This window comes from Elaeis guineensis, chromosome 12 (assembly GCF_000442705.2).
Source record: "Elaeis guineensis isolate ETL-2024a chromosome 12, EG11, whole genome shotgun sequence".
NCBI classification, from domain to species: domain Eukaryota; kingdom Viridiplantae; phylum Streptophyta; class Magnoliopsida; order Arecales; family Arecaceae; genus Elaeis; species Elaeis guineensis.
In genome coordinates this window covers 15,037,245-15,109,333 of record NC_026004.2, presented here as the reverse complement: position 1 = coordinate 15,109,333, position 72,089 = coordinate 15,037,245, and the positions used below count along the sequence as shown (strand labels likewise).

Sequence of the window (72,089 nt, the reverse complement as noted above, 5' to 3'; positions counted from 1 at the left end):
CAAATACAACCTTTGAAGTCTTGAAATCAATGAAAAATACCTTTAAATCTTTTAAGGTATCTTTTTTTCTTTCCTGTTATCGATTTTATACTTAGGCTCACTATATTTTGGACATTCAGTTGCCTATTTGTTATCCTTATAAAATAATATACAGTCATTTTTGCAAGCATGTATAAAAATATAGCCAAATCTTAATTTTCGCATATATATTGTTGCTTCAGAATACGATTTTGAAAGTCTCTCTCCATCGAAAAGAGCTTCTATAATCAATATCAAATTTTGGTCAAATGACTTCTGACTCCATCGATTCATGATTTTAATATGAAGTAATTTTATCAAAAATTCTAATTTAGAGAACTTTGTACAATTTGGATAGAATTACTTTCGTGCATCCCTTACAAGCTTTGCAAACTGTTCAGAAGTCCCTTTTACCTCAAGTCAGATATTGTGTTCATAATCAAAATTACCTTCAAATGTACTAGTACTCATGCGTACATTTAAATAAACATCCTGATGTAAATCATCCAATAATTTTTCTATACCATCATGTTCGATAGATTCAGTAGCATCACTATCATCTTCAGTATCACTATTGTCATGCACAACTTTATTCAGATCACCCTCTCCATGCCATATCCAGGAAGTATATTTTCTATCCATACCATAACGTAGCAGATGCTTTTCAACAAGTGTTATGTGACGATATACCATATTGACATATCTCTTGCATGGATACTTTATCTGACTAGAACTGTCAGCCTTATGTCGTGCAAACTCAATAAAATCTCGAACAATATTTCGATATTTAGATAAAAAATATCTCTAGCATTCATCTAACTTTTATTGATATCCATCTAACAACAAATATGAAAATCATTAACAACAAAAAAAAAATTCAATAGTATTCATCCGAATCGAATCTCGATCCAAATTTCGAATCGAATTTTGACATAGATTCTAGATCAAATCCTGATCTGAATCCAGACATGGATCATTTTATATAAAATAGCATGCAGTAAAGAATACATGACTGAACAGTAATATAAAAAATTTATTTCCAACAATTTAATGAAGCAAAAATATATAATCCTATCCATTTCAAAGTATTACTAACAGGTGTGGCTCCATCCCTTTCAGAAAAATAATAATCTTATTATTGTTAGTGAAGCGAAATTCAGTGCAGGGGTAAAATGATAATTTTAAAACTTTTTCAAAATTATAATTTTACAGTGAAAAATATTAATTAATCTAATTAATATATATATATTTACCCTACACTAAAATCTAAATATGATATACAGCATGCATGCATTTAAATTTGAAATTCGAATTTGAACAGTAAACACTTTACCGTAATGTGTTCAGAACACAATACCTTTATGCGGGTAGTCGATCTCCACAATCTGATCACCATCGGTAGGTTTTGATTATCGCAATGCAGTCACACAGGGTGTCTGATCTCTGTGAATCATCCACATGAGACTCCCGATCTGATCGGCTCCTCACGAGTGCTAGCTCGTTTAGAGCTCTTTTGACGGCTGATGCTGATCGAACTCCTTCGATCGATGTCTGTCGATTCTTTGGATACTCCAGATCGTCAGCAGACGTGCTTGAGAGGATGTTGAAGATCTTTCTAAAATTTGATGGGCTCACGACACTCGTAGCTCACCTTCTCACTTCCCGAACTCTAGGCAGAAACCCTAGGGTACACTAAGAAAAACTCTGTGCCCTTTTTTCTTTCTTTTCTTTCTTTTTCTCTCGGAAGGTTTTGGACCTTCACCTCATGCAGAAAGGTTCCTCATGCCCCAAACTTTCTCTCCAAAAGTTTCTTACGCATGCCCCACCTTTCTCCCCTTTTTAAAATAATGTCGAACGTGTCTTATCCGCGTGAGAGGATAAAGATAAGTGATTGCACATTTGAATTCAAATCGAGTTTGAATTCAAATGCAAACCAACTCATCCCTATCCACTTATGGCGTGAGAAGAGAAGGGCGTGGACTCTTTGTGTGTGGAAAGGTTTCACGAGAAACCTTTTCTCGTGAAAGTTATGTGGCGCACAAGATGGATAAGCATGAAGGCACAAGAGATAAGTTATCCATTCAAATTCAAACACGCTTTGAATTTGAATGGTTAACTAATCAGCTTTATCCATTCATATGGCGCACAAATGTGGGCGTGGGGAGGGCTTTGCATGAGAAAAAATTCATGAAAAATTTTTTCTCATGAATTCAAATGGGCACAGTGGATGTGAGGTGGCGCAGGGAGTTTGGGTCAAAGTGGTTTCATTATTTAAACCAACCTAATTGAACCAAATAAGTCAGGCCCAATTAGACTAATTTAAACCCAACTTTAATAAGCTTAATTAGGCTCAATAAAATTTTAATTAAATCAGGAATTGATTAAGTCCAACCCCTGATCAAATCAGGGACCAAACCATCTCGATGATTAGGTCAACTCTTAACCTAATCGGGTCAAACCCAACTGAATCCAATTCAATTGGACTTGATCCAAAAATAATTACTCAATCAAATTGAGTTACTTAGCGATCAAATTACTAATTAAAACCTCTCATAAATATTGAGTCCAAATCCGATGGGCAATCGGGTATCAAAGTCCATCAATATGAAACCTTGATTGTAGAGTCTCAAACCAATGAGACTCTTGACCCCGATACCCAAAATATGTGGAACTTGTGATCAAAGAATCTTGATTCTCGATCACAGAGTCTCAGACACGTAGGATTCATAGTCCACGAACATTAGGACTCTTCATCAGCCATCAGATCAGATAGAAACCTCTAATGTGTGTGATCCCGCAGGTTCGAACCTAAGCCGGTAGCATAGGAACCAATTCCTGTACTAATCGAAGTAACCATCTAGCAATGGTACTCGACGTCCAGATAGATCGAATAATCACAATCGCAACACTCAGAACCTACGTGAATATGGTTACTGTATAATTCATCCCTTTTGACCTCTGTGTTTAGGATGACTCAGGGTTAAACTGTTAACCCTGATTAGATTATCCGAGTCGTGCTCAACTCAAACAGTCCTGTGACTCCTCACTAGGACTATCCTGATCAAGATTTTGCTAAATTGAAACATGACTGTACACAGCTCCTGAACTAGAGTAGTCAATCCCATCTTGACACACGCACCGACAAGTCAAGTACTTGACTACACCCAGCATCCTTCCGTCACTGAATTAGAAATTCAGGTAGTCCAGTGCCTAAGTGTAGTGAGTTGCTTGTAAGTCACCGTGACGGTCTCAGGTCAGAGGGATAGTTATACCCATATCCCATCGGAGCAAATCTTGACAGCAGAAAAAGCTCCGGAGTCGGTCACGTTCAGTGCAGATGTACCCTTACATCTCACCTGTATGCCATACCAGTGTCTTCACACTCCTTGATTAAGAGGACAACCAACCTATATGGTACACAACGACCTATACTCGATAAATATTATTGTCCTTGATAACAACGTATCATTTGGTCGCAAACAGGTTTAAGGACTAAACGACAAATCCTCCTTTGCCAAGTCTAAATAGTTCTAAGGACTTCACCACAACATAGGAGTTCATTAGAAGATGATAATTTATGATGAAAAATACTAAAATAACTTTTATTTATTTATGATTTATGTACTAATACAACAAAGAGCACAACCGTCAATAGGCTGACGATTGATTTTGAGATACTATTCCCAATAATCTTCCACTTGGCCTAAAGCCAATCGATGCAGTATCTAATACCCATCTTCGACTTGAAGTCGTCGAACTCCTTCACCGCAATGGCTTTAGTGAATGGGTCGATCAGGTTCTCCTTTCCGTCGATCTTCTGAAGGTCGACGTAACCTCGATCCATGATTTCTCAAATGAGATGGTAGCGGCGCAGAATATGCTTCGTCCGCTAGTGTGCCTTCGGTTCCTTCACCTGAGCAATGGCTCCAGAGCTGTCACAGTAGAGCAGAACTGGACCAACAAGGAAAGGTGCTACTCCGAGCTCGGTGATGAATTTTCTCAGCCACACCACTTCTTTGGCAGTATCTGATGCAGCGACATACTCTACCTCGCAAACTGAATCAGTCACTGTGTGCTGCTTGAAACTTTTTCAGCAGACAGTCCCACCATTAAAGATAAAAATAAATCCCGACACACTCTTGCTGTCATCGTGATCAGACTGAAAACTAGAGTCTGTAAACCCTATAAGTCTCAAGTCCGAATCACCATAAACAAGCCACTGGTCCTCAGTATTTCTTAAATACTTCAGGATGGTTTTAACAACCTTCCAGTGATTCTCTCTTGGATCAGATTGGTATCTACTCACTACCCCTAGTGAGTATGCCACATCTGGTCGTGTACATGTCATGGCGTACATGATAGATCCCACTGTCGAAGCATATAAAATTCTATCCATACGCTCTCTCTCTTGAGGTGTTGTCGGACAATCCCTCTTCGAGAGAGAAATTTCATGGCCTATCGGTAGATAGTCTTTCTTGGAATTCTCCATGTTGAACCTCTTCGGCATAGTATCAATGTACGTGGACTGGGATAAGCCAAGCAACCTTTTAGATCTATCCCTAAAGATCCTCATTCTTAGGATGTAGGAAGCTTCTTTCAGATCCTTCATGGAGAATTATGACAACAGCCAAATCTTTATTTCCTGTAATACAGGGACATCATTCTCGATTAAGAGAATGTCATCCACATACAATACAAGAAATACCACAACTGGACCATTAGCCCACTTATAAATACGGGGCTCTTCTCCATTCTTAACGAAGCCATACGTCTTGATTGTCTTATCAAAACGTATGTTCCAACTCCGGGATGCTTGCTTAAGTCCATAAATGGACCTTTGTAGCCTGTACACCTTAGACTAATCTGTGGATGTGAATCCTTCAAGTTGTATCATATACATCTCTTCGTCCAGCTCTCCGTTTAGGAAAGCTGTCTTCACATCCATCTGTCAGATTTCATAGTCCAGATGGGCAGCTATCGCAAGCATAATCTGAATGGATTTGAGCATTGCCACAGGAGAAAATATCTCGTCATAGTCTATACCATAACGTTGATGATATCCCTTGGCAACCAGACGGGCTTTATAGGTTTTCACCTTTTTGTCTGCGCCCCTCTTCCTCTTGAAGACCCACTTACACCCTATGGGTTTTACTCCTTCGGGTGGGTCAACCAATGTCCATACATCGTTGACCTTCATAGACTCCATTTTGGATTTCATGGTCTCTAGCCATTTCTCAGAGTCAGATCTCTGCATTGCATTCATGTAGGTGATAGGATCCTCATCGTTTTCATCAAGTTCGATAGGATCGCCATTCCGGATCAAGAAACCATAGTATCTGTCTGGTTGACGTGGTACTCTACCAGATCGTCTTAAGGGTGCATGAACAATGGGCTCCGAATTTGATCTAATTAAATTCGATTTAGGTTCAGCTACTTGTGTCGATTTTTTCACCTGCCGAACTTTCTCAAGTTCGACCTTAGAGGCAACAGTCCCTTCACCAAGAAACTCTTTTTCTAAAAAAATTGCCTTAAGACTGACAAACACCTTTTGCTCATCAGCTAGGTAGAAATAATACACTTTGGTCTCTTTTGGATACCCTATAAAATTACACTTGTCAAACCTAGGTCCAAGCTTGTCCATAATTAAACGTTTAACATAAGTCGGACACCCCCAAACCCTAAGGTACAAGAGTACTGGCTTACATCCTATCCATAACTCATATGGTGTTTTGGTTACAGACTTACTCAGAACCATATTTAGAAGGTAACAAGCCGATTCGAGTGCATATCCCCAGAGGGAGATCGGCAGACCAGCAAACCCCATCATGGATCGGACCATGTCTAACAAGGTCCGATTCCTCCTTTCAAACACACCATTATGCTGTGGTGTTCCAGGAGGAGTCCACTGAGAGAGAATCCCATTCTCCCCTAAATATGTCAAAAACTCATTGGAAAGATATTCACCTCCTCGATCAGATCGAAGAGTTTTAATACACTTCTCAGTTTATTTTTCTACCTCATTTTGGAATAGTTTGAACATTTCAAATGACTCCGACTTATGCTTCATTAAGTAGACATACCCATATCTTGATAGGTCGTCTGTGAAGGTTATGAAGTAGAAATATCCACTTCTTGCACTTGAGCTCATGGATCCACATACATCAGAATGTACCAGACCTAAGAGTTCACTGGCTCACTCATCTTTTTCAATAAAAGGTGACTTGGTCATCTTTCCAAGAAGACAGGACTCACAGGTTGGAAGTGATTCACAATCACCAACTTCAAAAATTTCTTCTTGAGCCAACCTGTTTATCCTGTTCTTATTAATATGACCTAGCCTACAGTGCCAAAGATAGACTTCTGACATATTATCTATTCTAGGATATTTACCGGAGATTTGAACCACATTAACAGGCTGTGACAGTAAGTAAATTTCATTATTTATTTATCCAACAAATATTGTAACACCATTCAAAATGATATTACAAATATTTTCTTTTATTAAAAATTGATAACTGTACATGGCCAAAAGGCCTACAGAAATAATATTTAATAAAAAGCTTGGACAATAGTGATATTCACTCAGAATTATATTACGAGAATTGATTACAAGGTTCATGATTCCTAAAGCTAGAACTGGAACTTTGCTTCCATCTCCAACGTTCAGAAACCTCTCGCCATCATCAAATCTCCTACTGACCTGCAGACCCTGCATCGAATTATAAATATGATAAGGGCTTTCGGTATCCAATACCCAGGCAGTAGTATCACAAATAGAAAAGTTGCAAGGTGTTATCATATAATTATCTTGCTTCTTCTTCGGCCTGTTTGGATCCAGGGAGGCAATGTATAGAGGACAGTTCCTCTTCCAGTGCCCCTGCTTCTTGTAAAAGAAGCACTCCGTCTGGCTCTGGTCGGACTTGCGCTTCTTGGTCTGACCCTGTGCAGATGTCCCAGCATGCGGCTGCACCTTCTTGTTCTTCTTCTTCTTGTTCTTCTTCCCTTTCTTAAAGGATCGACGACCAGAAGAAGACCTTCCCACAACATTCACCGACTCCTTATGGAGCTGGTGGTCCTTCTCAAAGTTTTGCAGCAACCCCAACAAGCCGTAGTAGTTCACTGCAAGCTTTGTCATTCGAAAATGAGTAAGGAAGGGGAGGAAAGACTTGGGCAATGAATTAAAGATCGCATCCTTACCGAGCTGCTCGTGCAGGAGAAAGTTCAGTTTACTTAGGCGCTCAATCATTTCGATCATGTACAGTACATGATCAGTAACTGAGGCCCCATCCCTCATTCGAGCATTAAAAATGGCACAACTAGTTTTGTGCCTTTCAACTTCGTCAGGTGTGTCAAAGGAGTCGTTCAATATTTGAAGCATCTCTTGCGGCTGAGCGTTCTCAAACCTGCGGCTGAACTCATCATTCATTGCCGCCAGCATTATGCACCGAATGGTGGTGCAGTCATTGAGCCACTTCTGGTAAGTATCTCGGATCGTGCCTCTAACGTTCGGGGCTGACTCCTCCGGTGCTGGATCTATTACTACATAAAGGATCCACTCATGCTCAAGGATGATTTTTAATTTTCGATACCAGCTATCGAAATTAGGTCCCATGAGCTTGTCATTATCTAATAATGACCGGAGCGACAAGGTAGTGGCCATAGCTGCATAAAAAAAAAACAGACCTTAATTAGTACATAAATTATTAATACTAAAGACTTGGACTTTAGTCTAAAATTTTTCCCAATATTTTTAACGAACTGGTATCCTCAACCTCTAATTCGAGAAATTACTTTAATTTCTTAGTGGGTACTAGAATCCACACAGACTACACATGAGCCCAACTTTGGTTGGTCAACCCATGTGCATCTATGGATAGGTTCATAACCAGTTATTTCTCTAAACAACTTCTAGTAATCAATTTTGCCCCATAACCTAATCAGTAGGCTTTGGTCTCCACTGAAAAGATCTTATTAGGTCCAACCATTAACATGACTTGATTTGGTGAATCGGACCAATAAATAATAAGGCCCGACTTTGGCCGGCCAATCTGACCACCATCAGAAATACTCAAACCAAATTATCATACTATGAATGATAATTTCATTAGTCAATAAGCACCAGGCCTTTGGGCCTCCAATGATTATTAAACTAATGGACTCATTATCACTCACTTAATGGGAGGCTATGACTTAGTTATCCCTATAACTTAATCATTTTAGGGACCTAATAATTTTGAAGATTTTATTAAAGGATAGAAGAGAAGAAATTAACTAGCCAATTTCAATCTTCCCACTGACTTCACCAAGTCAGATTAAAAGAATTTAATTAAAGTTGGCATTAGGAGCACCTAAATCAGTCACACTGATTTACCTAATAACATGGGTGAGCCCTAATCACCAAGTGATCTAATCAAAACTTAACTCACCAGGTTGGCCAGATAAGTGAGATCAGTGGTGGGGATAAGCCATTAACTCGTCAGAGATCGAATCAATGCGAGTAGCTCCCACTTAAGAACCATTGATCAAACTGTCGAACTTACCTTAGACACCAATCGGTTCATTAGTTTTAATTTGATCAACTTAATAAATAGGGTTCCACCGCGTAGCCATGAATTAAGTCCATCTTGGTCTAGTCAAAGACATGGACCCATTCAACTACAACTATTGGAGTTGAGTCTAGAGTGTCCTTGACCTAATCTAATTCAACTTTTGATTAGATTTGACAATTACTCTAATTTAGTCCATTTCTTTAAGCTAACCTTAGGTCTAACCCAATTATGGACCTAATCCATCTAACCCATTGACCCACAAGTTTATGCAATTGTCTTAGGTCTTAATTCACAATTCTAGACCAACTTGACAATACTTAATTCTTTTAATTAAGTATTTGGGCTGATGGGTCAGGGTTTAGTTTTTCAAAAATAATTTTTAAATTTAAAAAATTTTATTTTCTGTTCACCAAATATGTTGATTCATTTCACAAATAGATCAGCAAATTTCATAAATAGCAATCCTATTGCTAATTGCATAACAGAAAATAACTCAATCAAAATAAATCATGAATATTTCTTTAGATCTAATCTAACACATTCATGATAAATTTTATAATTGAACTTTTATAATTAAGTCCTTTCGCTGCTTCATCTGCATGGGATATAATTGCAGCGGCACCCCTACCGTCATAGGAGACCCCATCGAATGGGAGGAGAGGGCCTTTAAACCCTATTTTTCTCCTATGATCGGACGGTCATGGCAACCAACCCAATTCGATTACTTACTACTTGGATCATGTATATCTAAATATATCAATTTCAAAATTTAAATTTCAAATTTTAAATTTCAAAATTTGAATTTTGAATTTCAAATTTCAAATAAATTTCAAATTTTAAATTTTAAATTTTTGAATTTTAAATTTTAAATTTCAAATTTGAAATTTCAATCAAATTTCAAATTTGAAATTTAAATTAAATTTTAAATTTTAAATTTTAAATTTTGAATTTTGAATTTCAAATTTCAAAATTCAAATTTCAAATTTTGAATTTCAAATGTTTGAATTTTGAATTTCGAACAACTTTCAAAATTCAAAATTAAAATTTTAAATTTTAAATTTAAACTTTTAGATTACAACTTAATCTACGTATGCAAATTCATATATCATATCTTAGAATCTACTCTGATACCATTTGAAGCGAACTTCAGTGCAGGGGTAAAATGGTAATTTTAAAACTTTTTCAAAATAATGATTTTATAGTAAAAAATATTAATTAATCTAATTAATTAATATATATTTATCCTACACTAGGATCTAAATATGATATACAGCATGCATGCATTTAAATTTGAAATTCAAATTTGAACAGTAAATACTTTACTGTAATGTGTTCAGAACACAATACCTTTATGCGGGTAGTCGATCTCTGTAATTTGATCACCGTCGGGAGGCTCTGATCATCGCAACGTAGCCACATAGGGTATCTGATCTTCATGAATCATCCACACGAGGCTCCCAGTCTGATCGGCTCCTCACGAGTGCTAGCTCGTTGTAGAGCCCTTTTGACGGCTGATGCTGATCGAACTCCTTCGATCGATGTCTGTTAATTTTTTAGATACTCCAGATCATCAGCAGATGTGCTTGAGAGGATGTAAAAGATTTTTTTAAAATTTGGTGGGCTCACGACACTCGTAGCTCACCTTCTCACTTCCCGAACCCCAGGCTGAAACCCTAGGATACACTAAGAAAAACTCTACGCCCTTTTTTCTTTCTTTTCTTTCTTTTTGGACCTTCACCTCATGCAGAAAGGTTTCTCACGCCCCAAACTTTCTCTCCAAAAATTTCTTACGCACGGTCCACCTTTCTCTCCTTTTTAAAACAACGTCGAACGTGTCTTATCCGCATGAGAGGATAAAGATAAGTGGTTGCACATTTGAATTTAAATCGAGTTTGAATTCAAATGCAAACCAACTCATCCCTATCCACTTATGACGTGAGAAGAGAAGGGTGTGGACTCTTTGTGCGTGAAAAGGTTTCACGAGAAACCTTTTCTTGTGAAAGTTATGTGGCGCACAAGATGGATAAGCATGAAGGCACAAGAGATAAGTTATCCATTCAAATTCAAACACGCTTTGAATTTGAATGGTTAACTAATCAGCTTTATCCATCCATATGGTGCACAAATGTGGGCATGGGGAGGGCTTTGCATGAGAAAAAATTCACGAGAAATTCCTTCTCGTGAATTCAAATGGGCACAGTGGATGTGAGGTAGCGCAGGGAGTTTGGATCAAGGTGGTTTCATGATTTAAACCAACCTAATTAAACCAAATAAGTTAGGCCCAATTAGACTAATTTAAACCCAACTTAATTAGGCTTAATTAGGCTTAATAAAATTTTAATCAAATCAGAAATTGATTAAGCCCAACCTCTGATCAAATCAGAGACCAAACCATCTCGACGATTAGGTCAACTCTTAACCTAATTGGGTCAAACCCAACTGAATCCAATTCAATTGGACTTGATCCAAAAATAATTATTCAATCAAATTAAGTTAATTAGTGATCAAATCATTAATTAAAATCTCTCATAAATATTGAGTCTAAATCCGATGGGCAATCGGATATCAAAGTCCATCAATATGAAATCTTGATCGTAGAGTCCCAAATCAGTGGGACTCTTGACCCCGGTACCCAAAATGTGTGAGACTTGTGATCAGAGAATCCTGATTCTCGATCACAGAGTCTCAGACACGTAGGACTCATAGTCCACGAATATTAGGACTCTTCATCAGCCATCAGATCAGATAGGAACCTCTAATGTATGTGACCCCGCAGGTTCGAACCTAAACCGGTAGCATAGGAACCAATTCCTGTACTAATCGAAGTGACCATCTAGCAATGGTACCCGATGTTTAGAGAGGTCGAATAGTTACAATCGCAACACTCAGAACCTACGTGAATATGGTTACTGTATAATTCATCCCTTTTGACCCCTGTGTTTAAGATGACTCGGGGTTAAACTGTCAACCCTGATTAGATCATCCGAGTCGTGCTCAACTCAAACAGTCCTGTGACTCCTCACTAGGCCTACCCTGGCCAAGGTTTTGCTAAATTGAAACACGACTGTACACAGCTCTTGACTGGAGTGGTCAATCCCATCTTGACACACGCACCGACAAGTCAAGTACTTGACTACACCCAGCATCCTTCCGTCACTGAATTAGAAATTCAGGTAGTCCAGTGCCTAAGTGCAGTGAGTTGCTTGCAAGTCACCGTGGTGGTCTCAGGTCAGAAGGATAGTTATACCCATATCCCATCGGAGCAAATCTTGATAGCAGAAAAGGCTCCGGAGTCAGTCACGTTCAGTGCAGATGTACCCTTATATCTCACCTGTATGCCATACCAGTGTCTCCACACTCCTTGATTAAGAGGACAACCAACCTATATGGCACACAACGACCTATGCTCAATAAACATTGTTGTCCTTGATAACAACGTATCATTTGATCGTGAACAGGTTTAAGGACTAAACGATAAATCCTCCTTTGTCGAGTCTAAATAGTCTTAAAGACTTCACCACAACACAGGAGTTCATTAGAAGATGATAATTTGTGATGAAAAATACTAAAATAATTTTTATTTATTTATGATTTATGTACTAATATAACAAAGAGCACAACCGTCAACAGACTGACGATTGGCTTTAGGACACTATTTCCAACAGTTAGTAGTCGATATTTTGTTTCATTATTATAAAAATTTCGACAGCATCTTTTCATGGTTCTTCAAGTATACAACGTAAATATGATGCCTACGCATCCTATCCACCATATACCCAGAGAACAGTGGATAGATAACTGCTGAGTACCATATAATGAAATAAAATATCAACTATTAATAATAATAAAATTATTATTTTTTCAAAAAATCCAAATAGGAGACATCTAAGAGTCGATCTTGATCGAGATTGATTCTTGAATAGAAATCTACGGCTCAATGCAATTTAACTTCCATCTTTGAACATACATTCAAAGATGGATTTCTAATTTATCAAAAAAAATAACTCTGTATTAAAATATTTTCATCAAAAATTTTAGTAGTATTTTTTTTAAAATAAAAATATTTTTTATATTTAATTTTAATAAGCAAAAGCATATAAAATAGCACACAAAATAATTAAATTATAATAAGCAAAAGTAATGTGCATTGTGCTAGTAGAATAATAAAAAATTTATAAATTTCAGTGGTAACACTAAAAACTTTATGAAATAGATATAAAATAAACTATAAGTAGTTGAGTATGTAAAATAATATTAATGTAAAATAATAACGCGAAATCCAATCCCGAGGGCCCGATGATTTTTTATTTTTTTCTAGAATATTTTTTACCTAAAAATAATAAATAATTTTTTATTTTTTCTTAAAATATTTTTATCTAAAAATATTTTTTTAAAAATATTTTTTTCTAAACTAGCTCCAAACTCGACTGCCCACGACCATCGCTCTCGTGATGCCGACGCCGTCACCCACCCCACACTACCCGGACTCGGCCCCCATGACCCCCGCTCCCGCAGCGCCGCCGCCATCACCCACCCCCTGTGATGCCGCCACCTTCTCCAATCTCCCGCGACCTGGATCCCAACTCGGATCCTGATCAAATCCTGATCTGGATCCCAATCCGAATCGAGATCTTAATCCGGATCCCGACCTCGATCCAATTCAGATCATGATCTAAATTTTATTTTTATTAATCAAATAATAAAATATTTGATTAATATTTTATTTTTTTACTTTTTTTTCCTCATCATTTCTCTTTTCCCTTCCTCCCTGGCCGACCTTCCTTCCTCCCCGACTGACCCCCTCTCCAGCCCCATGTTGCCCACAGCCCCCTCCCCACCCCCTTGTCGCCCCCGGCCGTCCTCCGACCCCATCCCCACCCCCATGAGTCGCCCCCGACCGTCCACCCCCACCCCTACAACCCCCTCTGCCGGCTGACCCCCTCCCCAGCCCCGTGTCGCCCCCAATCGCCCATAGCCCCCTCCCTGCCCCCGTGTCACCCCCGGCTGGCCCTCGACCCCATCCTTGTCCCTGTGGTGCCCCCGATCGCCTACCTCCTCCCTGCAACCCCCTCCATCGACCGACCCCCTCTCCGGCCCCGTGTCGCCCCCAGCCACCCACGGCCCCCTCCCCACTCTCGTGTCGCCCCCGACCGCCCATCCCCACCCCAAAAACTCCCTCCACCCCCCCCGAACCCTTGACCCTCGTGTCACCCTTGGCCACCCACCCCCACCCCCACAACTCCCTCTGCCCCCCAGTGGCTCAATCAACCAAAAAAAAAGGTGGGAAGAACCCTTACCTCCAGCGAACGGCAACGATAGCGTCGGAGAAGCCCATGACAACGGCACGGGCAGCAATGATAGCGGCGACGGTGGAGATGCGCTCACCGACGAAAAGAGAGGGGGGAGAGCTTGGAGAGGGAGAGGGGAGAGGGAGAGCTCGATCGGAGAGGAGAGGGGAGAGGAGAGGGGAGAGGGAGGGAGGAGGAAGAGGGTTTCATGCGAAGGAATGTCGAGTTGTCGTCTAATTAATGTAAAATTATTAACGATGAAAATTTTCATCGCTAATATCATTATTAACGATGAAAAATTATTTTTGTCACCAATAAGTTCCATCAAAAAAAATTTCACTAAAAAAATTTTGTTCAAAAATAAATTATTGATGATGAAAAAAATTTTTTATTATTAATAAGTCTATTAGCAACAGAAATCTATTTTTCAAGTCTAATAAATACCGTCCAAAATTTTTTTTTCTCTAACAATTTTTCTTTCAAAAAAATTAAAAAAATTATTTTTAAAATAATTTTTTCGATGAAAACATCTTTTCATCGCTAATATTTTTTTCCCATTAATAAATTTTTCATTCATAAAAATTGATTAAAATAATATTTTTTAAAACATAGTTACCAATGAAAAATAAATTTACATTGTAAATATATTTTCATAAAAAATTTATAAAAAAATTTAAAGACTATTTATGATGAAAATTTATTTATATCATTAATAATCAAATATCTTTTCAATAATAATTTTATAAAAAATTAATTTTGGATTTTTCTCATCAAAAAAAAATTTCATCCAAACAATTTAACAAAAAAATGACATTAAAAAATATTCATGATGAAAAATAAAATTAAATTTTTTAATCTAAAAAATTTTTGGTCTAAAAAATTTCATCAAAAAAATTAATTTTTATTAATAAAAAAAATTATATAAATAGTTAACTTTTGATTTTTTTCTTCAAAAAAAATTTTTTTTTCAAAAAAAAATTATATACATAAAATATAATTATGATGAAAAGTTTAATTTACATCATTAATAATTATTATAAGAATAATTCTTCAGCTTCTGTAATGGAATGGATACTATGGAAGATCGATAATTTTGAGGTCTTCGATCTTCAAAGAGTTCGTCTTCTTCTTGAAGTCCTTATTTTAGAAGTCGGAGTATGAGAATATCGTGATGATTCTGAGATCATAAGAGAAATCCATCAAGATTGAGATTTGGAAGATAGGATAGGGACAGAAAGTTAAAGGTCAAGAAGCTCGTATATTACATGCATGCGAGGATTAAGCTTGAAAAATTTTAAAAAAATTATATGAGCATCAAAGATCTAATAATTAACCAAAATCAAAGCAGATCTGTGGATAGTGTAAGTTATATTATAAAGCACAAGCTTATATTTATACTTTGTATTGCTAGGAAAATGAGTGCTCGTATTATTTGTGTTTTCATGATTGAAACTTTTGCAAAGATATATTTGAACATCGATCGATGTAGAAAGTATGGTACCTTTCGAGATCATAAAAATCATTCTAGAATGCACTGTACTTAACTAATATGGTTTTTGTATGAAAGGATGCTCTTTTCATGCAACTTAAGATAGATACTTCATCAGAAAGATTCATTGATATTACTAGTAACAATGACAGCGATGAATAGATGAATTTTATGTCGCAAAAAAACTATAGCTCATTTTATTCAAAAAAATCTATTCATTTTAATCTGCAAATATCACCCACTTTCATATGATTTTTCTATACAAAAAGTTCAAATCTGGATCATAACTTACATTTGCTTCTTTATCATGTAAAAAGATAAAAGATATATATAGCTGCTACAAAAAAATAGATACAGTTACCTTACACAAAATCAAGAATTTAAATTTTATGATTCTTTTAAATTTTTAATTTTTTTACATATTAGCAATGAAAATATTTTCATCATAAATAAAAATATTTATGATGAAAATAAAATTTTCATCAAAAATATTTGATTATTTATGATAAAAAATTTTCATCATAAATAATAAGTAATTTTTAATTTTTTTAAAATTATTAATTTTTTTTAAATATTGATGATAAAAATATTTTCATCGTAAATAATCGAGTATTTATGATGAATATTTCTTTTACCATAAAAATTGTTTATTTATGATGAAAATTTTTTATCACAAATAATGAGTAATTTTTGATTTTTTTTAAATTTTTAATTTTTTTAACTATTGGTGATGAAAATATTTTTATTATAAATAATCAAGAATTTATAATGAATATTTTTTTATCATAAAAAGTTTTTATTTATGATGAAAAATTTTCATCACAAATAATGAGTAATTTTTTATTTTTTAAATTTTTAATTTTTTTAACTATTTACGATGAAGAATTTTCATCATAAATAATCAAGTATTTATGATGAATATTTTTTTATTATAAAAAGTTTTTAGTTATGATAAAAAATTTTTATCATAAATAATAAGTAATTTTTTAATTTTTTATTTTTTTAACTATTTGTGATGAAACTATTTTTATCGTAAATAATCAAATATTTATGATAAAAAAAATTATTATAAATATTTAATTATTTATAAAAAAATATTTTCATCATAAATAATCTATAATTTTTAAATTTTTTATTTTTTTTAAATATTGATAATAATAATATTTACGTTGAAAATAATCTTATTTTTGATGATAAAATATTTTTTATCATAAATATTTAAATTATTTATGATAAAAATATTTTTATCATAAATATTTAAAATTTTAAAATTAAAATAAATGATGTATTATATATGATAAAAATATTCATCATAAATAATATATATTTATGAAGAAATAAATTTTTCATCACTGATGAGCAACTATTCATGACAAAAAATTATTTTCATCGTAAATATTTTATTATTTATGATTAATTATTTTTATCATAAACAAAATTAGTGATGATGAAAATATTTGCATCGCAAATAATTTCGTCGCAAAAATACTCTTTTCTTGTAGTATCTGGGATTACTGTCATAGCCGCGCAAGTATCCAGCCTCTGCTGGTATCTATACAGAGATGTCCCGATTAGAACTTTAAAACCTCCAGGGTGCTAGCTCCCTTGCAGGCTTTGTTCTTTGGTTTGAATCAGGCTACTTTACTTAATATTACTTGAAGCAACCTTGTATAGAATTCTAGGGATGATCCTAACCATCAAGAAAAATGAAGAAATCTTTTCTTAATTTTTTTTCTCTCTTTTTAGGCTCTCTCTTAGATTTGATCTGGAGTGGAATAGGCATGGAAAGGAGAAGGGATGAGAAGTGGTTGGTGTGAAGGATAGGGGGTGTGTGGTAGTTAGCGCACAAAACAATCTGTTGATTTTTTTCATGCCAAAACTCATCCCCTTTTATAATTTTATCATATAAAATTATCTTATTTCCCACACCAACAACTAATAAGAATCAGTTTGAATTAGTTAGACTTTATTTCTATCCAAATAGGTATCCTAATTAATCAAGAAACATCAAGAAACCATCTCTCAATACCCCTTCATGCATGCACGCACAAAAGTAGCGAGAAAAATTACCACCCACTCCTCTTTCTGGTCAGCCAAATGAAGAGAGAAGCCCAAGAAACCTAAGCTCTAAGGGTTAGGGTTAATTTGGTTCAAGTTGAGTCCCAATTGGATTCTAATTGAGTCCGAATCGAATCAAATTTGAAAGACTATCAAACCTGATCTAATCAAGATTGAAATCTAAATCTAATTTAGATAATTGAATCTAATTAGCATTAAATTAAATTAAGCTCAATTAAATTAAGTTTAATTTAAATTAATTAGGACTTGATTTATAATTTAATCAGTCTTAATTAAATCACAACATTTATAATTAAATCCCTATGCTAATAATTAGTAGTTATTGAATTTGTAAAACTTATAAATTAGTAATTTTCAACTTCAAACTATCAATCAAATTGATAATTCAAATTTGATCTAAACCGTTGATCAGGTCAAATTCTTTTTGTGTATGACCTCTCAGATTCTATTCTATCTGATAGTGAGACATACCATGATCTCCATCATAATATCATCGAAACTCCTTTCGATGGATCAGAATAATTCTTGCTCACCCCAACAAAGATCGTTGATTTAAAAATAATTATAGTAAGTTTTCACAATCTATCAGTGATGTTTAGCAGCATGTAGTGGCAATCTAGTAAAGCAAAAAAATATGAACCCCTAGTTGTAGTTACTGTATTATTCAGTCCCTCTGTCGTGAGTCCCGACTGATGGAGGTCATGAAGAACTCATCAAATTTCATCATCAGTTATATGTCAGATTGGCTCGATTCGAGTTCACTTGTGAATCCCATAAAAACTCTTTTCCAATATTCACACTTGCTTCGATCGAAAACTTACTGAACTCAATCTTGCTAATCACACAGGACTACTTTTCTATCAAGATCAATAGATTCCATCTAGGTGTATCCTACTCTAATAGTGAACCTGAATCTACTATAGCCAACATATACAGTAAGCTAAAAGAACGTGTAATCAAACTCAATAGCCTCGCTACGAATAGTCAATGACACTGCAGGTCAAAAAACTACTCACACCACTGCAGCATCGAGAAAATCACTGACGAGTGAGTAGACATCCAAGTAATTTTTCATATTGATCATGCTGAGTGTAAGTTATTCTCTAACAACCACCTACACTCTCACTCTAGTATCATCACATCATAGACTCGAGATTCGTATGTCTATAAGGGAGGTGATCAGTACATCGATCTTAAATGGATTGGTTACTATCTTCCGTGACAATCCTATGATTGGGAGCATTTAGAAACTAACCACTAATAATGTATGTCTCAAATTTTTAATATTTTGAGAATATATAATATTATTTTTATTAATTTTTAAGATAAATCATAGACACATAAATATGATTGAAAATAAAAATATCTTTTATTAATAATAAAATTTTATAAATACAAGAATAGATTCTGAAAATACATAATGTGTCTGCCAATAATTGATTTGTAGGGCATATATCTAACAAATACATCTAAGCATATTCCATAACAATTTTTTGAAAGCTACAAAATATTATGGCAGCCTCCATGAATAATTATGTGCTATGTCATCATAGGAAATAGAAGATTCCCTGAGAGACTTAAATGCCAATGGAAGCATAGATGTTAATACTCTTGCCACCTTGCAATTAAGACCCATTGTTCCAAGCCTCAATGAGTTGTAGTAGGAAAATGGAAAGCAAAAACATCCAAAGGTGGGGGCTTTTGAGAGGGGGAAGTAGAGAAAGTGTACCTTTCCATCGAAGAGGAAGACATTGGCAAGGTAAATAGAGGCGATCCCTCTCTAGATCACCATCGTCGATGATAGCAGCACCCATTTCCTATAAATCACTTCGTTCTCTCCTCTCTCCCCTATTGTTTTCTGTCTCCAAACCTAAACCAAGTAACCTTCTCCCTTGGTTTCCGACTTTTTTTATCTAAATAATGCTATTTTAAGAAATAATTACCAAAATAATGGGCAATTTTATTGAAATAATGTTTAAATAAACTAAATTATGAAATTAATGTTCTTTCTAAACTATTTACAAAAGTACTATCTGAAACAAAGTCAACTAAGAGGGTCATCCTATCGTAAGAGATTAGGTAGCTAAAGTTAATGTTCATGGTATAAATTCTTTCTAAACAATTTATACCTTCACCCAACTTTACATCATGAACACAATCTCCACCCACCACTATCCGTGGATTAACTCACCAGCTAATAGGAAAACAGCTTCTTGGCCTAGCTATCCATGTCGCTCTTTGGGATGGCAACAAAATTCAAATCCATGGATACTCGATCCAGCTCGACCTGATTGGGTCGGATAGTCAACACATTGACTGGATTTGGATAAAATCTGAATGCTTAATTTTGGATTCGGACTGGGACTGGATAGTTATGCATCCAATTCGATGCCCGATCCGAACCCAATCCGAACTATTTTAGTATTTTAATTTACATATTATATTAAATATATTTAATCAATTATTATCTACTAGTTACTAAATCTTAATTTATTCATAAAAAATATTTTAGCTAAATAAAAACTAAAAAATATTCATGCAATCACAAGATACACCAATATGATTACTATTTTTGGTATATTTTAAATTTGAACTTGAATTTCAAACATTGGCTATTGCTAGTAAGTTTAATTATTATTTATATCTTTTTTTAAAATTATATTTATATTTTTATTTACTTTAGAGATGTTGAAACTAAGTGTTGTTGTTGATTGTCTTAGTCTATTAAATTTATATTATATTTAAATTTTATTTAAATTAAATGTGGAACTAAGTATTGTTGAACTAAACATGATTGAATTTTATTTGTTTAAGATAATTTAAATTTTATTTTTATTGAACATGAAACTAAGTATTGTTTAATTTTATTTGTTTAAGGTAGGTATGATTAGTGGAATTGTAGTATAGCTTTAAAGTTGATGGAAAGGAAAAAAAAAATGTTCTGACTCAAGTGGATTTGGACTGGATAAATCTGAATTATCCGACATCTGATTGAGACTGGTTTGGACCAAAAAAAAATCTAATTTCGATAGTGTTTAGGCTGGATTTGAATAGATTATTAGGTATTTGGATTTGGATTTGGTTAGTTTGAATCCCGTCCGATGCCATCCCTGGTCGCTCCCCGAGTTCTTATCTCAGCCGTTGGCTCCGGCACTGGGAAAATACAATTGGAGAAGATCTCAGCCATCCGTCGATTAGTATGGTCCATCTCCGCCGGTGGATCGTCCAGGAGAGGCCTATAAAAATGGCTCCACTAGCGAACGGCTACTAATTTGGTTCTCTCGTCAACGGGATTGGGGCTTTTGGGTTCCAAGCTTTTTCGAGAGGGACAGGGCGAGAGAGGTAAGAGCTCTAAGCGCTCGTCTTCTACAATTTTTTTTTTTTAAGGTTCGAATATATTTTTTGGTTCAACTAATTTGTTGTTTAGTTAATGTAAACCTTGAGGTAGGATTCTAGACTTAGACATTTTTTTTAGAATTTGGATTTTATGGTGGAGATTTGAGTCGCTAGGGCTTGATTCAGGTTTGATGCTGCGAGAGAATTTGGGGATGTCGTTTTATTCGTGAGAAGATCGTTCTTTTCTTCTTCGTTTTTCATGGTTTAAGGTTTCCTTTCATTGATTTGGGGTGACTGTTGATGTGGTGTGGAAAATTGGGAGCTTTTTGTGGTAACTTGCGATGGATTTGTTTGCAATCGTCGTTTTTTGCCCCTTGCTTTTCTAATGATTCTGGAATTGCTTTTCTTTTTATCTATTGTTGTTTGTGAAGGTTACTCTGCGTTTTTTGAATTAGACAGTTTTGGAATAAATTCTTTGTTAGAATTGCTATGTTGTGAATTGGGGCTTGCTTGCATGTATTATAAAATTTTGACACTCTTGTGATTCTGTGTGTTTTTTGGAGCCAAGGTTTTATATTTTTGACTGTGTTTAGAAAATTAGAAACTAGATAGCAAATTACCATACTTGATTAAGGGGTTTCTTTTTGTTGAACTCTTGAAGCCGCTGAGCCACCTAATCTCTTTACCTAACTTTAGCGACTAATTATTATTCTATATTATTCTGTAAATGGATAATATAGAAAGAACATTAATTGTTGCGAGGAGGCTAAGTTACGACTTAAAATCGTAGGGTGACTTTGATACCCCCTCCTTGTGCCACTCCAAGCATACATGGATTCACATACTGAGTGCCATCTCTATGTTTCCAAAATCTTCATGCTGGTTAAGGTCAATAGTGCCATGAAAGCTCCATACTATCTTGCATATAAGGTCAATAGTGCCATGAAAGCTCCATACTATCTTGGCCCTCCTTTCACAAGTATATAATAAATCGATGATCAAGAGGATGTTAACATTTCAAACATTTCCCATACACGCACACAAGTTTCTAATGAGATAGTGGACTCCCCAATCAACAAGATGTTAACAATTTATGTAATTGTTAGTGCTTAATATAATAAATCAGGTGCAGTTGTTGTAGAACTACACAGTGCATAGACATGTGTTTAGTCAGCTATGCCATATCTATTTATATGAATGTACATGACTGAATAGCCGAGGACAATTAGGGGGTGTTTGGTTCGTAATCGAAATCGGAATGGCTTGGAATCGGAATCGGAATGATCAAATCCTCCAAAGCGTTTGGTTCGTAACCGGAATCGGAATCAAAATCTGAATTGGAATGAAAATTTGAATCCATGGAGGAGAGTAGGGTTTGAGTTCTATATAGATTGAGTCATTCTCATTCCATCTTGAAATCGGAATCGGAATGGGACTCTTCTCAACCAAACAGTTGGAATGGGAGTCATCCATTCTGATTCCGATTCCAGACCCCCACTCTCCCCAACCAAACACCCCCTTAGTGTTTCTATAGGGATTGAATACCTAAATTATTTCATCTAGAGTCATATTTCATTATGTACTTAGAAAACTTGCAAAGTTTCTTACGAAAGTTTCTTCTAGAGAGAGGAGAGAACAAGATGATTTACAGGAAGTGGTCGCTGCTCTCGTCGACGGTGGTGATCTGGGGAGGGATCGCCTCTTTTTGCCTTGCTGACGTCTTTCTCTTCGGTGGAAAGGTACACCTCTACTTTCCCCTCTCAAAAGCCCCCATCTTTGGATGTTTTTGCTTTTCATTTTCCTGTTGGATTCTGATCGGTTTGTATATTTTCTTCTATTTCAAAGATTTATTTTGTGTGATGGAGAGATATAGCTTGTCTGACCGGTAACTTTAGTTGCAATAGATATTTCTACCTGCGGTTTTTTGTTATTTGGAGATAGATATCTCTTGCACGATTTTTATGGTTTTGGATGAATTTACAAATCGAAAATATAAAAGAGAAAAAAAAAGGAACAATGGGTGAAGTCTTAGAGTTCTTTATTGCTATCTAATAAAATGGGAAATGAAACCATCTTGATATAGTCCAGTTGTTCTCCCCTTTCTCTTTATTGCTTTGCTTCATTGAAATCTTATTCAAGATCTTTAGAATTTTCTCGTCTGCAGTTTTTTCATTTTTCTGTGGAAAGCTCGTCCGCATTTTTACATTGATATGGGTTTTGATGCACTTCATGTTATCAAATAGCAATCTAGTGGTGCGAGTTAGCAAGTGGTGGTTTTTTTTGTTTAGGCTTTAATAAATTTTGTATTAGATCTAGTGGGTTAAGGATCGTTGTGGTGCCATTTTTTCTCTTAAAAAATGGTGGGTACACCACTACTGCAGGGTTCAAACTCTCGAGCTCTTCAAGATGGAGAGGGATGCCAAGAAGTTGAACTAAGAGATTGATAGACAGCTGCTGAAATATTAGGATTTGTGAAAAGAAAGTCTAAGGATCTTGGAAAGCAAAATTATTGAGGAAGTGCATATCAATCAAGAATTATTGCACTCATGAAGGAATCCTTTTAGCCCGGGTTTTGAATTGACGTGATAAGGTTTGTGTTTGCTGTTTTTGGGGAGAAGATACAGGAACAGGTCTGTAGTCCTTGGGGTGCATGCCATCGACAAAGGAATTAATGAAAGTTCACTAAAGGAAACTTCCAACGAGCTTGGTTTGCATGCACACAAGACATAGAAGAAGTTCATATAAGTTTTTCAAAATACATAGTTTTGAATAACTTTTGAGATTTTATTCTATTGGTTGGTATAGAGTATGCTATTTAGGAATTAGCTACTATAGCAATGTTGTTGAGGAGATTTATGAGAATGGCTTTGATAAAGTTAGAATTCTAATACCAAGGACAAAGAATGAAGCAGCAGAGGTTTGCTGAGTGCACAATATATTCAAGATGGGTCACTTTTTTTATCATAAAAATTAGTTGTTGAAGGTGAATGGCGATGTTCATGTTGTAGAAAAAGATGAGTATTGTTATTCACCAATCTGTGATAATGCTGATTGTTATGATCTTAGTTGTTAGAATCAGTAGCAGGTATGGTTGTGGATTTGGGAAAATGAACAATTTAAAAACTCTTAAAGGAAGTGCTTATGAAGCAGGTAGGTGTTTGAGTATTAGAGGAGTTTCTGAAGTAAGTTTGCCATTTTAGGTTGAAGATTTTCGCTATTAACATCACGATTATTTTGAGGTAGATGAGTTTTAAGTAAATTGAGTTTTTGCTGTTTGTAAGTGTTGACTCACCTAATAAGTCTTAATCAACAGCTTAAGAAAGAGTTTCCTAATAGAACCGTCACAAAAGAGTTGGGCACATAGTTAGTGCTTAGTAAGTGTAATGACTAATGGTCACCTGAGAGGGATGGGTTGCCCAATGGTCAATATAATGTATACTGTTGTTCAATTTCCTCTCAACCCCTCAAATGGTCAGTTGAAGTAGCAGCTCCCAAGGTTAACAAGTAAGGCTGGTTTCTACTCCAAAACAGCAAGCTAGGATGCGTATAAATACAAGGCCATCGTAATCTTGATTTTTTCCCATTTTGTTAGCTTATTGTTGCAGCATGTTCTAGCAGATGTAACTATTTTTTTCAGCATGAAATATCTTGGATGAATGGGTCCCCAAATAGTCCTAAACTATTTTAGTCCCAATTATAATTAACTCAGTTCTAGTAATCAAGGTCATCTCTTCCCATTTTGTTTTCAAGCCCTAATTGTGTGCTATCAAATGGTGTTAGAGCAGTCTTTTCTATGGATCTTCAATTGAGTTAGAGTGGCTGCTCACTTCAATAACATTCTGCCATTCATTATTGAGGTTTTCAACTCGCATTACAAAAAGTTACATGTGGAAATATTTGTGATGGATTTCTTTTGGCCTATGTATCTCTAAGCAATTAATTCCCTTCCAAATCAAGCCTGACCACTACAATTATGATTGGTTCAACAGCCACTTGAGAGGGATGTGGGAACCCAGTGGTTAGTGTAATGAATGCTTTCAGTTTTCATCTGAACATTGGAAGGTCAAGCGACTAAGCAGCTGCAGGGATCGAATTGGTTAACAAATTGGGTCTGTTTCTACTAGAGAAATAGCAGACTAGGTTCTTATAAATGTAATAACAAGCATGACTTGGACGGTAGTAATCTCAAGTGTTTTCAATTGTACTGGCATATTATTGCTGCTAGTTCTAGTCAGATTAAGTATTTTCCTTAGGATGAGTGAGTCTCCAAATAGTCCTCCTAAGCTCTTCTGATCCCACTAGTAATCAACTGACTTATTTCTTTTTCAAGCTTAAGTGGTGTACTACTGCAGCTTCTTGACTAAAATAAAATAGGTCAAACGCTTCAATATAAGTTGACATGAGGGAAGATAAGTTTTGCCAAAATCTAGAACTTAAAGATAAGTTTACATGGGGGAAGCTGATGCTAAGTCTGAGCTCCTAGAGGAAGTATTCATTGTGAACAACCACAAAAAGGATGAACAGAGGATTTCTTGTATCAGAATCAGTTATTGAACTATGCCTATTATAGCTTGTATAAGAACAAGGTGTGATTGGCCTTTTGAATTGAAAAATTGTTGATGAACTGGTTAATTTAAAATTTGACACTGATCCTGTATCAGGTTATTGTCTTCCCCTTGATAATTTGATAAATGAAGACATCTTTCACAGGTGGTCGATAGTGTGTAAGAACAGAATCTCTAGTTCTTCCTATTAAGACACTAATCAACATCGGTATTAGGGCCAGCTGTAGGTCCATTTTATATTCATAGTGGATTAACAAGCCTGAGATTTTTGCCTTTTCTGAGGTTCAGTGAAAAAGATAGAGTGTCGAGGTCAGTAATATTTGAATGCTGGAATTTCTATACAACCAAGTCATAGAATCAGATTTTAGTGTTCAAAATGTTAGACCATTATGATCACTTTCCCACATGATCTGTTTAGTAGGTGTTCAAAAGGGTGAGGTGGATGGCCTAGACTTATATGATAAATTGAACGTTGGATTTACACTGTCATGTTGCCTCCTTTCCTGGTATCCTGGTATTGGATATCCAATTTCATTTAGATGATGGAAGGTAGGTCTGATTTGTTTCTGCAAATTTTAATGCTATTGCATCCATTTGTTGGAGTTGATCATTCGAACCAAAAGGTGTTCCCATGGATAAGAAATCTTTAAATTGCTGGAAATCAAGGAACTTATTAACATTTTTGTCTTGGAACTTGACATTATTCTTTTTAAGTACCCTGTTATTTTCATTGGTTAGGTCTCATGGATGATACTTGGTTCAGCTACGAGGTTTCAAAACTATGATTAAATGCAAGGTGCAATCTTTGATATAAGTATAACAATAGGGCTAGTAAGTGCCATGCAAGACGGTGTGGAGGTGGTTTACCTTCAGAAATTAAATTCATCAGATTAGTAGTTGCAAGATTAAAAAAACAAAATAATATCAAAATGGGTGTCCTTACTTAGAAGTTGAACTGAGGGTACACTTTCGTAAAGCTACTGCAACAAATGCTGCATTGTGAGGGGGAAAAAAGTCCATGTTTACCATCTCCAGTTGAGAGGGGGGAATGGTGGAAGAACTTTCTATCAGCTGTTGCACGATGATCACAATAGCTGTTCTTCAGTACAAAAAAGAATGCAAACTCTGACAGAGAGGTAGATTATGACATTGTATTTATTATTGGTGGTCACTTATTCTAGCAGAGTAATCAAGGACCACCAAGAACCATAAGAAACTTGGTTTGATGTGTACCAGTGCTCACATAGCTAATCTGACCATAGATGTGGGAATTGGAAAAAAAAGCCATACATGCAGAGAAATCAAATCACTAGATGCTGAGAAAAGACTCATCAGTATAAGTTGGCATAACTGAATGACATTGAGAGGCTTGTGGTCAAGACTCCAATGCCTCCTTGAATTTTCAATACTGTTTTGATGATGTCATGTGAATTTCCAGGGGACTCTGGTTTCAGGCTGCTGGGAGAATGTAACATTATGTTGTATTATTTAGGTAGTATGGAAAGGTAGCCATTATAAACCAAAATCAAAGAACAATAGGGATTGCATCTTTGGGTTGGGGAAAATATTCATTTGTCTTCTAGAAATTCGATAATAACAGATTTAAACAACCATTTTATGACAAAGGAAAGGCATTAAAAGAAGTGTTCCTAGGCTTTTAGGATTTTCTTGATGTTTGTGTGCTGGCAATTTAATGAAGGGACATTGTGAAACTGAATTTAGAGAATAGTTTGTTAGCAGTAAAACCCATGTTGTTGGCATCACACTGCAGCATCTTAAATGTAAGGTATCAATTGTATAGTCTGGATGGGTCTCGTTATGTGCCTGGCCCGGCTTCAACAAAACTAATTAAAGACCTGTCCAAAGTAGGGCTTGCCATCAGAGATGTGATCAAATTGGCTCAGTTAATCTGGGCCTACCCAGACGTGTTCATTATTGGGGAAAATTATATCCAAGATCGGGTCAAGTGAGAAGGTTGTATATTTAAGACTAGGTTTAGGTTTGGAGATGGTGAGAGAGAGGATGACGAGATGACCTACAGGAAGTGGTTGTTGCTATTGTCCATGGTGGTAATCTGGGGAGGGATCGCCTTTGCCTCACCGATGTCTTTCTCTTCGGTAGAAAGGTATATCTTCTCCATTTCACTCTATCAAAAGCTTCAAAATCTCCCCCCTTTCGATGCTTTTGCACTCTTTTTCCTAGTTAGATTTCAATCAGTTTGCATATTCTCTTCTATTTCAAAAATTTATTTTGTGTGATATGGAGATCTGGCTTGTCTGATCGGTAACTTTAGTTGCAATAGATATTTTTACCTATGGTTTTTTATTAGTTGGAGATAGATATCTCTTGCACGATTTTTATGGTTTTGGATGGATTTACAAATTGAAAATGTAAAAGAGAAAAAAAAATGGGTGAAATCTCAGAGTTCTTTATTGCTATATAATAAAACGAAAAATGAAACCATCTTGATATAGTCCAATTGTTACCTTCTTTTCTCCTTACTGCTTTGCTTCATCGAAATCTTGTTCAGGATTTTGAGAATTTTCTCATCGCAGTTTTTTCATTTGTGGAAAGCTCGTTTGCATTTTTACATTGATATAGGTTTTGATGCACATCATATTATTAAATAGCAATCCAGTGGTGGGAGTTAAAGAAGGGATTTTTTGTTTAGGCTTCAATAAATTATTAGATTTAGTGGGTTACAGATTGTCGTGGTAGTTTTTTTTTCTCAAAAAGTGGTGGGTACATCACTACCTCAAGGTTCGAACCCTTGGACTCTCCAAGATGGAGGGATGTTAACCAGCTGAGCTAAGAGATTGATAGATAGCTACTGAAATATTAGGATTTGTGAAAAAAAAGTTTGAGGATCCCAGAAAGCAAAATTATCGAGGAAGTGCATATTGATCGAGAATTATTGCACTCATGAAGGAATGCTTTTAGCTTGAGTTTTGAATTGATGTGATAAGGTTTGTGTCTGTATTTTTTGAGGAAAAAAATACAGGAATAGGTTTGTAGTCTTTGGGATGCATGCCATTGATAGAGGAATGAAAGTTCACCAAAGGGAACTTCCAATGAGCTTAGCTTGCATGCACACAAGACATATAAGTTCATATAAGTTTGGAAAAGCTTCCTTAGGCTATCGATTAAGGCTTATCAGGCGAATCAACAATTACAAATAGCAAAAACTCATTTATCTCAAAACAATCGTGATGTTAATAGCAAGAATTTTCTATTTTAGGTAGCAAACTTACTTGAGAAACTATTCTAATACTCAAAGATCTAGTTGCTTTATAAACACTTCCTTTAAGAGTTTTTAAATTGCTCATTTTGCCAAATCCACAACCATGCCAGCTATTGATTCCGGCAATTAAGATGATAGCATTCAGCATTATTAGAGATAAGTGAATAACAATACTCATCTTTTATTTTTACATGATAAACATCACCAAGCACCTTCAACAATTAATTTTTATGATAAAAGTGTGACCCATCTTGAACGCATTATGTACTCAGCAAAACCTCTGCTGCTTCCTTCATTCCTCGTCCTTGGTATTTGCATTCTAACTTTATCAAGGCCAATATCATAAATCTCCTCAATGTTGTCGCCATAATAGCTAATTCCTAACTAACATACTCTAGACCAACAACATAATAGAATCTCAAAAGCTATTCAAAACCATTGAAAAACTTAGGTGAACTTCTTCTGTATCTTGTGTGTGTGCAAACCTAGCATGCTTGAAGTTCTCTTTGGTGAGCTTTCAATCATTCCTCCATCGATGGCATGCATCCAAAAGACTATAGACCTACTCCTGTGTCTTCTCCCGAAACAGCAGATACAAACCTTATCACGTCAACTCATCCTCCATGAGTGCAAAAATTCTCGATCATTATGCACTTCCTCAATAATTTTATTTTCTAAGATCCTCAACCTCTCTTTTCACAAATCGTAATGTTTCAGTAGCTATCTATCAATCTCTTAGCTCAACTGGTTTGGCATGCCTCTCCATCTTGGAGAGCTCGAGGGTTCGAACCTTGCGGTGGTGGTATATCCACCATTTTCGTAAGGGAGGAAAAAAAAAAGCTACCGCGATGATCCTTAGCCCACTAGATCTAATACAAGAATTATTCAAGCCCAAACAAGAAATTCCTTCTTTAACTCGCACCATTTGATTGCTATTTGATAATATAAAGTGCATCAAAACCCATATCAATGTAAAATTGCAGACAAGCTTTCCACGAGAAAATTCTAAAGATCCTAAATAAGATTTCGATGAAGCAGAGCAGTAAGTAGAACAGGGGCAAAATAAATGGACTATATCAAAACAGTTCCATTTTTCATTTCATTAGATAACAATAAAGAACTCTGAGATTTTACTAATTTTTTTTTATTTTTTTCTTTTATATTTTCGATTTGTAAATCCGTCCAAAACCATAAAAATCATGCAATAGATATCCATCTCCAAATAATATAAAACCGTAGGTAGAAATATCTATTGCAACTAAATTTACCGGTCAGACAAACTAGATCTCTGCATCACACAAAATAGATTTTTGAGTTAGAAGAGAATATACAAACATATCGAAATTCAACAGGAAAAAGGAGAGCAAAAGCATCGAAAGGAGGGGGTTTTTGAAGCTTTTGAGAGAGTGAAATGGAGGTGTACCATTCCGACGAAGAGGAAGATGTCGGCGAGGCAAAGGGAGGCGATCCCTCCCCAGATCACCACTGTCGACGATAGCAGCGATCACTTCCTGTAGATCATCTTGTCGTCCTTTCTCTTTCTTAACCTATCTCCAAACCTAAACCTACCGCTAAAGTTATAACCTTCTCACTTGGCCTAGTGTTGCATATAATTTTTCCCAATAAAAAAATGTGTTTGGTTAGGCCCAGGTTAACTTAGAGCTCATTTGCCCTACTTTTGAGCTGGTCTCTAATTAGTTTTCTTGGAGCCAGGCTTGGCTCATAATTGGGCCCATCCAGACTAGCTACCCATTGACCTTACATGATGCCAACAACATGGGTGTCACTAAATACATAACTGTACATGTAGAAGTTTAGAATCTAATTTTTGTTTTATAATTGATCCATTAATAATAAATTTAGATTCAAGTTAGGTGGTGGTTGGGTTCTGATAACATCAAGTAATAAATAAGTATCAAATGTTATGTCCGAAAGAGTTAATCAAGCTCAACAATCCATTCTTTGGGAGGTTTATAAACATCCAATGGATGTTGCAATAATAAAATCACGAAAAACAATTGATGGTTAACCATATAATGATGATGGACTCAAAATTGAAAAGCTGTACTGAAAGTCAAGTATAATTACCCAAACATATTCTAACATAACATCTATTATATATATATATATAAATGGAGCAACCACGTTAAGGCGTCTCCATTCGACACGTGGCTAAACAGTTGCATGAAACACAAAACCCGAACTCGCCAAACCTCTCTTCTTCCTCCCGTTTTTTCGATCAAACCCCAAACCCGATGGATTCCGTCGGTGGGTTACTGGCCCTTCCCAACCACCAGCGGCCATCACCCGGCCGCTGGCTGACGGTCGCCGGAGAGACCTAATCGGTGGATCGGTGATTCAGCCCTCACCGCCATCTCCAAAACCTTTGAGATCGGACGAAAGCCGGCACTCCACCCACCAAAAACGGGCCGGCGGCCACCAGAAAACCACGACCGACGGACCGCCGCCCCTTCCCCAGGATCCTTCGCAACGGCCATCGGAGGACCGAAAATCAATCTCCAGGACCAACCACAACACAGGGGAAAGGCTTCTTTTCCCTCTTTTTTTTTCTCTCTCGGTTGGTTGTTGGCGGCTGTGCATGGATGGCACCAGCTGGCCAGAGGTCCGGCCATCCTCATCAAAAGATCGATGACGACGAGTGAGGAGCTCGGCCAGCCACCATGTGAGGAGCAGGGCACACGGTCGACCCTGTTCCTCCCTCTTCTTCCCTTTGTTTTTTTTGGTGCTTTAATGGAGGAAATTTCTCTGACGCTGCGACTTCATGGGACTCGCCGTTAGCCTGTCCCTGTAGTAGTCAGAGTTCTATCGGAGTCCAGTCACTGTGATGGGAGAAGGGCCTCGGCCTTCTTTCTTTAAGTCTATTTATTTATTCAAATAATATTTCAATTCTTTTAATAATAAATCTATTATATCTATTATATATATATAAAAATGGAGCAACCGCATTAAGGCGTCTCCATTCGACACGTGGCTAAACAGTTGCATGACGTGGCTAAAAAAAGGCTTGATCTTGCGTCCGCTTTTCTCCCCAAATGATGGAGAGAGGGTCGGCTCCTCAACCTCTCCATTACTACGACTACTCCAACAACACCGTTCATGTTCCCGGATCACGCCCTCACAACTCTCTTGTGCGCTGCCATGACGCCACGCTCACGTGGAAGAAACATGACACTGAACTTGACATGCACGTGCCCATCCCCCCACGGCAGCATCCGGTCAGGCTTCACGTCAGCATTACCGACCAGGGCACCGTGGTAGAGGAGGATGGTGTGGCCCTCGGCGTAGTTGAAGGCGGCGCGGTTAGGGTTGTGGACGAGGACCTCGAACTCGAAGGTGATGTTGAGTTCGATGCGAATGATGGGGAGGGTGACGCGGGGGGGAGCCGCCTTCAACACCGGTGGAAAAAAAAAAGATTTTGTCAAACGCGTCACGAGAGAGAGAGATAGAGAGATCGATTCACAGAAGCTTCCGCGAGTTCATCGCCGTCGGAGGAGGGGGTGCTGGGGTTGGGCAGCAGCTGTCGGTGATTTGAGAGCACGCATAGTGACAGAGAGAGATCGGCTCGCGGAAGCTTCTGTGAGTTCACCACCGTCGGAGGAGGGGGCGTCAGAGTGGGGCAGCGGCCGTCGTTCATCGATCCATCATCCCAGCCACTATCGGAGGAGGAGACAGAGAGATTGGCTTGTGGAAGCTTCTGCGAGTTCACCGCCATCGAAGGAGGGGGCGACGTCGGAGGAAGAGGGGGCATCAGAGTGGGGCAGCGACCGTCGTTCACCGATCTGTCGTCCCGGCCGCCGTCGGAGGAGAAGGAGATAGGGAGAGATCAGCTCGCTGAAGCTTTTGCGAGTTCACCGCCGTCGGAGGAAGAGGAGGCACCAGAGTGGGGCAACGGCCATCATTCATCGATCCATCTTCCTGGCCGTCGTCGGAGAAGGAGATGAAGTAGACGATAAGAGAGGGAATAAAGAGTGCGGTCGATGGCTTCGCCATCCATCCCCCTCGACAATTTCAACAAGGACGTGAGCTCCTCTCCATTAGCAATCGGGAAAGGAAGAGAAGGGAGGAAGGAGATGGGCCTAACGGGTTCGGGTTTTGGGTCCCAACCCGACCTGAAATCCGGCATAGACCCATTTATTTAAATAGGGAATCTTGCATTTAGGCCCTTGATAAAGGTTATATTCAATAAAGTCCTTTTGACAATTGACTGAATCAGACCATGTTGAGTTAATTTAGTTTAGGGGTGTTTTGCAATTAAACCCTGACAAAGTATTTATTATGTAAAAGCCTTTTTCTACTGGATCTCCACATTTTTGGCTTTGAACCCAAGGGCAAAAAAAATATTAATTGGGATTGTTCTCATGGGTCAACTACTACAATCATGCATATAAATACAAATATAATATGACTACTGCCTACCTCCTACTACTAAACCATCTATTCTTAAATGCATACAAAACGGACACAAACTATTGATCTCAGATATGTATAGATCATCATTGTCTTTTAGTCATTCTGGATGAAATTCTGAGCTACTGGGACTAAGAAGTTATTAACAATTCAACTATCAGAAAATCTCTACCTTTTCTCTGGAGTAAGTCTTTAATGATGACTGAAAATTCAATAAAATAAAAAATTATATAATAATAAAATATATATTTTTTATTGATAGACTATGAAGAAAAGAGAGATATGTGGGATGCAAATAGGTGGTCATGTTCTGCTTAATGATGAGGATTCCGGAATAATTGATGTTGAAAATGTTGATTCAAGAAATGATTTCTCTGTTAGTAAAAGACAGAAATGATTATGTTACTTCTTATTATTATGTTATTTAAATATTTTAAGTTTATATTTTAATTTAAAATATTTGATATCATCTATGATGTCTTTTATATTATGTTGAATTTTTAATTTATAAAAATATTATTTGAAAAAATAAATACATGCCGTACATCGCACGGGGTTCTAAGCTAGTTAGTTTTATTTCTTAACCGAAGGATAAATAAATAAATAAGCAAAATTGGTATTTTACATGTCTACATGCATGTATATGTATATGTATGTATTTATATGATTATATATATGTGTATGTATATGTACTTATATGCATACATACATATCTATATGTGTATATACATGCATTTACGTATGCCATAAATCAAGTAATTTACATGGGTTTGGGTCTTGTGTCTACTATTTAGGCAAAATGCTATTGCAAAGATATGCACACAAGACAGAAGAAATTCATCTTCTGCCAGCTGTTGCACGATGATCACAATAGCTGTTCCTGGAGTACAAAAAAGAATGCAGACACTGACAAAGAGGTAGATTATGACATTGTATTTGTTATTGGTGGTCAGTTATCCTAGCAGAGTAATCAAGGACCACCAATGAACCATGTTTGATATGTACCAGTGTTCACACAGCTAATCTGATCATAGATGTGGGAACTGGAAAAAAAAAAAGCTATACATGTGGAGAAGTCCAACGACTAGATGCTGAGAAAAGAACATCAGCATAAGTTGGGGTAACTGCATGACATTGAGAGGCTCATAGTCAAGACTCCAATGCCTCATTGATTTTTCAATATTGTTTTGATGATGTCATGTGAATTTCTAGGGGACTGGTTTCAGACTTCTGGGAGAATGTAACGTTATGTTTTATTATTTAGGTAGTCGGAAAAGGTAGCCATTGGAAACCAAAATCAAAGAACAATAGGGATTGCATCTTTGGTTTGGGGAAAATATTCATTTGCCTTCCAGAAATTCGACAATCACATATTTAAACAACCATTTTATGACAAAGGAAACGCATTAAAAGAAGCGTTCCTAGTCTTCTAGGATTTTATTAATGTTTGTGTGCTGGCAATTTAATGGAGAGACATTATCAAACTGAATATAGAGAATAGTTTGTTAGCAGTATTTCTCTAAGACATGGTTAATCCGGAAAAGATAGATATTTTTAGGCGAACACTATAAGGATTTGCGCTGTATTTTCTTATATCTAGTTGCACGACTCAAGTGTGCGTTCCTGTCAAATATGATGATCCATAAGCTGCATGGTACATTATTGGGAGGAATCTTCTTGAAGATAAAGCTGTGGCTTGTCCTTTTTTTTTTTTTTTTTTTTGGGTAAAAAGCTGTGGCTTGTCCTTAATTCAATCAACAAAACATGATGCACTAGACGGGGGAAGATCAAATTTTGGGATGTTGGAGCTGTTGGGTCTTCCACATAAAGTGAATTAATCAAATGGATATTGTTATAAACTTTTTAATTTTAATAGTCTGTGGGACTGGGACCTGATGGTCAAATACATTTCTTGACAGTGGACTTACATCTCTCTCTTCCTCACGACCCTTCCGAAGAAAGAGGAAGTCTGTTAAATCTGTATTTGAAACCATTATCATATCAGTTGCTCACTATCCTTCTGACTAATTAAAAGTACCTTTGGGAATTGCTAAATTGACAAAAAAACTATGATATTGGTTTGCGGAGTCATGCAGGTTAATATGGCCAGCTTGAAGTGTTTAGCTGTACGAGAGGCAGCTATAGATTGATTCTCTCAGAACTGTGAATTTGATGACCATGAACCATCCTTTACCACTGCATCTTTATATTTGGACGTGGATACTGGTGGCATGTATCCTGTTGGGCATGCTAGGTACGATGTAAATACAATAGGCTATGGTAGTGGCCTACCCAAGTCACTTTCTTGGTGAAAATAGCTAGGTCTCTTCATGGGTTCTCCATATGTTTATTCATATTGGACCTACCCTCTCTAATTTCTAAAATTTATATGCAACAATGATCCATGCAGTTGGTGATACATAATCCTGGTCTGTGGATCCCAAGAAGCCCCCTCCCTAGTGAATGTGCAATGCTAATTTTTATGATGTCTACCACAGCAAAATGAGAACGGTGGATACTAGTGGTCTCATTGAAATCTGCAGGTGCAATTCTGTTTGCTGGCAGTTGTACAGTGGAGTCAGATGGTATTTTGCTGCATGAGAAGGTTAAACAATGGTGATTCGGCCTAATAATGTTATATATGAGGATGACAAACCATATGCACCTTTCTTCTGCTTGTTCCTGGCCGGATGACATGCTCACTGTACTCGGTGAGAACTGGGAGTGTAACCGGTCGGTCCACGTTTGAGAGAATTGGGGTCATGGCCAACTTACTATCAACAGAATTTATACCTTCATGTCAAGTTCACCCATTACTCTTTACGTAAGACTTAACCTGGCAAGATTGGATATTCTGTCTCCTAGGTATCTCTGAGTCTCTTTTCTCTGGTTGGTGGGGGGCCCTCTGTGTGGTTTTTTCTTGTCCTTTTTTTTTCTTATGTGGATATGGATAGTGATGCGGTGAACCTTAAATTTTGTATTCATAACAGATTTAACGGCTTTAAATGGCAAAAGAAAAATTCTTTCATCGTCATGGAATTTGCAGGAGAAATTTCAGGAGTACCTGTGTCGCGAAGGTGAGAAGCTCCGGCAACAGGATAGGGTCATGATGGCTGCAAGGAGCGAAGCGAAGATGGGTTAAGAGAAGAGAAGGCTAGATGATGCGAAAACAGCTGTATTTCCTCTTTAAATCCTTTTGCCAAGTTAGATTCTTGGTCTTGAAGGTGTGGGTTCAATAAGTGTTGACTTTTTTTGTGCAAGTTTGGTAAAAGTTTGATGTTTTGTAATAAAAAAAAAGGGGCAAACATGGAGGCTCTGGATGCTCAAACCTTTGAGTTGTCGAGTCCATGCTAGAAGAAACAAGGAAATAAAGACTTGTGCTCATTATCTGTCTTGTGAAAGAAGTTATTTTTCGTCGTCCAGGGAGACAATTTGTGTTGTTTAAATGTCCTTTTCTTCAACTCCTAAAGTTAAAAGGAAAAAAAAAAAAACTTTCTAAAAAGATGAAGTGTCTTGTTACATCTATCATTTGAGAAGTGCTTCTATGGGCAGCGGTATAAGTCAAAAAAAAAAAAAAAGTTTTTTTAAGAGAAGCTGGAAAGCCTAATTTCGAGCCACTTCTTTTGTAAAATTGCTCTATATTTTTCAAACTTGATTAGCCCGGCAAGATAGTTATAAAAAATGATCATCAAATAGGGGAAATTAATTTTTAATCAAAACTTTAAATAAATCTGTTTTTGAAAGTTATTTTTTAAATTATAAGCAACAAGCAACAATAAATATGTCCTTGTTTTTTTTGTTTTGGTAGAAACGAAATACTTTATGTATAGAGATAAAAGGAGTACAAACAGGAGCCGAGCAAACCGACTAGTTGGAAAGGAAAATAGCAGCCAGTTAACAGGTACCTATGACACAAAAATACAGCATCCGAAGGGTAAAATAAAAAAGAACCGATAATGTACAACCAAAATATGGTATAAGAAGGCCTAGCCGAGGGAGTGGAGCAGCCACAGAAAAAAAAAATGGAAGATGTCACAATTTGGGCCCATGAAATACGCTGAACACCCATGAAAGCTGTATGAGACAAGAACCAGGACCATGATAGCAGTAATCTCCATGAAGAGATGATGGCATGAAGAATAGTAGCATTATAACAATTTGAACCCGCAGAACATTCTGGATAGCTGGCATGAAGCGTTGAGGAATTCCAAGTTGACCTGCTGATCTCAAAGAAATGTACAAAAAATTACACCAGGTAGAGGCATACAATAACCCAACAGGTGAATCAGCGGAAGTAAAGCATAGTAGGAGCAAGCGTAACAAGATAATTCTGGAGAACATGCTGACTTAATAATAAGAAGCTGAACTGCTGAACATCGTAAGAAGTGGAATATATTGGAAACCATAAATTGTGAACCATAGTGACACAATCTAGTCTAGCAGTGAGAAGCTGATGTAGGGCGAATCCTCATAGTAAAATCCAGATTTTGGTCCAGCCCAATGAAAGCAAGCTGATGCACAAACTGAAGATAGATTCCAGGATGATGTACCATTTGAAAGAGGACTCTGACAAATTCAACAGATGTACCAGATAAAGCAGAGGTGTGCCCTATGACCACAATTGCACCATCAGTACTGATGCCAGCGTCCAATAAGTAATGTGAAACGTAACCCATAATTTGAGCTAACATTTAAAGAGCAAGTGATGATCCAGTGGCGCCAACTCCCAACTCCATTCCACGATGCAGAGTACCAGCAACCAGAAGGATGAAAAGCATATAATACCCAAGCTGAGCCAGCAAGAACAACCGTAGGTGAAGCACAAGCAATAAAAGCAAATATGTAAAACCGAGGCACCAAAAATCAAGAGAAGTCCGTATAGATATAATAAACTAGATAATAGTGCCTTCGATAGGCAAAGAACGTCATATGAAGTAGACTCCGTAAGCATCTGTCTGAAGAAGCTGTTGACCATCGGAATCAAAATCAGCCATAGAATAATAGCACAAGTCACCCATGAAGGCCTTGCTAGCTAAATGATCAGCAATCTGTTGGTGGATGCCTGCTCAGGATATTATCCCTCAAAATTTTTTCGATACTGCATATCACAATAAAAATAAAATAAAATAAAAATAATTAAATATATGTATCAATCAAAAATAGATTCATCTTCACGGAGCATGCAAGCTGCATTATGATAAAAGAAAAAAAATTATAAGAAGAGATCACACACTTAACTCTCGAACATCCAATCTCTTCCTCACAGAAAACTCTCCCTCACAAAAGCTCTCTCTCTACGAAAACCCTTCTTAACCCCTGAAGCGACCGCTGTCCGCTATCCAACAGTCTATCAGAAGCTCTCTATTTCTGCTCCTGTCGGTGCCTCGCGTCTGCTCTCTCTCTAGATTCTCTATCGAGGAAAACCACATGCACCACCACGCTCTCTGTTCACAGAACAGGACTTTTAAAGGCTTAAAACCCAAGTTATATCGGAGTACAGTCTCCTAACAGTACCCAAAATCTTCCTTGGACTCTTGGATCACAACTGACAGTGCTTGAGACCGTCGGATCACAACATGGTCCACGAAATAGCCCGTAAACCACGAGAATCGAGCGAGAAACGCCATCCGGTCCATGATGGACCGTGAGAAATAGATGGGAAACGCCCTCACGGTCCACGCACACACCCATGGACCGTCCGATCCATCGTGGATTAGGATATCCAGGCTCCTGATCCTCACATGCGTGCGCGTGGGCCTGGGCCGCGCTCGCGCGTGCCTGGGCCTGGGCCGTGCCTATGCGCGTGCGCTTGGGCCTGGGCCGCGCCCCCACGTGAGCGCCTGGGCTTAGGATACGCTCCACGCACTGGGCCGCGCTCCATGGTCGGGCCGTGCGCTGCCACATGTAGCTGCGCCACCATTGCTCCGCCGGCCTGCCGCCGACCGCCACCGGTCCTCCGTTACTTTGAGTTTCGTGCCAACTTCAATCGAGTGTATCTCGATCATTCGGACTTCGTTTAAGATGAACTTGGACTCGTTGGACTTCATTTTTCATCGCGGACCTCGCTGTGGGCTCAATATGGATCGAATCTCAAGGTATCAAATCCTAACAACCTCCATCTCGACTCGACATTCGGCCTCTTTCTGACTCAGAGAGCTTCTGGATCTCCTCGTCCCCATGCTCTGGGGCAATCGTCTGCAGCTGCGCCACCATCGCTCTGCCGGCTGCCGCCGGTCCTCCGTCACTCTGAGTTTCGTGCCAACTTCAATCGAGCGTATCTCGATCATCCGGACTTCGTTTAAGATGAACTTAGGCTCGTTGGACTCTATTTTTCATCGTGGATCTCGCTGTGGACTCAATGTGGATCGAATCTTAAGGTGTCAAATCCTAACAACCTCCATCTCGACTCGACATTCGGCCTCCTTCTGACTCTGAGGGCTTCTGGATCTCCTCGTCTCCATGCTCTGGGGAAATCGTCTGCTGATTATAGATGGGCAAATATGGGAGTCGAGCCAAGCCACTCGATCCCATCTCCATCGTATGCTGTGCTCCTCTTGATCTGAGACCTGCTCGGGATATCATTCTATGATAATAGGAATCTCACCTTGCGATATCGCCTCTCATCTTTTTGAGCCTCGCGTCTCGTGCCGGATCCACCTCCATCTGGAGCTCCACCTCACTCTGGACTCCTCTTGGCTCCTGAAGCTCCACCTCATATTGGGCTCCCCGCTAGGTAGTAATGTCCTCTCATCTTCTTTTTCCCCTTTAGAATAATCCTATCACCGTGTAGCACCTTCAGAATTCCTCCACCAGCTACTGTGCTGTAGCCTCTCAAATCCAGTCTATTCAATGAGAAAAGATTCTGCCTGAAATCGGATATGTATCGGACATCTCCCAATCTCCTCACTGCACCATCATGTGTCCTCCAACTGACCGTCCCAGTGCCTCTGATCGAGCAGCTCGATCCATCCAATAGATAAATAGTACCCTCACTGTTCTCTAGGGAGTCAAACTGCTCCTCTCTGCAACATACATGATAAGTGCATACAAAATCTAAAATCTACTGCTATGAAGAAGTAAATACCTCATTAGATATCTCTAAAGCATCACCCTCTAAGTCGCTACTAGCCGTTGCTGCGGTAACTCTCATTCGATCCTTGAGTTGAGAACAATCTCTGACTAGATACCCCAACTCGTGACACCAATAACATATTGTCTTGCTTAAGTCCCTTGTTCTGGACTTAGACCGCCTTCGTTGCGACCTCCTATTGCTCTATCTACCACCTCCTGCTCCTCCAGAAACCACCAAAGCTGAGCTGTCGCCATCCGAGCTCGAAGCTGGGTTCTCCCTCCTAAGAACCTCGTTCTAGAGAATCGCCATTGTGACCTCATCCATCTTGATGGTGCTCTTCCCCACTAGAAGAGCAGTCACCAAGGACTCATACGAAGGGGGGAGCGATGTTAGCAAGACCAGCACCTTGGTCTTCTCCTCAATTTTCTCACCAATGCTGAGGAGGTCGGTGAGGATATTTTGAAAATGGCTGAGATGCTCCTGCACACTCTCTCTCAGTCATCTGCAGCTGGTAGAACTGCCTCCAGAGGAAAAGAGTGTTGGTGAGAGATTTCGCCATGTATAACTCCTCGAACTTCGACCACAGCACCGTCGGGGAAGTCTCACCAAGCACATGGATCACCACCTCATCTGCTAGTACATGCAGATGGTACTCACTGCCTGCATCTGTAGCCATCTCCAATCCTGCACCTTTATAGTGATCGGCTTCTCCTCGCACAAGAGAGCATCGATTAACTCTTGGTGGATGAGCACATCCTTCACCCTTGCCTACAACAAGGAGAAATTGCTTTTTTCATCAAACTTGTTAATCTCCATCTTGAATGATCATGTCTTCTCTATCTTCAATCTTACTCACCACTACTGCAATCTGCATCCTGGTACCACCTCACTCTGATACTACTTGTTGGTGGATGTCTGGCCAGGACACCACCTTCCAGGATCTTTTTGATACCGCACGTCGCAACAGGAAGAAAGAAAAAATAAAATAGAAATAATCAAATATGTGGATCAGTCAAAAAAGTGCTCACCTCTATGGGGCTCTCGTACACCCAATCTCTTTCTCACAAAAACTCTCCCTCACAAAAGCTCTCTCTAGGAAGATCCTCCTGAACCTCTAAAACGATCGTTATCCGCTGTCCAACAGTCTGTCAGAAGCTCCCTATTTTTATTCCTGTCAGCACCTTACGTCTGCTCTCTCTCTGGGTTCTCTATCGAGGAAAACTGCACGCACCACCACGCCCTCTGTTCACAGAACAGGCCTTTTAAAGGCTTAAAACCCAAGTTATATCGGAGTACAGTCTCCTAACAGTGCCCAAAATCCTCCCTGGACCTTTGGATCACAACTGGCAGCACCTGAGACCATCGGATCGTGACATGGTCTATGAAATAGCCCGTAGACCATGAGAATCGAGTGAGAAACGCCATTTAGTTCACGGTGGACTATGAGAAATAGATGGAAAATGCCCCCGCAATCCATGCCACACCGAACAGGCCTTTTAAAGGCTTAAAACCCAAGTTATATTGGAGTACAGTCTCCTAACAGTGCCCAAAATCTTCTCTAGACCCTTGGATCATGACCGATAGCGCCTGAGACCGTCGGATCGCAACATGGTCCACAAAATAGCCCGTAGATCGCGAGAATCGAGCGAAAAACGCCATCCGATTCACGGTAGACCGCGAGAAATAGATGGGAAACGCCCTCGCGGTCCACGTGCACGCCCATGGACCATCCGATCCACCGTGGACCGGGATATCCGGGCTCCTGATCTCCGCGCGCGTACGTGTGGGCTTGGGCCGCGCCCCCAAGCGCACGCCTGGGCCTGGGCTGTGCCCTCGTGCGAGCGCCCCGGCCTGGGATGCACTCCGCACTCCCGCAGTTGGGGCCACCATTGCTCGGCCGGCCCACCACTTCGCCGCTACCGGTCTTTCGCCGCTCCGAATTTCATGTCAATTTCAATCGAACGTATCTCGATCATCTGGACTCCATTTAAGATGATCTTGGACTCGTTGGACTCTATTTTTCATCGCGGATCTCGTTGTGGGCTCAATGTGGACCGAATCTCGAAACGTCAAATCCTAATACCATTTGATTTTTTACCTCCCAAAAAATATGTTCTACAGTGACAACAGACCATATTTACAACCAACATCTCAGGTCTTTAATAAAAGGACCAGATAACTACTGATGCACAGAAGAACGTCGAAGCTATGATATTACCATACTAGAATCTCCTTTAAGAAACATAACAAATGCAACCCAGCTGTTGCACAGTGGTATTGACACCTAGCCAAGCCGCAATCAGTTAAGCAAAAAGAACTAATGAAGATGATAACAACTTATCCCCTGGTGGTAAAGATCCAGTCTTAATAACAAATGCTGCATCTACTTTAGTAGAATGCGCAGAAGCATCAAAGTTAATCTTAATTGCCTCAAAGAATGGAGGTAACCACACAACTAATGGTTAGGAAGAAGTAGGGCGAAGAGAAGAACTATCCCAGTACCTAGATGGAGAGACAATGTGTTGCAAACATTGAGAAGTAAAAGCAAAGGATAAACCATAAGCTTTGCTAATTCGTTGCACAGAGGTGACTGTATCTTTATTGAAGAGACGGTCATTAGAAACCTGCCACAACAACCAAGTCACATATGTCATGAGTGATTTTATCCTATCCTCTCCTTGGGAATTAGACAAATAGTCTATTAATGCCAACAAAGAGACAGGGATAAAGACTCCCGATACATGCGACATAGAGCATGTCAACAGTCTCATGGCAAAAGAACATGTCACAAAAACATGATTATTGTATTCAACAACTGCATGACATAAGTCACAAGTAGAAGAATGTGAAGGAATAATACCAAGACGTGCCAAAATAGAGGCAACTTATTCTATCGACATTGCCACCAGAAGGTTTTAACCCAAGGTTGCGCTTAATTTCCAAATCTAGTCAAAAAGATGTGAAACCAGAGTGTGCGAAGTATTATTTAGCTGGAACATATCTCTCAGGCTAACATGTGATAATTTAGAATGTGTGACACCAAATGATCAGACTAGAGCCCTTCAGTTTTTGGGATAGCTGTAATATGGTCCATCATCTCAGTGGAAAAGAAATGGGCCAAAAAAGAAAGATTCCAACTCTAGAATCAGTAATAAGATTAGCCACCTTAATATCTGTCTTCATAGCTTCCATATTGAGATAAGTAGACTCCAGGCTGAAAAAGGTAAATTAGAGATCCAAGGATCGCTAAAAACATTAATAGAATTGCCTAAACCAAAAAGCCACTGAAACCGAACTTGGAGATAAAATTGGAGATGTATTTGCTTCCAAATGGCAGAACAATATCTAGACTTTGTATATTGATGCCAAGAACTAGAAATGGACAATGGATCACGCCCGGCATGACACCATTCAGGCCCACTGGGCCGAAAGTTTAACGGGCCGTGTCAGACACGACACCGTCCATATACTAAACGGGCCGTGCCTAACACGACCTTAGGCCCAGGGGCGGCAGGCAGTGCCAAGCAAGACCCGTTGGCCCATTAGGCCCACAGATCTAATTGGCCTAATGGGTTTTTTTTTCTTAATATAAAAATAAAAAATATTAAGTAATAAAAGTATATGAGAGATAGAAGATAAAAAATGAAAAAATTGCATCTTCAATCCATTAATATTTATAATATTAATATATATTAAAATTAAAAAAAATAAAAAATAAAAAATAATGTATGATGATTTTTTTTAAAATTAAAAGTACGCGAAAAATTTTATTAGAATTATTAAAAAGACTAAATGATTTAAAAATAGGATGAGAATCTTGTTTTGCATGAAGACCACAGTCAGGAGCACATAACAGACATAAATGGACTGTGCCAAGACACGACCCATCTTAAAAGGGCTCGGCTAGCTTGCAGGCCGAGTCATGCTGGACCTATGCATCATGCCAGTCTAGGTTCTTATGAGCTGCTATAAAACCCTCGGTCCAACCCAACTCCCTTGTACGTGTCATGTCTGACATGATCCGTAATTATAGCAAGTGGACTGTACCTATCGGATCTTATAACGGGTGGCTCGATCTGATGCCTATATCTGCTAAGAACCAGCAAAATGATATCTAGCGCTAACTAATCGAGCCCACAACGAGGAAGCATCCAGAATTAATTGAGGAGCTAATTTACAAAGACTAATCTGCTGACACAGCACTAAAGATTTCAAACCCAATCCTCCTTGAACTTTACGCAAGCAGACTTGTTCCCAGGCTACATAATGAAATCCTCGTGTACCACATGGGTGCCTCTATAAAAAAGCTTTGAACTCCCTCTCTAACTAATGCACTACAGACATAGGAACATATACGGAAGATAACACATAAAGAAGAATAAAAAGTAAAGCAGATTGAATCAATATAGCTCAACTAGCAAAAGACAACATTCGCCATTTGCAACCTTCACTTTCTTAGTAATTTTGAAAAGTAAAAGTTGAAAATCCACATTATGGAACCGTGAAGTAGATATTAGTATTTGGGTTATCTGGTCAGGACACCACCATCATAAAATTTTTTCGATACCACTCATTGCAACAGAAAAAAAAATAAAATAGATACACAATCAAATATGTGGATCAGCCAAAAAACTTATCTCCACGAGACATACAAACTTCATTATAAAAAAAAAATTATAAGAGGAGATCACACCCTCAACCCGCATACATCAATCCCTCTCTCTCAACAAGAAGTTCTATTTCATAAAAACTCTTTCTCTAAAAGATCTCCTGAATCTCTGAAACAACCGCTGTCCGTTGCCTGACAATCTACCTGAAGCCTTTGCTTCTGCTCTCTATCGACGTCTAGCTTCAAGGAGTGCCGCTGCTACTGCCCCAAACTTGCTGCTGTTGCGCCCAAGCCTCTACCGAACCATCCACTGTGTTTCGTCCACAAGCTTTTAAAGATCTGAAATCGAGTCCTGATTGGAGATGCACTATGATTATCACACGAACATGCCTCTGAACCGTCAGATCTTGATCGACTCTTCCCTGGACCGTTCGATTGTGCCTCATCATGTGCTGCATGCCCCCTGATCACACTGATCAAGCATCCAACTGTCAAATCAAATCTGCAATGCTTTAGGAGCCGTCGGATCGCGCAATAGACCATCCGGTCCACAGAAAATCCCCATAGACCACGAGAAATGTGAAGAAACACCACCTGATCCATAATGGACCGTGCGAATCACTGGGGAAACCATTTGTCGGTCCATAAATCCTCCCATGGATTGCGCCAGGCCGTGGACCGTGGTACGCCATATGATCTGGGCCGCGCTCGTGCGTGGGCTACACGCGCCCTTGCACATCCGCTGGGCCGGCCCACATGTGCCCACATGCTGGGCTGCGCGTCTGCTCCACCGCCGGGCCTGGCCCGCTTCGATGCCGGCCTGCACCGCCTATGGGCCCCCTCCGATGGCCTGTGAGCTGTACCAGCCCATTTTCTAATCTTCTTTTGCACACAGTTTCTTCGTTTGGACTCTATTTAGATTGTTTTTGGACTTGTTGGACTTCGTTTGTTGTCCTGGACCTTATTCTGAACTTATTGTAGAATGAATCTCGAGGTATTTTTCATAACAATCTTCACCTCGACTCGATATTTGGCCTCCTCCTAACTCTAAAAGCTTTTAGATCTTCTCGCCCCCATGTCCTGGGGCAAACACCTACTGATCATGGATGAACAAATATGGAAGTCGGGTCAGGATACTTGATCTCATCTCCGTCGTATGCTGTGCTCTTCCTGACCTGAGATCTGCTCAAGATATCCTCCTGTGGCAATAAAAATCTCATCTTACGATATCACCTCTCATCATCCTGAGTCTCGCTTCTCGTGCCCGATCCACCTCCATCTGGAGCTCCATCTTGCTTTGGACTTCTCCTGACTCCTGAAACTCCACCTCGCATTAGGCTCTCCACTAAGTAATAATGTCCCCTCATCTTCTTCTTTCTCTCGAGAATAACCCTATCATCATACAAAATCTTCAGGATTGCTCCATCAGCTATCCACCTATAGCCAGTCGAATCCAGTCTGCTCAGTGAGATAAGATTTCAACTGAAATCAGATATGTATCGGACTTCCTCCAATCTCTTTACTACACCATCATGTGTCTTCCAACTAACCATCCTGATGCCTCTGACCGCACAGTTCGATCTATCCGACAAATGAACAGTACCCTCACACTCTCTAGGGAGTCAAACAGCTTTTCATTGCAACATACATGATAGATGTATGCATAATCTAATATCTACTGCTAGAAAGAAGTAGATATCTCATCAGATATCATCAGAATATCATTCTCTGACTCGCTACTGGCCGTCGCTGTAGAAGCCCTCGTCCGATCTCTTCATTGTGGGCAATCTCTGACACATGCCCCAACTCGTCGCATCCGTAGCATTTGATCTCGTTCAAGTCTCTCACCCTGGACTTGGACCACCCATCTTGCGATCTCCTGCCACTCCATCTACCACCTCTTGCTTTTTTAGAAATAGCTAAAGCTGAGCTACTATCGCCTGAGCTCGAAGCTAGGTTCTCCCATTTAAGAACCTCATTATAAAGAATCGCCACGGTGACCTAATCCATCTTGATGGTGCTCTTTCTCACTAGAAGAGTAGTCACCAAGGACTCATACAAAGGAGGAAGCGACGCTAGCAAGATCAATGCCCTAATCTTCTCCTTAACTTTTACGCCAATGTTGAGGAGGTCGGTGAGGATCTTCTGAAAGTAATTGAGATGCTCCTGTACGCTCTGTCCCTCATCCATCCATAGTTGGTAGAACTGTTTCTAGAAAAAAAGAGTACTGGTGAGAGACTTCGTCATGTACAACTCTTCGAGCTTCGACCACATCATCGTCGGAGAAGTCTCGCCAAGTACATGAGTCACTACCTCATCTCTCAAGTACAAGCGGATGATACTCATTGTCTGCATCTATAGCCGCTCCCAAGTCTTCTCTTCCATGGTGTCCGACTTATTTTCGTACGAGAGAGCGTTGATCAATCTATGTTGGATGAGCACGTCCTTCACCCTCACTTGCCATAAGGAGAAATTGCTCTTCCCATCAAACATGTTAATCTCCATCTTGATTGAGCCTATCTTCTCTATCTTCAATCTTGATTACCACCGCCGCAACCTATGCCCTGATACCTTCTCGCTCTGATACCACTTGTTGGGATTGTCTGATCAGGATACCAATACCACAGGATCTTTTCGATACCACTCATTGCAGCAGAAAGAAAAAAAATAAAATAGGAACACAATCAAATATGTAGATTAGCCAAAAGGCTCGACTCCATAGGGCATACAAACTTCACTATGAAAAAGAAAAAATTATAAGAGAAGATCACACCCTCAACTCTCGTACACCAATCCTTTTCTCAACAAGTTCTCCCTCATAAAAGCTTTCTCTCTCTCTAGGAGATCTCCTAAACTTCTGAAACAATCGATGTCCGCTACCTGACAATCTACCTGAAGCCCCTGCTACTGCTCTCCGTCGGTACCTAGCTTCAGGGTCTGTCGCTGCTGCTGCATCCAGGCCCCTGCCAAACCATCCACTGCTCTCTATTTCGTCCACAGGCTTTTAAAAACCTGAATCCGAGTCTTGATCAAAGATGCCCTCCAATTATCACCCGAACACACATCTAAACCGTTAGATCTTGATCGGCTCATCCCTAGACCGTTCAATCATGCCTCATCGCGTGCTGCATATCCCTTAATCATGCTGATCAAGCATCCAGCCATTAGATCAAACCCGCAATGCTCTAGGAGCCATCGGATTATGTAACAGGCCATCCGGTCCACAAAAAATCCCCATGGATCGTAAGAAATGCGGGGAAAGCCGCCCGATCCATGATGGACTGTGCGAATCATCGAGGAACCATCTACCGGTCCACAGCTCCTCCCATGGACCGCACTAGCCCATGGACCATGTTACGCCGTGCGATCTGGGCCGCACTCGCGCATGGGCTGCGCGCACGTGCTCATGCGTCCGCTGGGCCGGCCCGCACGGGCCCGCGCACTGGACTGCTCGTCTACTCCATTGTCGGGCCTGGCCCACTCTGCCGCCGGCCTGCACCACTCGTGGGCCCCCTCCGACGACCCTTGGGCCATACCAGCCCACTTTTTGTTCTTCTTTCGTGTGTGGTTTCTCCGTCTGTACTCTATTTGGATTGTTCTTAGGTTCGTTGGACTCCATTCGTCGTTCTGAACTTTGTTTTAAGTTTATTGTAGATCGAATCTCGAGATATTTTTTATAATAATTAGAACATCAAGTTACAGTCAAAGCCCAAAGAAGCATGTCCTTAGTTCACTTGATATACCATGAATTTGTAATATTCCTAATCCCACCCATAGCTATTTAGTTAGAAGTGATTAAAATAGCTGATGGCTTCAATGGATGCCCCGCTGTTTTTATATTTCATTATTTTTTTCAATAATGCTGAATATGGAATTTAGAATAGAATTTTTATGTGCATGAAAAATAATCAAAATAATTATGTGTAAGAATATCTTGCTTGCTGGATGCTCTCATGGCAGAGTCTCCTTAGCAGTCGACAGGATTTGGCTGGGTTACCGTTGGCCTGTTATGGCTTTGCCCTTGTGTCATATTTTCTTGCAATTTGGGACATCTGCAAGGCGGTGCAAGTTAAAAATTAATTATTGCTTCTGATTTGACGTCTCATTATGCGCATATAATGTGCTGCACAAGACCGGTGAGATCAGTACTGGGGCAGGCTGCACTTAAAAATCTGTAAATAGCATTGTTTTTATGAGCACTTAATTAATAAAAAATAAATACAACTGTCTTCCAGGTGGAGTGAATGGCTGCATTTGGTGCCATCAGAAGAGGAAAAAAAAAAAAGAAAGGCTGCATTTGGTTGGGGCATTGTTGTGCTAAAGTTATTCCAGTTTTTATTTGATTACAAATTGTATAATAATTATTAGATGATGAATTTTTTATCCATACAAATGAAAAAAAAAGTATAAAAGATGGCTCCATGCCAGGGGCTGTCTGTGATAGTGCTTCTTAAGAATATAATAATTATGCATGAGAGGAGCAAGGTTGACTAACATAATCATATTATTGTATTTTTATCTTTGAGAATTAAAAAATATATATAACCTAAGGGGATGTTTAGTTCACGATCGAAACTAGAATCGAAATGAATGGATTGGAATTAGAATCAAAATGGTCTAATCCTCTGAAGCATTTGATTCATGATCGAAACTGAAATCGAAATGGATGATTTTCATTATTATTGCTTGATTTATATAAAGATAGGAATCGGAACTAACTCAAATTTTTATTTTTATTCTTAATTAAATTTTTTAAAAATTAATATTTTAAAAATTGATATTAAATAAAAATTAAATATAATAATAAGAGATGAAATATTTTATGAAATATTTTATAAAATAAAATATAAAATATAAATAATTTTATGAAAAATAAAAAAAAATGAAAGAAAAAATAAAAAAATAGAAAAGAACATGAAAGGAAAAAAAAAGAAGAGAGGTGAAGGAAGAAAGCCACACCGCCCCCCACCCCTGCGCTTCTTCTCTGCCACAGACCTTCCTTCTCCTGCGACTACGCCGCCCCCGCTACGGCCCCGCTCCACTATTATCCGTGCCACATCCGGCTCCATGCGATCATCAAACCCCCTCCCTTCTCCTTCCCTGGCTCTGGTGCCACCAATCCCTCTCACCTTCCCGACCTCAAGCGCCTCCCCCACCCCCTCCACCGTCGCCCCCTCCCCTCTCCACTGCTTCTTCTTCGTCCGACTTCTAAAATCTTGTCCAAAACCCTAGCCTCCTGCGACCTCTCCCCAACCTTAGCTCCAGCGCCGCCAGTGCAGCCACAGCCGCAGTCGTAGTCGCCATCACCATCAATGGCCTCTTTGACGGCAGCCTCTCTCCCAGCAAGCTCATTGTTGCCGAGCTCCACCCCTCAACCGTGCTTCCACCTCTCCCCCGATCCCATTGAAGATCCCGCCACCGGCCTCCGCCTCCGCCTCCTCATCACTATCCAAAAGGATGATCTTGTTGTTGTGGGGCTCGTCACCGTAATTTTTTTTATTTGGTTGTGAGGAGTGGAGGTCTGGAATCAGAATCGAAATGGGTGACTCTCATTCCAACCATTTGGTTATAAAGAGTTCCATTTTGATTCTGATTTCAGGATGAAATAAGAATGGCTCAATCTATATAGAACTCAATCCCTACTCTCCTCTATGGATTCAATTTTTCATTCCAATTTCGATTTCGATTTTGATTCCATCACGAACCAAACACTTCGGAAGATTCGGCCATTCCGATTTCGATTCCAAGCCATTTCGATTCTCATTCCTATTCTGATTCCAGTTATGAACCAAACATCCTCGAGATTGATTTCGTTAGGATGAATCTGGATTCAGTTACGAAAGGAATGAATCATTCCCATTCCTCTCTGGAATGAGAATTGGAATGGAATTTTCTCCAACCAAACAGTTGGAATGAGAGTCATCCATTCCGATTCTTATTTCATATCTTAATTATTCCAACCAAACACCCCTTAAGAGTATTTGGCAAATTAATATCTATCACAAGTTTTATGTGTTTCATTTTCCTATCAAATACTTGTTTAGATGCTGATATAGTTTCTCAAAAACTCTCTATTCACAAGATTGCGGGTCAAAAATTTCCATCATTTTTGTTGGGAAATACCCACCGACCGACTTACGGTCGGAGGGACCGACCGACCGACCGACGGCCGGAGGGGACCGACCGACCGACTGATGGCCGGAGCGACCGACTGACGGGCGCCATCACCGACCAATTGACGGCCCATCACCGACTGATGATATGTCGGGCATACCCTTCCCGACCGACTGAACCAGGAGGTCTGATGGCCGACTCGCGTAAGACTCGCCCGACCAACGGAGGGGCCCGACGCCACTCAGCTGGCCACCGACCTAGGGTCGGTCGACTCCTCCGATCGACGTACAGCCGCCGGAGCTTGTCAGTCCTGACAGCCGCGTGCGGCGCGGCCATCTAGGGACATTGTCCCACCGAGGGCATTGTCAACCCTGATGATTTGACAGCCCCACGGCGACATGACACTTTCACGGCGACTCTGACAGTCTACAGTGAGTTGACAGTTCCTCACTTGTCTGCGCCATTAATGACGGCGCCATACCGTGCTCCACTATATAACTCGGGGAAGGCAACAGTGCAAGGGATCCGCTCCCCCCCCCATTTCTTGACTCCAAAACCACAGGCTCGCTCCTCTCTCCCTCTCTCCCTCGATCGAGCTCTCTGTCTTCATTTCACTATTGCCCAGTCACCTCTCTGACTTGACCGTCGGAGGGTCCCCCGTCGGAGCCGCCTCCGATCAGTGTGGACTTCTCATTTTTGCAGGTGCACGTTCCCCGGCGATCGGACGATGAGGCGATTGGCCGCAACAGATTGGCGCGCCAGGTAGGGGACAGCATGACAAAGACAAGAGCCCAACGATCGAGGGTCACCGGGTCGGCGAGGTGCTCTTCCCACCGGGAAGAGGCCTCCCCACCACCGTCGGCGGTGGAGCCCAGCTCTCCACGCCCCGTAGTGACCACGGAGGCGCAGATCGCGGCCATCGTACGGCAGATGACCGTACTGACGGACGCAGTCAAAAGCCTCCAGCAACAACCGGCGGCCCGCCCGATGCCTTCCAGGAGTAGCCGCCGACGACCGCGTCGATCCCCGTCACCTCCGCGCGAGTGCCCCCAACAGCGCTCCCACGGAGAGGAAGAGGGACGGCCAAGGCGCGATGACCGACGGTCTCCGCAGCCTTCTCCTTCCCTGCTGAAACGGGCAAGGAAGGAGAAGCGACCGCGCACGCCGTCCGCCTCCCCTTCAGAATCTTCTGGAGACTCCACTCCTGGGGTCTCCCAGCACCGACGGGAGGATGACTACGAGCGCCGATTCGAGGAGATCGACCGTCGGCTCGCGCAGTTGCAGATGGACGGCCAGAAGTCTTCGAACGACGTCGACTTCCAGACCGTCCAACCTCTCTCCCGACTAGTTCTCGACGAACCGATTTCCAATCGGTTCAAGATGCCGCACGTGGAGCCTTACGACGGCTCCACCGACCCGATCGACTACCTTGAGAGCTACAAAGCTCTCATGACGATCCAAGGGGCAACCGACGCTCTTTTTTGCATCGGCTTCCCCGCTACACTCCGCAAGGCTGCCAGGGCCTGATACTCCGGTCTCCGATCGAAAAGTATCCACTCCTTCGGGCAGCTCGAGCACTCGTTTGTGGCCCATTTCAGCACCAGCCGGAAGCCGCCGCGAACGTCGGACAGCCTTTTCTCCCTCAAGCAGGGGGAAAATGAGACGCTCCGACACTTCGTGACGTGATTCAACACGGCCACGCTTGAGGTCCGGGACCTCAACGAAGACATGGCTATCTCAGCCATGAAGCGGGGTCTGAGGGCGTCCCGATTCACCTACTCTCTGGACAAGACCCTCCTCCGGACATACGCCGAGCTACTGGAGCGCGCATACAAGTATATGCGCACGAAGGAGCATCCGACCGACGTTTGGCCGAGCCCAGAGGCCCGAAGGAGAAGAGGAGGAAAGGTCGGGAACCCGCCGAACCAAGCAGGCCCCCGACCGATAGTCGGGTCTCGCCAACCCGACGAATCCAAAAGTTACCCCGACAACAGACTCCGAGGTCGGCACGCCCCAGGTATGACTCCTACACTCCTCTCTCTGCCCCTCGTGCACAGATTCTAATGGAGATCGAGGGGGAAGAATACCTGCGACGGCCTCCGCCTCTGAAGGCAAAAGGCCTCGACCGTCGGAAGTACTGTCGATTTCACCGAGGCCACGGCCACAACACCGAGCAGTGCATCCAGCTGAAGGATGAGATCGAAGCTCTCATCCGCCGGAGGTATCTCGGCAAATTTTGGAAGGGTCCACCGACCCAACCCGTTGTCGATCGACGACCCCAGCCGACTGAAGAAGCGGCGACCAATCAGCCGACGGCCAGAGTCATCAACATGATCTCCAAGCGGCTGGGCCCGGGGACGACTGCGGGAGACGAGCCGATGAAAAAACCATGCCCGGACGACGCAATCACCTTCACGGAGGATGACGTTCGGGGCATCCAAACTCTCCACGACGATGCTGTTGTTGTGTCGACAACAATAGCAAATTATGATGTAAAATGAATTTTTGTTGATAATGGAAGTTCAACGAATGTTTTGTTTTACTTGACCTTCTCCCAGATGCGACTGTCAATCGACTGACTTAAGAGGGTCTCCATGCCCCTGATCGGCTTTGCCGGAGACGCTGTCACGACAGAGGGGGAAATTACCCTGCCCGTGACGGCCGGCACCGAACCACGGCAAAGCACGGTCCACTTGACCTTCGCGGTCGTCCAAGTTCCTTCGGCCTACAACGCCATCCTCGGACGACCCGGACTGAACGTCCTCAAAGCGATCGTCTCGACGTACCATCTCCTCGTTCGGTTTCCGACCAAAAACAGAATCGGGGAGATGCGCGGGGATCAAAAGCTCGCTCGACGGTGCTTCCAGATCTCCGTTCAAAATGACGAGTCGAAGGGCTCCCTGACAATCGACAAGCTGGACCAACGGGAGGAGGAAGAGCGAGGTTCGCCGGCTGAGCAGCTCGTGTCGATCCCGATAGCAGAAAATCCGGATCGGGAGATTTGGGTCGGGTCTCAACTGCCCGACCCCGAACGACGACGACTGACGGAGCTGCTGACGGCCAATGCCGACATATTTGCTTGGTCCGCGGCAGATATGTCGGGCATCCCCCCAGAAACAATAACCCACCGACTCAACATCGACCCGACGATGAGACCGGTGAGGCAGAAGAAAAGGTCCTTCGCTCTGGAGAGGCAGAGGGCCATCGACGAAGAAGTGGACAAGCTACTCGAAGCGAGCTTCATCCAAGAATCCACGTATCCCGATTGGCTCGCCAATATTGTCATGGTCAAAAAAGCCAACGGGAAGTGGAGGATCTGCATCGACTATACCGACCTCAACCGAGCCTGCCCAAAAAATAGCTTCCCACTTCCCAAGATTGACCAGCTGGTGGACGCGACGTCCGGATTCTGACTGCTCAGCTTCATGGATGCCTTCGCCGGATACAACCAGATCCGGATGGCGCCTGAAGATGAGGAGCATACCGCGTTCGTGACCCCCAAGGGCCTCTACTGTTATCGGGTGATGCCCTTCGGACTGAAGAACGCCGGCGCCACCTACCAGCGACTTGTCAATAAGGTCTTCAAAGACCAGATCGGGCGCAACATGGAGGTGTACGTGGACGACATGCTGGTGAAGAGCGCGCAGATCCCGGATCATGTTCAGGATCTTGAGGAAACCTTCCGCACCCTACGACGACACCGAATGAAGCTCAACCCGACTAAGTGCGCTTTTGGGGTGACCTCAGGGAAGTTCCTCGGATTCCTCGTTTCCCAGAGAGGGATTGAGGCCAACCCTGAGAAAATAAAGGCAATCCTCGACATGCGTCATCCGAACACCAAGAAGGAGGTCCAACAGCTGAACGGAAAAATCGTCGCTCTCAACCGATTCATTTCTCGATCAGCTGAAAGGTGCCTCCCATTTTTCAAAACTTTGCGCCACGCAAACAGTTTTTCTTGGTCGGATGAGTGCCAACAGGCCTTCGAAGACCTGAAAAAGTACTTAGCTTCCCCGTCGCTGCTCGTAAAGCTGCAGGTCGGAGAAACCTTGTATCTCTACTTGGCCACATCTTCTGAGGCGATCAGTTCGGTGCTCGTCCGAGAAAATGAGTGCCGAACCCATCAGCCTATCTACTACACCAGCAAGGTGCTCCACGGCGCCGAAGCAAGGTATTCGGAGACGGAAAAGATGATCTTCACCCTGACCGTCTCCGCGCAACGACTCCGTCCATACTTCCAGGCTCATGCCATAGTGGTGCTCACCAACCAGCCCCTGAGGGCGATACTGCACCGACCGGACACATCCGGATGACTCACGAAGTGGGCGATGAAGCTCAGCGAGTTCGACATTCAGTACCGACCAAGGCCTGCCTTGAAGGCTCAGGTCTTGGCCGACTTCATCGTCGAGTGCCCGACAACCGACCAAGGGTCGGGAGCTGAAGACCCGGGACGAGACGCGGTCTCCGAGCCAGACCCGATCTCCACCTGGGTGCTCCACATCGACGGAGCTTCAAACGCTCAGGGAAGCGGGGCTGGGCTCCTGCTCACAAATTCGGATGGGGTGGTCACCGAGTACGCCCTCCGGTTCAACTTCAAGGCCTCCAACAACCAAGCCGAATACGAGGCACTCCTCGCTGGCTTGAAAATGGCGAAAGAACTGGACGTCGACAGCCTCCGGGCTTTCTCCGACTCTCAGCTGATCGTGGGGCAGGTCAAGGGCGAATTCGAGGCGCGAGATTCGACCATGGTCCAATACCTTCAGAAAGTGAAGGACCTCGTGGCACGCCTCAGGTATTTTGAAATTTTCCACATCCCTAGGTCGGAGAACGCCCGTGCCGACGCACTCTCCAGACTGGCAACTTCGGCTTTCGACTCCTTGGGTCGGACGTTCGTGGAGAACCTCGAGCAGCCGAGCATCGATCGGATCAAAGAAGTACAGCAGCTAACGGCCGAACCAAGTTGGATGGACCCGATCGTTCGGTATCTGACCGACGGGATCGGTTCCGAGGACCCCGCGGAGGCCAAGCGACTCCAATGGTCGGCCTCTCAATATGTAATCATGGATGGCCGACTCTACAAGAGGTCGTTCTTCCTTCCCTTGCTTAGGTGCCTGGGACCGACCGACGCCGACTACGCTCTCCGAGAGGTGCACGAAGGAATTTGCGGGAACCACTTGGGGGCAAGTCTCTGACCTACAAAGTCCTGCGACAGGGCTATTACTGGCCTACCATGAAGAAGGACGCGGTCGAGTTGGTCCGGAGGTGCGAGCCATGTCAAAAGTACGCCAACATTCAACACCAACCGGCCAGCCAAATTGCTCCTATTGTCGCTCCATGGCCCTTCGCCCAGTGGGGGGTCGACATTCTCGGTCCTTTTCCACCAGCGTCGGGTCAGAGGAAGTTCATAGTCGTCGCCATCGACTACTTCACCAAATGGGTGGAGGCTGAGCCCCTGACGCAGATTACCGAGCGGAAGATGGAGGACTTTATCCAGAAGTCCATCATCTTCAGGTTTGGATTGCCGCATACGATCATCACCGACAATGGACGGCAATTCGACAACCAGGACTTCAGAGACTTCTGTGCCAGGTTCCACATCAAGCACCGACTGACTTCAGTCGGGCACCCACAGTCCAACGGCGAGGTCGAGGTGACCAACCGGACCTTGCTCCACGGACTCAAGACCCAACTAAACGAAGCCAAAGGCCTCTGGGTCGACGAGCTGGGCTCCGTTCTGTGGGCTTACCGAACGACCCCCCACGTTCCGACCGGAGAGTCGCCTTTCAGTTTGGCCTATGAAATGGAGGCCATGATCCCGCTCGAGATTGGACTGCCATCTTCAAGAGTCGAGCGGTATCAAGAGCCGGACAACTCCGAATGTCGGAGGACCGACCTAGACCTCCTCTCCGAACTATGAGACGAGGCTCAAATTCGCATGGCTTCGTACCGACAGAAAGTCGCTCGGTATTACAACACCAAGGTCAGACCGAAGCTCTTCAGGCCTGGCGACTTGGTCTTGAGGAAGGCGAAAGTGTCGAAGCCCCTGGACCAAGGGAAGTTGGCTCCAAACTGGGAGGGGCCCTACAAGGTAGCAGACACCTATGGTCCAAGAGCCTACCGACTGGAGACCCTTGAGGGGAAACCCATTCTCCGAACTTGGAACGCTGACAACTTGAAGTTGTATTACCCGTGAACTTTGTAATTGTCCAGTCGGAATACAAATTCGGTTTGAAATCTCAGAATTTTAACTCTTCGACTAATGATCGGTGCTCACCAAGGTCAAGCCCCGACATACCAACGTGGACTTAGTGTCCACCTGGAACCGACGACCTTATCGACGGTAACGCGTCGGACCCTTACAAGGATCGATGCACTCAGATGAACGGGAGTTGACACCCCTTCGACGGTCGACGATACATCGGACCCTTACAAGGACCGATGCACCCATGTGGATGGGAGTTACACTCCTTCGACCTTTGACGACACATCGGACTCTTGCGAGGACCGATGCATCTACATTGATGGGAGTTGACACTCCTTCTACGGTCGAACTTTCGGGCCAAACCGTCGGCTAACAAGCCGATCGGGCCCCGACCAAAGAGGGGCGAAATGCCTACGCGACTGGCATCGCGATTTCCGATTAGGCTACGGCCGGTCGAAGGATATTCGGCTTACCACCGTCTATCGCATAACGCGACCTTAGTCGCATCCACGACTTGCCGACCGAGCCACGATCGGTCGGACGATATTTGGCTTACCACCATATATCAAAGGACGCAGCATGAATACCCGACGCAAGTGCATCGGGATCCGACTTGTCGTCATTTCTCTGACTGAATGCGCCGGACGACATTCGACTGAACGCGTCAGTGGAGACCCGACTACCGAACCTTTGCCACGTTCGGTCGGCTCCCGACTCAACAGACGCGCCCGACTGACGACCTCGACTATCAGAAGCCGATCCAAAGTCGGGACTTATCCCACCTTCGTAGCGGCACGAGTTACCGAACGTCCTACCGACTTATGTGAGTTAGCGACTTACATAAGTTAGTGACTCACGAAGGCATTCGACCATACATTTGAAAGAAACCGACAAAGGAAAAAGTGGAAGAAGTTTTCATTCAAAGTTGAAAGAAGGTTTACAAAGTCAGGTCGAAGCCCGATTACAAGTATTTCAAAAATAGAAAAAACAAAAGAAAGTCGGCAAGGCCCGATCACCCTTCTGAGTCGATCTCCTCGACCGACGGAAGATCGGGGATGACCGGTGTGTCGGCCACGATCGACGTCGGGTCGACGGTTGAAACTGGACCTTCGGTCGGTGGGGGACTGACAGTCGGTGCCACTAGCTCCGGGACAGCTTCCTCCACAGCGACGACACCTCCCGATGGCTGGTCGGCCATCTCCTCGGTGGCTTCCTCCTCGGCCCCCAGTGGGACGATGCTGCTGAGGTCCAGCTCCGGGTACAAGGCCCGGACCGCATCCCGACCGTCCTCGTACCCCACCCGGTACGAGGCGAAGCCCGACTCGAGCATCTCCTCCCGATACTGGTCGGAGGCCCGGAAGTCCTCAACCGCCCGACTGGCCGACTCCTCCGTCGACCTTGCCTCTTCTTCCGCCCGGCCGAGCGCGTCCTTCGCCGACTCCGCCTCCGCCTTCGCTATGTCGGCATCGGCCTAGGCGATCGAAAGCTCCTCCTCAGCCTTGGCAAGCTTCTCCAGGCTGACCCGAAGCTGCTCGCGCTCACCTTGGAGTTCGGCGGCAACGCCGTCCCGCTCGTGCCGCAGACGACGCACGGCCCGGCCCTTGTGTCGGGCCTCCTTCTTGGCCGACCTTAGCTCGGACCCGAGCTGGGAGACCTCGTCTACCAACTTGGCCTCCCGATCGGCCGACTGCTGTAGGTGGTCGACCAGCATTGCCTTCTCAGCTTCGGCCGCCGTCGACCTCTCCTTCCAGGCCGCCCGGACGTTTTCGAACCTCCGGTATCCGGCCTCGAGCTCCGACATTGTGTAGATCAGCTGCCGTTGCAAGCGCTTCGTCAGGAACTCATGGTGAGAAAAATTCTAAGGAGAAAGAAGGCAATACAAAGCTTACCTCGATCATGGTCGGGTAGAACTTGGACAGCATCTCGGTCACTTGCCGAGACCTCAGCGACTCCACGTCGGCCGGGAGGAGGATCCCCTGGCACAACCTCCTCACCAGGTTGTGGTCGGCCAACGCCGACGCCCCTTCGGGGAACTGTGCGCTGGGCGGCACAGAGCGGCTCCCCGACCTCGTTTCGTCCGCGGGGTCCATCGGGGCTTTCCCTCGATCGGCTGCCCCGACCGACGGAACCGGCAGCGAGGGGATGCTCGAAGTAGAACCAGCACCCCCCCGTTGCGGCCACAGACGCCGCCGGATGATGTTCGGTTTCCCGAACGTCATCCGGCTCCACCGCTGCCGGTGAGGCAGCCGACGTTCCTTCGGTCGCTTCTTCCACCGGCCTCTCCTCCGCACGCGCTGCCGGAGCCGCGAGCGCTATAACGGGCTCCGATTGGTCGGTCACCGACGCTTCGACGATCGGCACCGCTGGAGCAGGCCTCTTCGGAGGGCGCGAAGGTCCGGCCCCCGATGCTGGCCTCTTCCTTGTCGCAAATTGCCGAATCTCGGCGTCAGTCGGCCGCATTCTTGGAGGTGTCCCTGCGATACCGACAAAAGTGTTAATTAAAGAACCGGATCAAGGGCCGAATGAAAAGGAGACTGGGGGATCGGGCGATACCTAGTCGGGGGACCAAGCTCAAGTCGGCGTCATAGAGAGCTTGTTCGGTAACAAGCTCCCTCTGCTTCGGGACCGACATATCTTTTAGTCGGTGGAAGTCCTCCCGGTCGTCTGCCTCCACCCGGCTGTTGTCATTGGCTTCAGTTCGGGGCACGCCCCAGTGGGAAGGAAAGCCCCAAGAGGATGGAGAAGAAACAAAGAAAAACTGGTTCTTCCACCCATGAATGGACGATGGAAGACCAGTGATGAAGGAAAGGCCCTTCCGGGGGTTGAAGAGCCACCACCCTCGGGCTTTAGGGTGGGGTCGGAGCACAAAGAAGGCCCGGAAGAGCGAAATACGAGGGTTGGTCGGCAAGAGCTGACACAACAGCGCAAAGCTAATTATGAGACGGACGGAGTTCGGCGCTAGTTGCACCGGACAGAGTCCGTAATAGTTCAACAGATTCCGGACGAACTCCGGAATCGAGAGCCGAAGACCCGTGCGAAGGTCTTCGACGTACAACGCCAGCTGACCGGGCGGAGGGCTGTTAACCCGACCGCCGGCCCCTGGGGCGGATAGTTGAAACTGCTCCGGGATGCAATACTGCTCCCGAAGCCGATCAACATTCGGCCCCGAAAGCGAGGAAACCTCAACTTCCGGAGTCGACCGGGAGTCGTCAGTCGGATTTCCCGACCGAGCTCCCCGAGTCGGATTCCCGGCCATTACACCGGAACCGAACAAAAAGAAGGAGAAGCGAAGAGAAAGAAGGAGAGGCGAAGAAGAAGAAGAAGAGGATGAAAGGAAGACCACGAACCGGAAGAAACTCGTCTGGAAGCAGGAAAGCTCTGCCCGCGACGACTGAGAAATCGCCCGGACAGAATTTCGGCAGCAAAATGGCAATAGTGAGGTCTTGGGTTCGGATGGTCCTATATATATAGGGCCGTCTGACGGTCGAGATGTCTCCGCACCGACCGAGGCTTCGCGGATGAGCGACACGTGGCGGCTTCCGGGTGGCCTGAGGATTCGGCGCGCCCCATCCCAGGACGGCCGCACCGCCCATATTAAATGCGGGGGGGCGCCGGCCAACCACCTTCGACACGCAGCAAGCGGGGCCGCGGTTCCGCATTAATGCGCCCGCGCCGATTCGCGTTTCTGATGGGATGCCTGACAGCGCCCCGCGCTCCCAGAATCGGCGCCTGGAATCCGGTCATCTGACACCGCATCGTCCGGCACCCGACGTGACGTCTGACGATGACAAGACGCGACGTCTGATACCTGACGTCGACGTGACATCTGATACCGACTATACGTCTGACGCCGGCGAATCGCTTGGCATTTATGAGACGCCTGACATCGGATCAACCCGCGGTACGGTCGGAATCTGGCATGCGACGAATCCACTCCTGTTCGCCCATGGTTGCTGCCCAAATAAAAGCATCGGCCAGCTCACCGTCTGACTCAGGAGTGGAGGGGGGCAACTGTTGGGAAATACCCACCGACCGACCGACCGACCCGACCGACGGTCGGAGGGGACCGACCGACCGACTGACGGCCGGAGCGACCGACTGACGGGCGCCATCACCGGCCAATTGACGGCCCATCACCGACTAATGATATGTCAGGCATACCCTTCCCGACCGACTGAACCCGGAGGTCTGATGGCCGATTCGCGTAAGACTCGCCGACCAACGGAGGGGTCCGACGCCACTCAGCTAGCCACCGACCTAGGGTCGGTCGACTCCTCCGATCGACGTACAGCCGCCGGAGCTTGTCAGTCCTGACAGCCGCGTGCGGCGCGGCCATCTAGGGACATTGTCTCGCCGAGGGCATTGTCAACCCTGACGATTTGACAGTCCCACGGCGACATGACACTTTCACGGCGACTCTGACAGTCTACAGTGAGTTGACAGTTCCTCATTTGTCTGCGCCATTAATGACGGCGCTTATACCGTGCTCCACTATATAACTCGGGGAAGGCAACAGTGCAAGGGATCCGCTCCCCCTCCCATTTCTCGACTCCAAAACCACAGGCTCGCTCCTCTCTCTCTCTCTCCCTCGATCGAGCTCTCTGTCTTTATTTCACTGTTGCCCAGTCATCTCTCTGACTTGATCGTCGGAGGGTCTCCCATCGGAGCCGCCTCCGGTCAGTGTGAACTTCTCATTTTTGCAGGGTGCACGTTCTTCGATGATCGGATGAGGCGATTGGCCGTAACAATTTTCAACGGTTGTAAGATTGAAATGAGTAAAAGAATCCATTTGCAACTCTATCCGTATTGTTCCCATATCAAACTGGTACAGAAATCCAAGTTGCATAAATATTTTTTTTTTTCAAAATTTGAGAGAATATTTTGAGTAGCACAAGGCATTCCCATCCTTGGACTTGATCCAATATCGTCGCAAGGAAAATGGTGTATTTCATGGGGATTGGACCAATTTATGAGAGTTTATATATTTTTTTTGTCTTTATTTTTTATTTTTTATTTTTTTCAATCTCGAGATTACTTGCCTGTCCTACTAACGATTTTCCTGACACTACTTTCGGAGAACGAAAGATGTTAAAAATAATAATTAAAAATCTTAAAATTAGAATTTTGAATTCCTAAATTAGAGATTCGAGGGAACATGGGTTCGGTAACTCTTGTCCTTACTCCTTTGATCATTTCCCTTATTTTATTTTTTTATTCTAGTGCGTTGTACCAGCTTTTTGGTTCACGAGATTTAATTGGTACGTCTCTTCAATGAAATGACATACCATGGGCTTTCAAAAGGAATCATTCCGCTAACTTTCATAGTGCTGATGTGACTAGTGATCTGACCATCTCATAGTTGATCATTTCAATCATTATACCACTATAGTACAAAATGATGAAGTTGCTGCAAAGGGAAGCCCGAGGCAATTGTTTTTTAAAAATATATCTAGATGATTTTGCTGAAAAAAATCAAATTTTTATAGTTATCAAAATAACTTTTTTGTAAAATAATTTAGTTCTAGTTATGCTGACAATTATCTCATACTTGTTTTATCACTCAAGTAGAATATTTTGAAAAATAAAATTAAAAAATTAATACTTCTTTCTCGAAAAAATTTGCCCAAGATTCGAGCCTAGAAAAAAAAAATTATAAATTAGACTCCTAATAAATGAGTTAAAAAGAGGAGGACATTTAATTTTTTCAGATAGCGGCAAGATATATAGTTAGGATAAATGATTGATTTTATTTTTTTTATAGAAAAAGAGTAAATACTAACAAAATAAAAATGTTATCAATGTTCATGAAGTGATTTATAGCATGATCAATTTAATCCTTACTTAAAAAATTAGTGCAAGTTCACCTAAATTCTTATAGATATTTTTTTTCATGATTTTTATATATGCTTCACATGCATTTTCATATCACTTTTGCTTTGTATACCACCATTTTTTGCATCAATATCTTTTATTAAGCACCATTTTTATTTCTCACAATTCAATTTTTTATTAATGACAACCATGATTTTATTAAATTATTTATATTTATTTTTCAAATAAGCATAAATTATCCTTACTAGCATAATCATATCGATATAAATATAGTACAATATTTAATATTATTCTCTAAATTATTTTTATCGCCGTTGATAAAGGCAAATATGTAATAATCTAATAAATTTGCTTAATCAATTTTTTTTGCAATTTTTTCAAATATATTTATGAAATTAGTGTTATATATCATTTTTTATATTTTGTCTACTATTTTTTATATTAAATAATTAAAATATTAATTGAATGGTTTGATTAGTTTTATTATAGAATAGTCGTACTAAAAATTCTGATTCCATGTGCGGCGGCCATCGGAATACTATCCATGATCAAATTGATGTTGAGTTTTTTTTTTTTTTTTGGTAGAAGGATGTTGAGGTTTCGTATAACCACTTGGGGTGGCTTTTGGGTGCCCGCTTGCCTCGGTAGGTGTTTTCGTGGGTGCTTGAGTCGCTTCTGCATGTATTTTAACCTGTACGCTATGATTGCGTGTCGCCACACGTGAGTCAGCACGGGACCCACCCATCGTGGGAAAAACCGTGTCCAGAAACAACGTGACAAAATCCACACTCACCGAGAGGACGACGACGTCACCCGGAGTGCGGGAGGGAAGAAAAACCGACCGGCAAATTTCCAGGATCGTACGGCGATGAAGCCGGCGGTAGCCGTGGGAAGTAGAGTGACGTAACTGAGTCGCGCTGGTTAGGGAAACCGGGATTTCCGCAGTTTGTTTCGGTCGCGGAGGTCAGTATTGGGCCTGGATTGGATAAAATTACCGAGGACGCCACCGATCTGAGCTATAATAATATTTTAGTCATGAGATTCCGATGTTCCAACAACTTGATTATTAGTATACGTTTGCGGCAGTCACGAGATTCCAATGTGCAGAGGATCTGAGATGGCAAAATATCGGATCCAAACTTTCCCCTGATGTCACTTCTTTCGCTTTCAAGCTTTCAATAATTTGGACGATGGTTTGTCTGCCCGAAGCTCTTGGTGTGCATCCATAGTTTTAGCGGGCCAATTAGGCTGATGAGCTAGAATACTTGGATGTCGCCATCAATATCAAAGGACAAAGGTTAAATAATTTTAAAACAACTAATATATAAGTATTGACTGATAAATTAAAATTAAATTAATAACTTTTTTATGCATTGATTTTTAGGGTGTCAAGTAATTGAGTGTTGAAGTTATTGGATGTTAGACGCTAAGGATCTAAATTTTGATCCCTCCGTGATCTTAATTTTGACTGATTTAATGTATTCGTATTCTATACTTGCTCTCTGAAATATGTTGGTGCATATTGGCCTACATATATAAGAAGGATGTATACGAAGCGTGTGTGTATGCATATATCAATTGCTTGATTTTCATAGAAATTGGTGTCTCAATCAAGATGTAAACATATTGTGAGAGTTAGTATAAAGAAAAAAAAAAACTATAATATTCTTTATTTGACAAATAACTATTTGTATATGAGTTGAAAAGGTCAAATGAGTAAAGAAGATGGTTATAGATAAAACTAACATACAGGTAATACCTTGATGCCTTCTTTTCTCCATTTATTTTGATCAACATGGATAAATAAATATTCCATCAAAAAGCTAGAATTGGTTAACTCAGAGTTGTCCCTTCAATTTGCTTTAAAATTAATCCATTTAATCTAGATAATTAATCTAGGGTTTACCATCCACGATCAAAATATAATCTAAGGGTGTTGGCAATGTTTGGGTAATGAGGTGAGCTTCTTTTCTTTTTAACTTTATGAGAATTGGTTATTGTCTTATGACTTAGGGTTGATGATGCATGGTCTAATAGTGGTTCATAGGCCTCTTCAACCAACTAAAATTAAAATTTACATAATAAGATGTTGTAAAATTAATTTTTATTTTTTTTTATTTTTGTACAATCTACTATCATATTGAGTAAAGACAATCTTTGAAGTTAGGAAAACAAAACCATAAGAGAACAACAGATTACACCCATCCAAATAAAAGTACCTATATTCTCCATTTTACATTTTGCCATCCAACTAAAGGTTTGGACTCTTTTGGTATAAATAACATTATGAATCTAGCAAACAACTAAAGAGGTATTGCTATTTTTAATGAAAACTATTATATTATTTTATAACCTATTAATGAGGACAAACTTGGGACAACCCTTCTCTACCAGAAAGATGAGATTGGTTAATTCTAAGTGATCCTTTTTATATGCTCCAAAGTTCATCCAATTAATCTAGTCTGATTATTTGCAGTAGGGTTTTGGCAACATCTTGCGAGGATGGTAAGCTCTAGTTGATATTCTATATTGCAATGCTTATGATGTATAGTCTAGTATGATTTATAACTTTTATCCAATAATTTTTAAATTAATATCTATATATAATAAGATATTTAATTTTTTTATTATTTTTGGGTTTTAACATTATTCACTCTAAGAAAATATAGTGATAATCCTTGAAATAAAAAAATATATCAAAAAAAAAAAATCAAATTCATCCAAGACATGCAATATCTACCATATAACCTATCATCCAACTTGTCGGTCAGTTCTGGATATTTTTAACTCAACTAGATTCAGAAAAAAAAAAAAATCCTGAAACTATTATTTATACTTACCATTACAAATTGATACATGTCCCAATGTTAGCAAACTAAAAATATTGCATTATTAGCATGCCTCATGGTATGAGAGAATTGATGTGATTTATAGGCGTCAGCAAATAATTATGGTATAAAATATCATGCAACATGGTACGATATTTTCTGGCACAGTACTATTGGGATCTGAAAACATTTTTCAAAAGGTAATTCCCAAAAAGATGTCCCCCTTCAATGGCACTGACGTAGATCGGAGCAAAAAATATTGGCAGTGGACCATCCGCCCTTTGTTCCAGCCAAGTCGGAAGTCTCCCAAACCCGGATGCGTTTCAGGTTTTCCCAGCCAACGGGGTTCCCATAAGCTTCCTGCCTCCACCACAGCTTAACAAAGCTATCCATTTGTCCCTCTCTCTCCAATCCTCTCCCACTCTTTATAATCTCTCCCCACCTTCGCTTCCCCGGCCTTATCCCAACCACCACCACTTCCCACTCTAACAAAAGCGAAAGCCAAAAGCCAAAAGAAACGCTTTCGAATCCATTCTTCTTTGATCTCAGCATGGACACCTCCTCCTCCTCATCCTTCTCATCATCTCCCAACGCTTCCTCCAGCATTTTTGGTTCCTTCGACCTCGAAGCCGACGCCAACCCCTCCTTCCCCTACACACCTTCCCTTTCCGGCCGGCGGTGGAGGCCCAGGTTCTTCTGCAAGTCCATCTCCACCGGCGGCGACGCCCACCACTTCCTTGACACCTGCTTTCTCTGCAAGAAGCCGATCGCTGCCGGCGATGATATCTTCATGTACAGAGGGGACGCGCCGTTTTGCAGCGAGGAGTGCAGGGAGGAGCAGATGGAGATGGACGAGGCGTTGGAGAATAACCGCAACAAGTTCTCTTCTTCTTCTATGAGAAACTCTTCTTCTTCGTCGGCGTCGTCAACGATAAAGCATAAGCCAAGCCTCATCATCCGTCAAAACTCTCGGAACGTTCATGCCATGGTTGCTGGCTGCTAGTGTATGTGTAACAATGAGAGAGGGAGATCATAAAACAAGCAAGCTCACGTTTTAAGGGATTCTCCTTTTTCATCTTTTTTTCTTCTTTCTTTTTGTTTTTTGGTTTTTGTATGGGACGAGGGAGCTTGAGTAATCTGATGTAAAGAAGAGTTTCCTAGAGTACTCCAGCAGTGGCCCAAGAGGCTTCTTCCACTTTACTTTAAGGGGAAAAAAAAAAAATTTGGAACTTGGGTTGGAGTTGTTCATAGTGTTATGTCGGATGGTGGTTTTGTGATGTAAATTTTGCACATCCAAAAGAGTTTAATTATGTTTTTTTTTTTTTTTTAATGTGAATTTTGCGCAACCAAAAGAGATTATGTTGGGCTTGTTTGGATGATAAGAGAACGTCCGGGAAAATGAACTTTGTTCCTTGAAATTTTCGGAGTCCAATGCTTTGCTTTTAAGGACAAAGCAATATACATTCTTTTTTTTTTTTTTGGTCGTTTCTTGAGAGAAGGAATTTCTTTGAGGCTTCTCCATCGCCCGCTACGGCCATTTTCTCCATTTCTGAAGCTAAAAGCCTCAGACCCAACTCACATAATTCCAGAATATTGAGTATATTGCAAAGATCATTATAGCCAGATAACCTCAAGTCTCCCTGCATTGAATACTGGTTGAAGTGGCCATCAATGTCCTCTCCAAACTGGCCATAGACCAGGTCTCGTACTCCATTTATGATTAATTCGCAGTGTAGGAGTCACCACTTCATGGTCTATCAATCATGTGGATGGAATTGGAGCGCTATAAAAGATGCAAATTCTAGTTATAAATATAGGGAACAAGCAGTAGATGGAGCAGTTGAGTTAATGACTAGCCCATTCATGGTGACAGCAGAAGAACTCTAAAGAGCCGCTCCACTTCTTGTGTATCTACTAGTCTTAACATTTCCTTTTACCAATTAACCATACTTAGCCTTTGAGAATCAAACTCAGTAGCTATGAGCTTATGACATATTGTAATTTCATCTAACTTATAAGGATGATGTTTAAGGATACTTTTTATAGTGTATTATTTTCCCCATCAAATAGCAGAAAACTTGATGAGTTTTATAAACTATTTCCTCTATTTGTCATAATTTTTTTTCCAAATAATAGAAAAAAAAAAATTTTTTTTGCCCTTCTTGAAGGATTCAAACAATGAGAAAAGTATCCTTTCATTTTTCTTTTTCGAGATTGTTCTCTTCATAATTTCCACTGCCAAACGGAGGACAAAGTTGATGGGGTCAGGAGTTGTCTCCAAGTGAATGATGGTTTTGTTGGTTTCCAATTACCTTTTTTAAACGTTTGCGTCAAGAGTTGTCTCCTAATGGCATGATGATTTTGTTGGTTTTCAATTATATTTTAAAAAATAAATTATATTTTCGATTTCTGAATTAATATGATTTTTTTAAATAATTTCTGAACCATAAAAAGCTAAAGTTTAGCTTTCCAATTATCTGAACCATTTTAATGTTATTTTTAAGAATAAATTATATCATTGATTTTTGAATTAAGCTATATTTTTTAAATGATCCTGAACCATAAAAAACTAAAATTTAGTCTCCGAACTATCTGAATCATTTTAATACTATCCTCAAATATGATTCTATAATTTTTTCTCATCGAAAGTGATTGAAAACCACCGAAAGTCTGATATGACAACCACCGTAGTGTTCTCTTCTTTTCTGATTATCTTCTAATCTTTTTCTTTGAGGAGGATAGGATCACGAAGGAAAGAGGGTTTGTATTGGGAAGAGAAGATGATGAAACTGACGTCGACTTGGTGGAAGATATTAGGATAGACGATGGAAGACAAGTGGAAGAAAAGAACAAAGCAAAGAAGGAGAATGGGGCCACGAAGAGAAAAGGATTTTCTTTCTTTTTTTTTTTTCTATTGAGATTTTAGGGACAAAAAAAAAGATAGGAAATAAGAGATTTGAGAAGGGAGTAGGTGAGGAGAGTTCAGTGAGATGGAGTGATAAAAAATTTAATATAAGAATTATGAGGAAGGAGGAGGATGCATGGGGCCATGGAGGGAAGGAGATTTCTTTCTTTCTCTTTTTTTTCATGAAAATTTTGAAGATGAGAAGAAGAAAGATGGAAGGTGAGAGATTTGAGAAAGAAGATGAAATTAGAAATTTTGGCTATATCAACAAATTTAAAAAAAAAAAATGATGTGATTCAAAATATTTTAAACCACGTTAATGCTAGTTAAGCCTTGCGAGTAAAGAATGTTTCACATAAATATCAGAGATCGTCACATTAAAATTTTTTATAAGAAAAAATCATCAAAATCATATACGAGGGTAATATTAAATCGATTTAGATAATTCATAGATTAGATTTTATTTTTTTATAATTTAAAAATTATTTAAAAATTTTGATTTAGTTTGAGAATTAAAATATAAATTTATTTTTTTTAACGTTTCTGACGGGAGTTATCTGCAGGTGGCGTGATGGTTTTGTTGGTGTCCAGTTACCTTTTTTTAACGTTTCTCGTGGTCGTCAGGGAACAACGGTTAAGCTTCAGAACACACTCTCTCCCTCTCTCTCTCTCTCTCTCTCTCTCGTGTCCTGTGCCGTGCTATAAATAGCGTGCCACCAATCCATAGATGCGACAAAACCGTGGGAATCGTCTACGTTGTTAATTTCTCTTTTTTTGCAGTAATACTTATCCCAGGACCAACAGGTTTCACCCGTGCGGCTCGTGACTCTTTTGGATGCTTCTTTGACTGCAGTGAAGTTGCCAGCGTAGGAGCTTGTCATCTTCTAGATAAATGAAATGCCTGAACACACTGGTAAATATCAAACCAATGAAAAATGCAAAATAATATTTGATGACGCCATTTTGGAATGGATTTGGCGAAAATGCTCTCTCTCACACCAATTTTGAGGAAAGATTGCGTAGGTCCATCATCGGTTTACGAGATAAAAAAAGTGTTTGAGTCAGAAAATAGAGAGGAGACAGCGGCAAGTGGGAAACAACAAAGCTATCTGGCGACTGAGTAAACATTACAATTATATATATATATATTTTTTTTTTTTAACGCATGATTCCCTCCTTAGAACTCGTGTGGTAATGCGGGGTTGTGGACAGCTTTTTATTTTTTTTTTTAATTTCCGATCCCTCCCCCATCCATCACCATGCCAGACATGTATATACTTTAGAGGCGTCGAAAACTAAAAACAAGTGCAGTAGATGGACCACGTGTTTGAAAGTCCGGTCCATACAGGGACCACTCATTAAGTTCTTCTCAAAAACACCTATCAAATTAGTCTCTTTTTGACTTTGGAGATATCCGATTGAAAAAAAAAATATAAATCTGAGCCATCCTACATTGACTAACAAAAAAGATACCACTTTAGTTTATTAGTCTGAACCATAATACCGTTACAGTAAGCCTAACTCTAGTACCACTTGTCTCTTATTTTGGATAAGATAAATGAGGATGAAAATAGATCAAATAATATCCATCCGAATCTATTTTCATCTATAAATATTTTTGGATATGGACAGACGACCGATCCATATCAAATATTCGATTCTATTTATAATTTTATTTAATTTTATATATAGCATCCAAAAATTTTACATAATATATAACCATATTAATATGATGTTAACTTATCAACTACCTACCTAGCAATATTTTGATTTTATGATTATAAAATTTAATTATCTGACTTATATCATTATTTATATCCATATTTTTAGTATCCGATTTATATCCATAATTATTTATAATAAATATGGATATGAATTTTTGCATCCAACCAATATTCATACTCATATATGTATCCATTAAACAAAATAAATATGGGTATGGATATGGATATACTAGTATCCAATCTATTTCTGATCTAATTTCAGCTCTACAATTAAAAAAATTCATATTCTTTTTGAAAATAAAGAGGAAGAATTTGTGGAAATGAAAAAGGATAAACCTGGCCTAGAATGTAAATAGTAGTATATTTTTAACTAAAGAAAAAAATCCAGCAGATTTATTGAAAGTTCTTAAAACAACAAAAAATTCTCATCTTTTAAAAGTATCTTTTCACTTGTTTATCCAAAGATAAGTACAAAGAAGGGAAAGAGAGGGAGGGGGAGAGAGAAAGAGGCAAAATAATGGGAAAAAAAAAAAGCATCATGCATCATAGCATATGGTATGGCAAGAGAAAAGCACAAATATTTGAGATTTTTAATAATTTGAAGGATATTATTACTACGTGCCGTCATTGTGCAGGGATCGCGATAGTATTTATCTTTTTATATCATTCTTCTAATAAGAGCCTTCTTTCTCCCTGTGCAATGTTGGGACACTAACATGGAAGTTTTACACTCGAGGAATCTTTTACTGAATTAGAAAAAAAGAAAAAAAGTTCAGTTGTGGACCTCTAAGAAAGCTATAGGCCGATTAACTGCATGACATTGGTAGGAAGCAAGAAATCTTATGGCCAATCTAAATAACATTGTTCGGAAGCAAGATATCGTATAATGGAACTCCCCTTCACCCAACTGAATGTCAAGACATGAAGAACCTCCACGTCTCTCCTCGAAAAAGCTCGCTCATGCTATTCAAGCTGTTATTTATAATTCATTGTTGCATTTCTGTTGTTTGAGAAGATAAATGCAATAAAAAAGTACAAGTGTTATAAAGTAAAATTGCCGTCGGTTGAACTCAAGTTTAGATCTCAAGCCTTTTCGCTATAAAAAGCTAGCATTAATTATCCATAATGTAGATTGAAATACTTTTTGGAAGGTGAAACCTAAATGAACTGAAGATTTATTGACCCATAGTAAAAGCATAACTCTTTTTTTCTCGTACAATCTTGACTGCACACTAATTTTAGGATAATAACAATTCATCAAAAGTAAAATTCAAAGAAGCAAGCTGATATTTTCCAATTTACATACTCAAAGAATCTCGTATAAGATCCATTCCACCTTATTATTTCCATGCACTCTGAAGCATATTAAGATGTAGGATAGGCAGCTGCACTGCCACAAGGGGGAAAAAAATAAAAAGAATCTCTTACAGACCATATTCATCCCTTCCCTCAGCCTAGCAAAATGGTCACCTTCTTCTTGAAGACTCAGGTCTCTTCTGCTTGTCCGAGCCAGATGTTGAAGCCTGTTCTTTCATTGAATCCATTTGAATGGCTTGCTTCAAGCATTCTACAACCTCCCTCATCTTTGGACGATCTTTCCGATTATTCACGAGACAACTGTTTGCTAACTTCGCAACTTCACGTGCAGCTTTCAGAGAATACTGATTTCTTAGTCTTGGATCCATAATCATGCTAAACTTTCTACTGTCTGCAGGAAATTGCTTCACCCATTCCAAAAGCTTCTGTTCATTTTGCGGACGATTTCTTTCGTATGTCCGCCTGCCTGTAAGGATTTCATACAACACTACTCCAA

At 41.0% G+C, this 72,089-nt stretch overlaps 1 protein-coding gene and 3 long non-coding RNA genes across 4 annotated transcripts in view; 3 read left to right on the top strand and 1 right to left on the bottom strand.

Annotated features, from left to right (window-relative positions):
* Positions 1–20,555: 20,555 nt before the first annotated feature.
* LOC105055035 (uncharacterized) lies at positions 20,556–36,415 on the top strand. Its single transcript, XR_012135770.1, has 2 exons — positions 20,556–20,765; positions 36,040–36,415. It is a non-coding gene; the product is annotated as an uncharacterized lncRNA (long non-coding RNA).
* Positions 22,505–36,021, top strand: LOC109506485 (uncharacterized). Its single transcript, XR_002165866.3, has 2 exons — positions 22,505–35,247; positions 35,404–36,021. It is a non-coding gene; the product is annotated as an uncharacterized lncRNA (long non-coding RNA).
* Positions 36,416–66,068: 29,653 nt separating the features above from the next.
* On the top strand, positions 66,069–66,895 carry LOC105055036 (uncharacterized). The gene has a single exon (XM_010936731.4). It carries the CDS (start codon positions 66,198–66,200, stop codon positions 66,648–66,650), a length of 453 nt encoding a protein of 150 aa, XP_010935033.1. The 5' UTR covers positions 66,069–66,197; the 3' UTR covers positions 66,651–66,895.
* Positions 66,896–71,545: 4,650 nt separating this feature from the next.
* LOC140852954 (uncharacterized) overlaps positions 71,546–72,089 on the bottom strand; it is a 5,147-nt gene continuing 4,603 nt past the window's right edge. The window contains exon 2 of the long non-coding RNA XR_012135987.1: positions 71,546–72,089. This exon is cut by the window's right edge and continues 79 nt beyond it. This is a non-coding gene — a long non-coding RNA (uncharacterized lncRNA).

Coding starts and splice junctions, on each gene's coding strand:
- LOC105055036 (XM_010936731.4), top strand. CDS start 66,198: ATGGACACCTCCTCCTCCTCATCCTTCTCATCATCTCCCAACGCTTCC.